This window comes from Lactuca virosa, chromosome 6 (assembly GCF_052849685.1).
Source record: "Lactuca virosa cultivar CGN04683 chromosome 6, Lactuca_virosa_CGN04683_v6, whole genome shotgun sequence".
Lineage (NCBI taxonomy): Eukaryota > Viridiplantae > Streptophyta > Magnoliopsida > Asterales > Asteraceae > Lactuca > Lactuca virosa.
This window is the reverse complement of record NC_136431.1, coordinates 266848430-266920518: the sequence shown is the minus strand read 5'-3', so window position 1 is coordinate 266920518 and position 72089 is coordinate 266848430.

The window sequence follows — 72089 nt, the reverse complement described above, 5'->3', positions numbered from 1 at the left end:
AATCCATTGTAATCCGCTCCCACTTCCATTCAGGGATTTCAGGTTGTTGCAATAAACCTGAAGGTTTCTGGTATTCTACCTTGACTTTGGCACAAGTAAGACACTTGCCCACAAAGATAGCAATTTCGGCCTTCATGTTTGGCCACCAGTATAGTTTCTTGAGGTCCAGGTACATCTTGTATGAACCTGGATGAATGGAGTATCTGGTTTTGTGTGCTTCATTCATGACTACGTCTCTGTAACCACCGAACTTTGGTGTCCAGATCCGGTTCATGAAACAATAGACTCCATCATCCCTGACTCTGAAGTTTTTATCCATTCCTCTCAAGGCTTCTCCTGTCACGTTTTCAGGTTTTAAGGCCTCAAGTTGAGCCTCTCTGATCTGTGTGGACAGATGTGAATGGATTGTCATGGTCAACGACTTTACTTGGTGTCTCGAGCATTATTTTCTACTAAGGGCGTCAGCTAATACGTTAGCTTTACCAGGGTGATAAAGAATCTCACAATCGTAGTCGTTCAGTAGCTCCACCCATCGTCGTTGTCTCATGTTCAATTCTTTTTGATTGAAGATATGCTGGAGACTTTTATGGTCCGTGAATATTGTGCATTTCGTGCCATATAAATAATGTCTCCAGATCTTCAGAGCAAATACTACTGCTCGTAGTTCAAGGTCATGTGTTGTATAATTGACTTTATGTGTCTTTAGCTGTCTTGAGGCATAGGATATAACCTTTCCTCTTTGCATAAGAACACATCCTAGCCCTTGATTAGAAGCATCACAGTACACTACGAAATCCTCTGTCCCTTCAGGAAGAGACAGTATTGGTGCACTACACAAAGCTCGCTTCAGCGTTTGGAACACTGTTTCTTGCTTTTCTCCCCAGCTAAAAGTTACACCCTTTTGCGTCAGGGTGGTAAGAGGTTTAGCTATTCGAGAGAAATTCTAGATGAACCTGCGATAATAGCCAGCAAGACCTAAGAATTGACGGATTTCTTTAGGTGTTTTGGCTGCTGACCAGTTTTCAATTGCCTTAATTTTGGAAGGATCGACGTGTATTCCTTCAGAACTGACTACGTGACCTAGGAATTCAACCTTCCTGATCCAAAATTCACACTTTGAAAACTTTGCATAGAGTTTCTCTGTTCTAAGAGTTTTCAAAACCTGACGAAGATGTTAACCATGTTCCTCTTCACTTCTTGAGCAGATAAGGATGTCATCAATGAAGACTATGACGAATTTGTCCAGAAATGGACGACACACTCTCTTCATTAGATCCATGAACACAGCAGATGCATTCGTCAATCCGAATGGCATCACTACAAACTCGTAATGACCATAACGAGTTCTGAACGCGGTTTTGGGAATGTCATTATCCAAAATCCGTAACTGGTGATACCTGGATCTTAAGTCTATTTTTGAGAAGTAGCTCGCACCCTGAAGTTGGTCGAACAGATCGTCAATACGAGGCAAAGGGTATCGATTCTTAATGGTAAGTTTATTCATCTCGCGGTAGTCTATGCACATACGGAATGATGCATCCGTCTTCTTCACGAACAAAACCGGTGCTCCCCAGGGTGAGAAGCTTGGTCTTATGAAAGCTTTGCTAAGGAGTTCGTTAAGATGGCTAGATAATTCCTGCATTTCAGAAGGTGCAAGACGATAGGGAGATTTGGCTACTGGGGTAGCCCGTGGAATTAAGACGATTCGGAATTCGACTTGTCGTTTAGGAGGCACTCCTGGAAGATCATTGGGAAAAACTGTTGGATTAATGTCTAAGTCCATAACTATATTTGGTATGTACATGACCCGACCCGACATGGTCCATTTGGGTTGCACTTCACCGGCACAATTTATATGGATAGTCTTTTGAGAATAGTATATTTATGATTTATATTAATATATTATAAGTTCTAATATATTAATATGGAATCATATTATTTAATTAGTATTGATCAAGAATTAATTTAGAATTAATTAAGTGATCAAAAAGAAATAATTAAATATGGACTCTTATATATATGGAATGGGCCAAGTTCATTTAGGTTGGGCTAAGCTTTCATGGATGGTCCATGGAGCTTTTAACCCATGGATCCTATGTAAATGAAAGGTCATGGGTATTAGGGTTTACATGGATGTAACCCTAATCCTCCATAATATATAAAGGGGTCCTTGGCTCACAAAATTGGCACAAGTGTGTGAAAATAAGAGTGGGCCGATTTTAGTGTGCATACATATTCTCTCAAGTTCTTCCAAGGTGTTTTGGTGATTTGTGATTCCATTTGAGGCTTCCACACTATTGGGGCTAAGCTCTTAAAGCTTGAAGACATCAAGCTACATCAAAAGGTATGTCATCTAACTAGAACTTTGTAGTATAGGTGCTTCATAATATGCTAGTTAGGATGAAACCTTGGAATAGTTAATATTTGCATGTATAATAGAGAAAATAGAGATCCAAGGTTTATAGGGTTGCATGTACACCATAAGAGTGTTAGAATGCTCAAAACCCAACAAATAGGCGGGCATTGGTGCCTTCGACCCATAGTACAGTGAGGAGACTCACCTCGACAGCTGAAACCACAAATATATCTCTGACTGCAGATCCGCTAGAATCCCCACGCTATCAAACATGAAAACATTCAATTGAAATTTAGGTTCCAAACCCAAAACCAATAATCCATATATGGGATAAAAACACCATTTTACCCCTTACCTAGTTAGTCCAAGACTAATGCCTAAACTCACAATCGAAAGGCCCTCAAACCAAATAATCATCCAAGGCCCACTAATGGACCAATTTTCCAAATTGGGCCCAAACCCTAAACCCCATTAACTTTTCTCTAATTAGGTGTTCGTGGGGATCTTTTGACTTGATTGTAATAAGCATCATGTTATTTAGAATAAGAATAGTACAAAAAAAAGTCTAAGATCATCTTTGATCCAGATAAAGTAGTAATCCAGAGAAACATGATCATTTCTTCTTCATTTATTTGAGCCAAGTTCCTCATATAAAGTTTCATCTTGGAAAAACAAGAACCACGTTGTCTTACATCATCCTTGTGTTGACTCCATCATAGTCAACAAGAAGTGGAATTTCTTTAGACCCTTCACCAAATGTCGATTTAAACCAATTTACACAACCCTCTTGAACTGGTCTATAGATCTGCATCTAATCCACATAGTCCAAATAACATCATGTATACCCAACATATTTAACATAATTAATGGTTGATGATAAATATTTCCTACACTTTCTATTCCATAACCTAATTTTTGGTTTAAGTAGGCTATTATTTCAACAATTAATGGTACGTATCTATGAAACATGAGTATGGAATTGAATACGATGGAAGGGGATCGAAAAAGCCTACTAATGGGTGAACATGACTTTACTCGACATTCAAGATAAATCTTGATGTCGAATAAAAAATGTCATTGGAGTGTGAAGATTAGAATATACCTTAACTGAATCTCCAACTACCCCTCTTACTAATGTCGGCGCCACGTGACATCCCTATTTTTACGGCAAAAAAACACCAATTTTGCTTATGCTTAATAAATCAGAGTATCCTTTTAAAATGATTCACTTTGCGGAATTTGTCCCAAAAAAATATGATAATAATATTATCAAGACATTTCCAAGAAATGTATTTTATTTATAAAACTCGGGATGTCATTGTCAATACAAGAAACATAAGCATAAACAAAGACTTACAACATCTCTTTACACTAATAGTCTATATCTCCTTTGAATCTCTCGACAGATACCTATATCATCATATATAATTACCTGTGATACAATACACTAAAGTGGGCCAGATTAGCAAACATGGTGAGTACATATGGTTTTTAACCCATAATAATATAATTTCTCTTTTTATATAATTCACACCAAACAGTTAACCGATTACCCATTCATGTTACTCTCTCTCTTTCTCTCTCTCTCCCTCACCCTCTCAAGGGTTCTATCCTAAGGGTTACGCGTTTGATAAGGTAACCAAGGAAAAATAGAGTACTTAAATGAATCCACAATCCATACTCTCGGTTTGTATGATTTCATTAACACGTACAGATTGCAAGTCTGCTAGTGTTCCACTGGACTGTCTAGAATAATCTGTGGTCGCCATCAATACTCTGCTTGATGACTAATCTATGTTGGTCATGGTCTCTTTGCCTAGCTCTGGCATGGTCTCTCACCACTATTCTATCTTTGGTATGGTTTTTCACAATTATCTCTTTTATCTTATGGTCACTCACCGTTATCTCTACTCTTATAGTCCCTAACTGTTATCTCATTTCTCTTCTTTCTACCCGTCCTACCCAATACGTTATGAGTATGGTAAAATACATATATGATATCATTATATTTTAGAAAAATCATTACTCATGTAACAAAGATATCAAAAACTCATATAATAAGCACATAAAGCATTTAGGAAAATTAAATACTTGATATCTATGTGTAAGATAAAGGTAACTATGCACTCACCTGACAGAGACATGTGACTCAAGCGCTTCGCCTTAATACGTTAGTTGTTCCCTTGATGTTACCTAAGTATGATTAATACAGAGTCTTAGTCTAATGATCTTGATGACTAGTAATAGTCTAGATTCTCACTAATCCCAATGTCTACATCAAGATCTATCAAGTAAGGATCGGCCAGGCAGGAAAGTTGGGAGGCAGGATCATTTCGGCATATAACTTTTTTGAAATCCAACAACCAAGCCAACATGACCATTCTATACACCTCTCTTGTAAGTAGATCAATCGGTATAAAGACTTGGAAAATTACTGATAAATCTTATTTATAGGTTCATAACAACGAATTATGACTATAAATATAAGTTACACTGAAAAGACTGAAGTGCAGCAAAACTTACAGAGATTTTCGCTGAAAACCAGAATCTAAACGGGCAGAGTATTGAATCGGGATCTCCTACTCGAAGGTTCCCACTCGGATGCATACTCAGGGGTGTCGTAGGGCTTCGTCGTGGGCCAAAAACTAAGGGAAAATGGCTCTACAGGGGAGAATATATATATATATATATATATATATATATATATATATATATATATATATATATATATATATAGAGAGAGAGAGAGAGAGAGGGAGAGAGAGAAGTTTTAGGGGCTAGATGTAAGGAACCTATACGGGAATGGGCTCTATTTATAGGACATGGAAATGCTCTCCGGGCAAGCCATGGTGCATGTCAGGCATGTCAGCTTTGTTCGCTCCTATGGTTGATTGCCACGTGTAGTGATACTGGTCGTCCACCTCACCACCTTCTAGAGCATGACATGAGTCACAAAACCATGGTGCCATGTGTCAAATTTTTGTGGTGCCACATCACCTTGACTCTTGGAGGAGGGGAATGGTCGACTTACCACATGGCGCTCTCCGGTGCTGCCATGTCATCAGTGTAGGCCATGCACTTCGCGCGCCCGGTTTTCTTGATTTTTGAAATGGCCTAACTTCTTCATAATAGCTCCGTTTTCGAAGTTCTTTATATCCTCGGAAAGCTCCCAGCGAGATATACAACTTTCTTTTAGATTCCAATAGCTAATTCTCACTCTATCAAAAATTTATATTTTTGATAGGCTTAGGCTGTTTAAGAATGTTGGAGAAAGCATAACACCTACATATAGATTATGTTCTCGATGTTATTTATATCAACGGATTCTTATTGACGAGATCTTCAACTCTCGTTTAGATTATTTTCCTAATAATCTACCGTTCTAAAGTGTGATGTCAGTGCATACAATGTTGCGTTGAATCCTAGAAAAATCATAACTTCCTCTTATGAAGTTAGATTTGGACATTCTCTATATGCATGAATTCGCTTTTTTGAATACTACAAATTTCGTTTAGTTCACTTACGCTAATAAGCGACCTATCTCTAATTCACTATTTACGACATACAGTTTGAACGCGGAACTTCAGAAGGTCGTAACTTCTTCACTCGAAGTCGGACTCGAGCATTCTTTATATGTTCGAAATCCATGTCACATATACTATAACTTGGTTAAGATTATTTACCCCAAATAAACTCCTATTTAAAAGTCATTATTAGGGCTTATAATAACTTATTTGTCTAGCGGGAATTTGCAGGTGTTACACGCTATTACTACTCTGCGGTGCCTCAATCACAACCATCTCATCTCAGTCTTTTTTCTCCAGGTTCTAATGACCACCAAAGAGTATCGTAGAACATCAATTTTGTATAAGACTTCAAATAAAATATATCAAGTTAAGAAGAAATTGAATAACAAAAATATAATAAGGTGGGAATAAGAGCGGTGAAGAGATAAAATGAAGTGGGATTACCGACCTTTGTGTGGCCACCGATGATACATAACATTCTTAATCGCATTGTTTGTAGAAAAAGCGAACCTTTTAGGGAACTTTCATTCTTTGTTTATTGGCTTGTGGCGCTTCCAAATCATTCTTGTAGGAGATTTAGAGATGAATTTGAGAGAAAACTGATGTTGATATTGAATTGAGAGAAAGTTGATGTATTGAATAAGAAAAAGGTTGTGTTCTTCTGATTTTTGTAGATGGATAGGTCGTGGTTGATTAAAAGATGGAGGCAGTGAGCCGATACTTTTAACCGAAGCCTAACATTTTTAGTCGGCTTATGAATATTAGTGTTGTTCATAATCTGAATGTTTAATGATAAGTAACAAACTAATATATTTATTTATAGTTTTTTTCTTTTTGATTACTTTTATGTATAACCTAATAAACTTATGTATTTATTATCATTGTCATCAATTTATTGTGCCACTCGCCATACCTCCATCAATGACAACCTACATTTTCAAATATCAAATTCAAATCAGGACTAGGGCTAACACTTCTATTTATTGTTTGTGTTTTTATGAAAAAAAATCTATACCAGTGGATTTGAATGCTTTAAGGACTCATATAACGGATTAAGGGGTTGTTTGCTTACCTCTTAATTGAAAATTTAAGAGGCATCCTCTTAAAATATTAGATGTGAGGTGTTTGGTAACATCTTATAAAATACCTCTTAATTGAATAGTTGCCTCTTAAAAAATCAGACATCAACCCACATCTGAATTAAAAAAAGACGTTTGTGCCCAAGAAAAAACTACGCCTCTTTTCCTTTCTTTATCGTAAGCGCCTCAAGTTTCTTTTCTTCTCATCAGATATCGAAGCCACTTCTTTCTTCCACCCCTCCTCCTCCATCTCTGATCCCGTCTTCCATCACCGCTTCTCCTGTGACGCCTTCGCCTTGGGCTTCGATAGCTCCGCCTCCGGTATCTTCTGCAAGTAATGTTTTTCTTTTTTCTCTTCCTCTTTAATTCTATTTAATGCTTGAAAATCGAGTATGATAGTTGCTTCCCCTGAAAATCGAGCACCGAGCTTCATTTATGTTTACATGTATAAATTGAAAAGATGAAGGTTTTCTTTTTCTTTTTCTAGTCATTAATGCAGGTTTATGTTTACATGTATAGATTGAAAAGATGAAGGTACATGAGTTCACTCATTGAAGCTCTTATGCACACCAACTGTTTGTGAAAAGTCCTGTGAGGTTCATCAATGTATGTTTTGTGAAGATCCCAGGCAGAAAATGCCCTCATCCTTGACCTCCAATGGTCTAACAACAAAAACACGGGTCCATAAATCACAAGCATCATCATTGGCTCACATACGGAATAGACCATTTGGTGAAGAATAAAAAGATGACAACATCAGTTGACTTTGAAATTGTACACCTTAAAAGGACACACTTTTGCACAATGGCTTTTTAATCAAATCATAAATGCCCCTCGGTAATTTTGGTGTGTAGGAAATAGGTCTTTGGTTCAGAAGTTCAAAGACATTTGGGTTCAAGACACATGAGATTGGTGGTGGTGTTTTTTTTCATGGATTGAAAGAAGTGAATTTGTAAGAATTTATGTTTAATTTGGTTATATTGTACGATGTTTATGTTTCCATGGATTGAAAGAAGTGACTTTGAAAGAATTTATGTTTAATTTGGTTATATTGTATGATGTTTTGTTTCCATGCATTGAAAGAAGTGAATTTGGAAGAATTTATGTTTAATTTGGTTATAGTACAAAACAGAACTATATAAGGGTAAAATAATTATTTTTATCATTCAGATAATAATTCAGATGTTCCAAACAAATAGTATGTTAAAAATTCAGACCCTTTTAGAAATTCAGACCCTCTTAGAAATTCAGACCTCTTAAAAGTTCAAATCTTAAAAATTCAGATCCTGCCAAACAGCCCCTAAGACAAGTGGCCGAAACATTGTAATCATTATATCATTCTTCATGTCCTTATACTATAGAGTTGTATAATACATAATTTTAAAACATAAATTGTTGTGTTTCGAGAAAAACTATTGTGTACGAATAAACTCTCATAATAAATAGCTAGTGAACTTTTACCAAACAACTTATTAACTACTTTAAGTTTCCAGTCACTCGAGTTCAACTAATTATATATTTCAAATCATTTGTGTATTTGGAATTAAGCTGAAATTTAATATGTAACTAATTATATGTTTAAAACTCACTTGTGTATTTGAATAATAAGGTTCTACTTAATTGGCGATGTAGATATTGAACTCAAAGCATTTGATACAAAGTTTGCCTTTTTTACAACTTAGATAGCATATGACTAAAAACAAGCCCAACTCAAACTTGATTCATTAGATAGACTATATTTATTGATATAAGATATACCATGAAGGTGTTCCTTTTGGTCTTTTAGGATTGTGTACGAAGCATTTTTCAAAAACTATGATTTCGATCATATTACTTACGGTATCAGGAAACTAGATTCGAGATAATCCAAGAACAACAAAATCTCAATTTCAGGCCAATCAGATATCCAAACACATAAATACCTTAATTTGTTTGATGCTTTTCGAAATAGAAACTTTGGGAGTAACATTATGTTTTCATGTGTATCTCTTCGTAATCAAACGCCTCTTCATACGGAGATGGAGGAAGTTAGTTTCAAGTAATTTTGGAAGTAAAAACACAATTGTTCCCAAGAGTTGCAATGAATTGTTTTTAGCAAGAAATTAACTGCAGGTTATATTCGTTCCTTTGGACCCCGTCAGGGGAGTTGCTCCTTGGAATCCCACCCCACCCCCCAAATTGGTTAGTTTTTTATTTTTAAATTAAGCCTTAGATAAATTTAATTGATAAAACTAGAAAATTGTTATTATTTACTTCAAACTAGAAAAGTGTTATTATTTACTTCACTCATAAAAATATATAAATAAAAAAACACACACACAAATCCACCTACTAATATAAAAAGGATATCCTAAACAATTGGAAGTACATATCAAATAAACTAGAATCCCTTGGAAATTACTAACTTAGGATGATATATTACAAACTAGTACATGTGGTTAAATTAGCGAGGGCCCGAGTTGGAATTAATTGGTCAGCTTTTGTGAAGTGATTTGGTTGCTGACAAAGCAGCAAATGGTCCTTGTCGACTGCCGTATCGCTGACGGTATTTGCAGTTGCCGGATGACTGCCTGTTCAACAGTCGGGGACCATTTTGTCCACTCTCCATCTCCTCTGAAAACTTTTATTTTTTTCACCCTCAAAAGATATTTTACTCAAGTCATGTAGTAAAAATATTATTTTTAATTAGTAACAGCTAATTAAATATTTTTATTAGATACGAAAAATAGAAAAGCTTCACGAATGAGAAATATATAGACTTTGTACTTTGACTATTAACTCTTGATGTTTATTTATGGTCTTTAAATGGTAAATTGTGGTTGATACACTTCTAGTAATCTAGAAAAAACATCATAATTTTTGTGTAAGTAAATAAAAAAATATATTATTGAAATAAAACCAGCATACTAAGATTAATTTCATGCGTAAATTATAGAAGATATATAATGTAATTTTAAAAATTATATAACATATAATATTGTAATTTTTTAGAAGAGCTTTAAAATCAAGATAATATTTAATATGCTATCAAACAATTTTAGCTTCAAATTTGTTAGATTTATTTAATGTAATTAAGTTTTTATGACATACAGGGTTATTATTTTATAACTAATAGAATATATTATAGGAAAACTTTTGATAAAATCATAATATTTTATGTTAGTTTACAGTTTAATCCTAACTTTTATTTTTTGAACAAAAGTTAAAATTATTTTATATTTTGCCAAAATTAACGAACAATTTTTATTTTTTTCAACAGAAAATAAAATATTATCTTATAAAATTAGATAATCGAGACGTCTATTCAAAAAAATTAATGTTGAAATTAAACTATAAACTGGTCCAAAATATTAAGACTTTATTGGATATTTCCCTATATTATATTATTGCTTATATATATATATATATATATATATATATATATATATATATATATATATATATATATATATATATATATATATGTTAGCATCTATTTGAAGAAGAAATTAAGGATAAATAATCATAAATTTTAATATTTTTTTATCAAACGTGTTTCCTTTGGTGTAATACATGTTCTCATAACATATATTATCACGAGGGGTATAGATTGTCTATACGACAAGTAAGAAGACTAAAGTATGAAATATGTGTTGGCATATAGTTTTGAGGTGAATAAGGGTCAACTATTCGTTTAAGAGATTATGAATAAAAATATAATCCTTTTTAGTAGTGGTAATGTGAAAGAAAGTTGTGGTTGTCTCAAATACGAATACGTGAATATAAAGATCATCAAAATTTGAGTTCATATGAAGAAGTTATGACTATCTGAGGTTAAGACAAATTTACTGCGAGAAGCGCGACACATCAAGAGAAAAGTGTGACGCATCGGTGCAAACTTTGCAAAAAAAAAATAAAGTCTTAAGTCAGTTGTTTTCATCCCATTTACACCAAAAACAATTCCAGTTCAGAAGAGGGTTTTAAGCGGGAGATTCTTTGAGATGTCTATAAGGAATTGAAGCTTGGAGTCAAAGAAGATTAAGAGGATTAAAGAGACTAATCATATTTGGGTTTAAGATAATATTTTGTTCTTGAAAACTTCTTTGAGCTTAAAGGGTTAATGGGTTAAAAAGAGTAAAACATTTATTCTTGAAATTGAAGAATTTCAGTAATGATGTTGTAGGAAGCTTAGAAATTATATTCCTATCAATTTTATGTCAAACTTTTGGTTGAATTCATAGCCAATAAAATGGGTGACTATGAACCCTAAGTTAATGAATATGTAGATCGGTGAAATTAACTTGATACTTGGATGAAATAAGTAGTATAGACAAGTTATACGTGGAGGCTAATTAGTTTTGGTGAGGTGATTAAGTCATGTATAAATGACATGTAAATTGGGTTATAATTTTTAATTGGTGAAATAAGATTTAAAATGAGATCTAAGCTTATATCTTAATGGATTAAGACATACATATAAGTAAACCATTGAGCTTAATGAGTCTTTCTACATAATTGAGTATTATATGTTTGGTGAGAATGATGAGTCAACATGTGAATAAATTGTATATTGGGTTGTAACACTCAATATATTTATGTAACGCCCTATTCTGAAAGTATTCGTTTATGGATTTCAGAGCCAGAGGTTAGGGGCATTTCGGTCTTTTATGGGCTTTGAGTTTTAGGCGAGGAGGTTTCGGGCCGGGACGTGTTGCTAGACGCGTAGGTTTTCTCGCCACCTTTTCGTGGATATAAAGTTCGTCGGAAACGGACTTAGAATGAAGGAGTTATAGCACTTTGAAGTTATTGACATAAATGGTCCCTGAAGGAAATACTTGGCAAGTGAGTCCCATGCATGCAAGGGATGCATGCACGTGTTTGGATGGGTACGCCCATCGTATAAGGAGGATTGGTCGCGGATGCGGAGAGGCGTACGCCCAGCGTACGAGATGTACGCCCAACGTACGCTCAGAGTCTCAAAACCCTAATTTTAGGGCATGCCACTATATAAGGAACATAATGGCCCAAACCCTAGCCTCCTTATCTGTCCCTCAACCCCAGAGAAACCTTAGATAGCCGTCCTTCCTCCATTGTTGTGGGTGTTTGACCTTGTGAAGCTTAGTTTGGCAAAGAAGAGCTTGGAAGAAGAAAGAAGAAGTTGGTAAGGAAGGATTTGGGTGGCTGGAGCTTATAGATTTGGGATAGCATCATCATTTGAGACACTCTGAAGGTAAAAAGCTTCCAACTTTCCTCATAGAAGCTTAGATCTAGGTTTATGGAGCTTTGGACCTTTTTAGGTCCAAAGATTGGGCCTTTATGGTAAAACTTCGACCTTGAGCTTGGGATTGCCACCCTCAGAACTAAAAGTGTCCCATAAGTAGTAAAGTTGTCATCTTAATGGTCCATTTGTGTTCATGCGTGAGATCTAGTTCTCTTATGGAAGTAGAATATCATTTTTTGGAGTTTGGGTTGGTTTGGACCAAGTAAAGTTATCAAGTCAATGACTTTATGGATTAGGACATGGAAAAGGACCTGGATCTGAGTTTGTAGCCTCTGGAGTGGAGAAATAAGCACTTAATGGAAAAAGGAGTTAACAGGAGGATTACGCTAAGCGTACGTGTGTAACACCGAAAATTTTCAAACAGATTTTTCATTTCAAAATCGCATACTTTTCATAACATATTGTATAGAAATATCGTTTATTCAAATTACAAGCACAACTCCATTAATAATCCAGGATCCTCAAAATATAACTCTTTCTCTGGTGTGTACAATCAAGCCGGTGCCGTCCCGCGATCCTGAGAAAACCTGAAACACATAACACATAACACGGTAAGCACAAAGCTTAGTGAGTTCCCCAAAATACCACATATAACACATATTAGCCACTCGAGGCTATAACTCTGTGGGCCCACTGGCCCTAACTCTATGGACCCTCTGGTCCTAACTCTGTGGACCTTCCGGTCCTAACTCTGTAACTCTGGAATACACACAGCATAAATCACATAGAAATAATGTAGTGCAACACATCACATACATAGCATACAAGATACTTTGTCACATAACTCTATTTACCACTCAAGGTAAAGTATAGTGAGAAGACTCACCTCATAAGCCGTCCAGTGTAATCTTGTACTCGGACATCTCGAACTAGTCTCCGCCTAGCACATCGATTACACAACTCTAATTATCACTTTGATCCTACTCAAATACCCCAAGGACCACTCTCTCTTCTTTCTTAACTCCTGGAGCGAATAAAAGGCCATTTTATCCCTCCGAAATCTCATTACTAATTGTTGACCAAACCCTAAGGTTAACAAAAGTCAAACTTGGTCAACAGTCCTTTTTTACCTAACTCTTCGAGTGCATATAGTGACTCGGCGAGTCTCATCGACTCTCAGGCGCCCTCTGGCTGACCCAACTCGACGGGTCAACCCTCCGACTCATCGAGTCATTACGCGGCTCAGCTATTCGGGACAAACCCTAGGCTACTCGCCGAGTCAGAAGCTGGACTCGGCGAGTCTTTTCAGACTCTCATGCATACAGACGATTTCAGGGCCTGATCTCTTCCCAAACTCCAGATCTATACTTATGGGGCTCAGAAATCACGTAAAGTCATTAACTTTACACCCATGCATGGTATCTAGAGGAATACATGCCATAAACATGAGCTAGAAGGGTTGTACACACCAAAAGCTTCAACAAAATTGAGAGAAGCATGAATCATAAGGCGTTTGGGACCTCCTAGGGTCTAGATCTGAAGTTAAACCTCCTCACAACTCTCAAATCCACAAAGCCCCAAAAGATATGAAGAAGAAAAGCTCTAATTATCCACAATGAGAAAACTACACTAAGGAGAGGTTAGGAATCGAGATTTATACCTCCCCTGATGCTTTGAGGATGAAACCTTAGCAGATCCAACACCTCTTCTTGATCCTCTAGCTTGACCCTTTACTTCTTTCTTTCAAAAACGACCACAAAGCTTCACAATAGCTTTCTTCTTCACTCCAAGCTCTCACACACGGTTTAGGGTTTCCTTCCAGAAGAGTAGCCGCAATAGGAGGCCTTAAGGGCCTTTAAATAGGTCTCAGGCCCAAGGATTTAGGGTTTTTGTCAACAGCGCTGACTCGGCGAGTCAGATACCCGACTCGTCGAGTCCATCCATTCGACACGTCTCCAAGCCGCGACCCAACTCGACGAGTTGAGGAGCTAACTCGTCGATTCCCCCACTCAAACTCATGCCCATATATCAAAATGCCATACCTCTGATATCAGGATGTTACAATTCTCCCCCACTTGAATTAGATTTCGTCCCCGAAATCACTCCTTAATCACACATAGATTGAATCCCACAACCCGAAGGCACCACCGAAAGGATCTCGCACTACACCGATATCTTTCCTATGGGCTCCTGAATCCCCATAGAAATCCCAAGTCCGGAACAAGACCAAACCTTCTGCCGCTATGATACTCCTTTCTAACATTCTCAAAATCTGGAAACTCTAGTGGCCTGACCGCCATCAGACCGCCCATCCGAACTACCACCACGCTACTTGTTACTCGAATCAACAAACCCTGATAACTCCCTGCTCCTCTGATTTCTTCCAAACGAAAACCAACAATCGGCTACCGATCACTCATACCACTCGCACTAAGTGCTCCATGCCCTACTCAAAGGAGCGAAAGGGTCACGCTACACCAGGGACCCATCCACTGCACCGTCATCTTAATCCCATCTGAACAAAGGACTCTCAACACTCTGCCCTCAAACTCAGGGAAATGCTCATGCTTGCTCAAAAACATCCTCTGACATCTAGTAATCATAAGCCTCAGCTTCCTCTCAGGTACCCCCTTTCAACCCTGAGCACCATGTCACTTTCATCTTCCACCATAGAACCTCCAAAGGTTACCCATTGCATTATCCCGACTGTCCCAATGGTTTCCTCCTCCCTATAACTACCCTGGCCCATTGTGACACATAAGTCACGAAGTTCGCTTTACCCCGAGCGAATGTTACGCCCTGACTGAAAATCAGCTCAACTTCGACCTCTGTCGTCTACTGCTCATAGTTTCATGCATCTCGCGGTACCTCCCGTACCCGAGTACTGACCTACCCAGGTCTAAGACATCAGATGATAAACAATTCCCCTCACCATGGAAGCCACCTCGGAATCCAGAATCTCATTCCGCCTACCCAACGCACCACCAGAGTCAAACTCAGACTCGAGAGTTTGTTCTGACCCAGAGTCGGAACCACTCGACTCGATGAAGCACTCAACTCATGACTCATGACCCGCCACCCGTGCGTAAACCGCTTCTCCATTTCCCTTGGGTTGTGACAACCACAACTCAATCCAGAGTATAACGTTTCCCGAAAAATATAGAGACCTCCGTCTCTTTCCTGATCTGGCCCTTAGGCTCCCGAATACTCAACCCAATAAGGCTACTCAAGCCTAAGAACTCTCCTGCGTCATGCTCTGATCAACAAATAACGCGGCTCCCTGCCGCACCATGACACCCTCTTACTGACTAGTGGGTACTACGGCTCCCCGCAGTATCACAACACCCTCTCGCTGACTAGTGAGTACTACGGCTCCCCGCAGTATCACAACACCCTCTCGCTGACTAGTGAGTACTACGTCTCCCCGCAGTATCACAACACCCTCTCGCTGACTAGTGAGTACTACGGCTCCCCGCAGTATCACAACACCCTCTCGCTGACTAGTGAGTACTACGGCTCCCCGCAGTATCACAACACCCTCTCGCTGACTAGTGAGTACTACGGCTCCCCGCAGTATCACAACAACCTCTCGCTGACTAGTGAGTACTACGGCTCCCCGCAGTATCACAACAACCTCTCACTGAATAGTGAGTACTACGGCTCCCCGTAGCATCACCACACCTCTCTGTACCGACTCATTGAAACTGCAGTTCCCCGCAGTCTTACCGCACTTACTCTTACCACTTCACAATCTCATCCTCAGGTTGACACCATACTGCGATCATTAACTCATGCTCTGCGGCCCAGCATAGATAGGTACACACACACCCATCCGGGCTAAGCATCACTACTTCGGACGACCACCGTCGTGACAAAACCTCTTTTTCTCGCAGCAATTCACATTCTCAAATAAATCTATTTGATGTCAATTAGTTGAAGGGCCCCCACCGGAACCATAGACACTTGATACACCACTCGTCATCTCAAACTCAAACTCAAAATAATCCGAGATTTTAGGACATTAAACTCGGATACCCCGGAATATCATCACAACGCCTCGCAGTGTCTTGACTCTACTACTGATCTCATACTCATGGCATCATACTCAGATACCGTATTGCTTCCTCGAAACCTCACAACCGGTCTTTCTCTCGTGCCACTTGTAACCCCGGAATACTCCATCTCCCAATTTAAAACACGGAGAAATTGCCAACGACTCAGGACACGAAGATGACCATCCGAAACTTCCTCCTCTATTGCTCAAAACTCATGCAAGAATACTCATAACGACCCTGAAGTTGGTTGCCCAAACAACTTCTTCCCTTCCCATACTACATATAATAGCCCATACTCTGATCCAGAAATTCTCAACCGCCGAACTAACCTCACAAGCTAACCACCTCGAATTCACCATTTTAACCTTGAAGGATTCCTAACCACCATAAGGTCTCCGACCAATGGCCACTTGTCGTGGAGACACTCATCCTTTCTTAAACACGTACCACATGCACTATCTCACTCTGCACCTCTCATTGACCACCAATAACCCTGGTCTCAGGAATCCGTACCGCAGGCCTCTCTATCTAGTTCTCTAACCGCTCTTGAACAAATCTCTTATCTCCTCAAAAGTACCCGGTTCTCCCCCACTCAGGGTTCGAACCATCACCAATTGGTTCGCCAACAATCTATCCTACAGACTGTTTTTACCAATAACATTGCACCTACTCTTGGAAGGTGATACGCAATGCTCGATGATCTCCCCGATGGAGGTCAAGCAATTCCAAATACCCCGAATCTCCGATGAAATCCTCAGAAACTTCTCATCATGACTACCTCTAGTCCTTCAGAATCTCGTACCATCCCACTACCGGACATCTCAACTGTCCAGTCGTAGCCCTGACTCTCAGTCTGAAAATAATGAACTATCATATTCCTCATCCTCGACTCTTCAACCAACGTTCCATCACGTGGGTTGTAATAAGAGTGGAGTCCTCATTACCACACTCGATACTCATCATAGACAATAAGAGCCACCGCCCCAATATCCTCTTCTTGATCGTCTGCCACTGCAGCTAATACATGCCCTACTATGCTCAAATAGGGTGTATCCTTGTCCTTAACCATCTCAGTCTCCGCTGAGAACCTGCTCATGCGCTAACATTACCTCTCGGCAGACATACTGCCCAAATACTCTGATGAAAGATCGTAACCAAAGCTACCCCACAGGGCTCACCCCCAACCTTGGGAACCGAAAATATCAATACCTTTCCTGTTTTCCACAGGAACAGAAATAGCACCGCTCAGGTCACAGAAAATGACATCTCCACCATCGGCTGATTGCTCAACTCATGTCGTAATCCTCCATAACCTCCATCTCTACTCATTCTTGAGTCTTGCGACTCCAATTGGCATCTCACCAACAATCCCTCGGAGCTAACTCGATTTCCCTTTTAAGGGATGCTTCACTAAAACTCGTTCATCATGGCCCTCTGGCCCCATACTCTTTCACCTCTGATCTTGGTCTAACCAATCACCACAGAATAACTGGTAGAACCAATAACACTAACTGCCACGGGTCATGGTACTCGAACCATGTGGCCACCTCTCGATCTGCTATGAATCATGCTACCCGAACCATGTTATCTCTTCTTAATCCGCTACGAATCATGGTACTCGAACCATGACATCACCTCTCGATCTGCTACAAATCATGGTACTCGAACCATGGAATCACCTCTCGATCTGCTACAAATCATGGTACACGAACCATGAAATCACTTCTCGATCTGCTGCAAATCATGGTACTCGAACCATGGAATCACCTCTCGATCTGCTACAAATCATGGTACACGAACCATGAAATCACCTCTCGATCTGCTACTTATCATGGTACACGAACCATGAAAACACCTCTCGATCTGCTACTTAAAACCTCCGAAATGTTCCCTGTATCGAGTATGGGTCCTCTTCTTTCAGTAGTATGGGCCCATACTACCTGCCACATCTATCCATACTTTCCACACGGACCATCCCCGAGTTCCTAAGTAGCTGCTCGACCTTCTCAATCACCAACCCCGTCATGCGTGTTCGCTCCCCTGCGAAATATCCTACTCTGTTAGCATACTCATCTGACTAGGGTCACCTTTTTCTAGGCTCTTCCTAGGTTCTCACACTTCTCCGCCATCAGCTGCTGAAGAACTCCTTATGATGCCAGCCATCTACCTCCTGAATATCGTCATATTCACTTAGTAGCTGACTCTCATCATCAAGAGTTCCACAAAGCACGAAGCAAGCAGCATTCGGGCATCGAATAATCTCTACCAACATGCAAAACCACTCTAGGTCATTACCCACTTGCTCTCCTCATACTCAAAGGATACCACCGAACCCAAGCGACTATACCCCACGCGGGCATCTGACTACTCCCTCAGTAGACTCCTCGAATGATTATCTAGGTATCTCTCCAAGATTACTCCTCTACTCAAATCCCTCTCTAGGGGATTCCTGCTGGATACTCTTACTCAGCACATTACAGATAACAGTAACTCCTAGGCTAAGGCATCACAAATCAGGCCACTGTAGTCCTAACATATGAAATACCTAGCCTATCTCTAGCATGCATAATATCTCATAGCATATCTCATAAATATCTCATAATATAAACGTAAGGGTATTTTGGGAAATCACCGTTCGGGCTCTGGCTGATTGTACACACTGTTCCAACTCGTATTCTTTTAGAAACTCTGGCTCGCTTTAGAAAAATCATTTCTTTGAAAAAAAATTTCAAATCCTCAGTTTGAGTCCAGATTTACCCGAAGGCGCATCCGAATCCCTCAAACCAAGGCTCTGATACCAACTTGTAACACCGAAAATTTTCAAACAGATTTTTCATTTCAAAATCGCATACTTTTCATAACATATTGTATAGAAATCTCGTTTATTCAAATTACAAGCACAACTCCATTAATAATCCAGGATCCTCAAAATATAACTCTTTCTCTGGTGTGTACAATCAAGCCGGTGCCGTCCCGCGATCCTGAGAAAACCTGAAACACATAACACATAACACGGTAAGCACAAAGCTTAGTGAGTTCCCCAAAATACCACATATAACACATATTAGCCACTCGAGGCTATAACTCTGTGGGCCCACTGGCCCTAACTCTGTGGACCCTCTGGTCCTAACTCTGTGGACCTTCCGGTCCTAACTCTGTAACTCTGGAATACACACAGCATAAATCACATAGAAATAATGCAGTGCAACACATCACATACATAGCATACAAGATACTTTGTCACATAACTCTATTTACCACTCAAGGTAAAGTATAGTGAGAAGACTCACCTCATAAGCCGTCCAGTGTAATCTTGTACTCGGACATCTCGAACTAGTCTCCGCCTAGCACATCGATTACACAACTCTAATTATCACTTTGATCCTACTTAAATACCCCAAGGACCACTCTCTCTTCTTTCTTAACTCCTGGAGCGAATAAAAGACCATTTTATCCCTCCGAAATCTCATTACTAATTGTTGACCAAACCCTAAGGTTAACAAAAGTCAAACTTGGTCAACAGTCCTTTTTTACCTAACTCTTCGAGTGCATATAGTGACTCGGCGAGTCTCATCGACTCTCAGGCGCCCTCTGGCTGACCCAACTCGACGGGTCAACCCTCCGACTCATCGAGTCATTACGCGGCTCAGTTATTTGGGACAAACCCTAGGCTACTCACCGAGTCAAAAGCTGGACTCGGCGAGTCAATTCAGACTCTCATGCATACAGACGATTTCAGGGCCTGATCTCTTCCCAAACTCCAGATCTACACTTATGGGGCTCAGAAATCACGTAAAGTCATTAACTTTACACCCATGCATGGCATCTAGAGCAATACATGCCATAAACATGAGCTAGAAGGGTTGTAGACACCAAAAGCTTCAACAAAATTGAGAGAAACATGAATCATAAGGCGTTTGGGACCTCCTAGGGTCCAGATCTGAGGTTAAACCTCCTCACAACTCTCAAATCCACAAAGCCCCAAAAGATATGAAGAATAAAAGCTCTAATTATCCACAATGAGAAATCTACACTAAGGAGAGGTTAGGAATCGAGATTTATACCTCCCATGATGCTTTGAGGATGAAACCTTAGCAGATCCAACACCTCTTCTTGATCCTCTAGCTTGACCCTTTACTTCTTTCTTTCAAAAACGACCACAAAGGTTCACAATAGCTTTCTTCTTCACTCCAATCTCTCACACACGGTTTAGGGTTTCCTTCCAGAAGAGTAGCCGCAATAGGAGGCCTTAAGGGCCTTTAAATAGGTCTCAGGCCCAAGGATTTAGGGTTTTTGTCCACAACGCTGACTCGGCGAGTCAGATACCCGACTCGTCGAGTCCATCCATTCGACACGTCTCCAAGCCGCGACCCAACTCGACGAGTTAAGGAGCCAACTCGTCGAGTCCCCCACTCAAACACATTCCCATATATCAAAATGCCATACCTCAGATATCAGGATGTTACAACGTGCAGGTACACCCAACGTACCCACCATTGTGCCTGTACGCTTAGTGCACGCAGATGTGCGCCCCGCGTAATCTGTCTGTATGGGCCATGTGTCATTGGGCCTCGATTTGGGCCATGCTTTGGCTTCTTGGGCCTTAGTGGGCCATCAGTAGTCAGATAATATGGGCCAAGGAAATAGTTGGGCTTAGAGTAAGGCCCAATAGAGGGAATGGGCCCAATTTAGCAAATTGGGCCATTAGTGGGCCACTAGTAGGCTTGGGAAGCTTACTTAGTGTTGGGCCTTAGCTTTGGGCCTTAGATATGGACCAAGTTGGGTTAGGGGTAGAATGGTCATTTTACCCCGGAAGGGTTATTGTATTGGACTAAGTGATGTTTGGTATTGGTAGTCGGGAAGCTGAAGGGTCAACAGTTCGGGAATTGCCAGTCAGCAGCCAGAGGAGTATCAGCAGGGATCAACAGTGCGAGGTGAGTCTCCTTATTGTGTGCATAGGTCTACGGCCACAATGCCGACCCATTATGTTTGTGTATAGTAGGAAGACCCGGGGGTTAGCCCTAGGCATCATTATGATATATGTTTCGGATTACGATCCGATGCCGGGCGAGGCCCGAGGAATGTTAGTATGCTAGTTATACTTGTTGTCTGTGTGATACTTGTATGTGCCTGGTAGGGAGGTAAGTATGGGCGAGGTCCCGTATCTCATCACTATCCGAGTATGGACGGGGTTCTGTATCTCATTAGTTGCAGAGTAGGGGCGAGACCCGAGTTAGGAGGGAGGTGAGTGTGGGCGGGGGCCCGTATCTCACTATCAGCAGGAGCGTGGACGGGGTTCCATGGCTCATCAGTAACAGGACAGGGGCGAGGCCCAAGATAGGCGAGGCCTTAGAACAGTAATACAGTAGGGTATGTTCAGTTTATGTGTTATGTGTTATGCGGGCGAGGCCCAGAGACAGGCGGGGCCTAAGAGAAACATATATGTATACCGCGCGGGGCTCAATGCCAGGCTGGGTATGATGTCGGGCGGGGCCCGATACAGTGGGCGGGGGCCCAGTATGTGGTTATGTATGTGGTAGATTGGGGAACTCACTAAGCTTCGTGCTTACGGTTTTCAGTTTTGGTTTCAGGTACTTTCGGTAGCGGAGGGAGGAGCTCGGGGTGATCGCATGACACATGCCATATTTGTTTAGCCTGGGATGTTTTACTCTAATATAAAAAGAATATGTTTTGGGATTATACTCTGATTGGATATAACACTTTTGTTTATGAATGAAATTGTTGATAAGTGTGCCTTTTATTAATGATTTAAAAATGAAATTTTCGGACCGTATTTTTAAGGATGTTACAAGTTATATTATTTTAATAGTTGTTGGAGTAACGGAAAAAAGATTGAGGACGCGACTTCAAGAGTTGGAATCCCAAACTCCTAAAATATCTCAAGGTGAGTAATCTATCATTTTTCTATATGTTTGTTATCTAGATATCTGATGTTGTTGAGTATGAGATAAGTACATATAATGTTTTAAATTTGTTGTCAATTGATATTAAATAAGTTACTTGCTTCATGTAGTTGAGAATTATAGTTATTCATTGTTATATGAGTTAATAAGCAGAGTAATTGAGTTTTATAGAAATTAATGCTATATGAGATATTAATTTGGCGTAATAGAGATACATAGTTGGTACACATTGTTGATTGTGTGTCGCGCTATTTTGAGAATGATACATCACATAAACGAGTTCATTTTGATGTTATCATAAGGGTAAAAATATATCCGTAAGGAGAACTGATATAACTATTTGTAGATGTGTAGCGTGACGTATCGATTATAACTTTTATATTTGTTTAGAGAAAAGAATCGAGATTGAGTATAGTTGATTATGATTGTCATAACTGTTGTGATGGAATGTGTTCATAAAACAAGTGCCACAAACACAACACAAGCAATCAATTAAAAGAACACATATTCCACAAGATGATCTTAAATTCAAACAAGCAATTGCATCTAAACAACCAAATATACAAGAAATAGAGAAACATACCTTTGCAGTTTTGTTTTCTTTCTATGGGCTACCCGATTTGCACCCGCGATCCGATCGATTCCTACATTCCTTCCGACGCTTGGATGGCAATCCAACAAACCCTTGAGATATACACTACTAAGACTTGTAACTACGAGCACTCCAATGATAATCTAATTCATTTCCCTTCACACATCAATAAAGTTGAGCTAATAATCTTGCATACTTGAACCATACACTCTAATGATCCATGGCGCTAAAAATAAAAGTCAATTTGTTCTTCGAATTGTTAATTTGAATAATCAGTTCTCCCCCACTTAGGGTTCGGACTACCACCTGCTTCCGTCCACAACATCAAAGCCCCAATCCGGCTCATCAAAACTCACACTACTTAATTCAAAGATTTAACCTGATATAGAATCACATACTCCTTCGAATAATTAGCTCCGCCTTATAACACTATCAGACGAGAACATGGGCGATCATCTAACAACTGAAAGAATTCTAGAATGTTTTCGATGATTCAATGCTCCCAAAGCAACATGTAACCATTTCCGATCAACAAGAAAACTGGTCACACAACTTGCCCATATGTCGACAACTAAGATACAATTAGAGTTGGCCAAAAAATATCGTTCAATCGGAGAATCAAAAGAGTTACAATTGGTCATGTTAACATAACATAAAACACACCATCAACTCCTCTATGCATCCTCCCTATCTTCTATCTATCAACTGACAAGAGTCCGATCTTATTTCCCCGAAAAAATATAATCAATCTACCAAACGACACTTGTCACCTGTTGACCCACATGACAAAGGTTGTAATCCTCATGTCGATCACCACACTCGCTTCCTTATTGAGTCATACGACTCAAATCCGGTACCACCTTAAACAAGGCGCTAGATACCTTAGAATCAATCATACCGTGTAGGTCTGCACCATTTGGACCCAAACCACCATGGCCACTTAGGCCCATACAATTATCCTAATCATTCTCTAACCTTAATCATACAACCGACATGGATAGAAACAAGCTACAAACAAACCATAGTGCCATACCACACTATCTAGCATCTACCAGCCCCTTAGTAACTTCTTCCACCTATATGTTCTTAGTACGGATCATGTGCTTTTGGGAGTATTGGTCCGTAATACCTTCCACACCTATTTGTACTCGTCCCAAGAATTGTCTCAAAGTTCCCAATTCACTGATCATTACCATTACTAAATGTTCTAACCATATATACACTTTTTCACACGAGCACGCACCACTAATCTTCCTAGACTCTCCTTCTAGGATTCTTCTCATGTATATGCACACACTATCATATTTTAACATTTTTCCTAGGTTACTAGAAATCACACCACATCCTACTATCCGGTTAAGAAAGAAATTTCTATAAATAACAACTAACTATAATACGAATGCTAACTGCATGTAACTAGAACTAGGCAATCTTTCAACTGAGAGATCGTGCAGTACAACAGTTGGACTCACACAAGAGCTACAAAATATGGCTAAACTTAGCAATCTACGACTATATAATTCTTGGGCATGAGATCCTAATGTGATTAGGTTTCGAGTAGCACAAAGCAATCAACAGTCAAACAGTCTAACTTCAATTAGCACATTACAAGAAATTCCTAGGCTACAAGGAATCTTAAATATCAGGCAGTTCTAGCATGTAATTCATTAAAGATACTTAGCTTACTTACTAGCATGTGTTTCTAGCAGTTCGCATATCAACATATATATATATATATATATATATATACACACACACACACATATATATATATATATATATATATATATATATATATATATATATATATATATATGGTCAGGATTTTTTGCGAGCCCATATTTTCATGCGAACTCCGTGAATTTTTATCTCATTGGGGGCGGAAAACGAATCAACATCTCGATGTGATACAACCTTTTCTATTTTAGTTGGGAAAGAACAGTGAAGTCCATCCGAACCGTCCAATGAAGAATAAAAGGAGAGCAAAGCGACAATGGCGCGCGAAGCGCATGCGGAACGGGCACGGCAAAGTCCATCGTGTGAATTTTTTTCTGCAAAAAAATGATTTAGGGAATTAAGTCGGTCATATAGTAGTGCATTCACAAAAAAAAATTATAAAAAAAATCTCAAAAAATGTGCATATATGCATTAACGTCGGAAGTGCATTTCCTCGTAAAAAATAACTCATATATGTGCACATTTTTTTGAGTTTTTTTTATTTTATTTTTTCGAATGCACTTCTATTTGACCGACTTAATTCCCTAAGTCATTTTTTGCAAAAAACAATTCACAAGAGAAAGTTTGCGGAGTTCACATGAATATATATATATATATATATATATATATATATATATATATATATATATATATATATATATATATATATATATATATATATATATATATATATATATATATATATTGGGAACCATTTTCCTGTTCGAGCTCCGGCTGACTATACACATCACATCACCTTTCTCATTTTTATAAAAATCAATTCACAAAGTTTGTGAAAATTATTAGATCATTACTTTGACTTTGGAATTGCTTGAATTTTCATCCAAATCTCTCAAACCACGACTCTAATACCAACTTTCACTTTTAAAATTAATATAAGCACCCATGTTCATAGAATAGTAATCAATGTAAGACCATGTGTTCAATAAACCAAAATCCACAATCAGAGTTATAAAGAAAAGCATTTCAGAATCTCAAATCATAAAATTTCCGATGTGTATGTACAATCATGCATTCGCTTTCACACGATCCAGTGTGTACCTGAAAAATAGTTAATCAATAACTGTAAGCATAAAGCTTAGTGAGTTCCCCAAAATACCACATACAACATATAATAATGGGTTGTGCCTTAGGGTATATTTCAACCCATGTGAACGCTACCCCCCCCCCCCCATAATCTTACAGTCACTTTTGTTGCTAAAGTCCCCCTAAAGTGTTTCTTACTATGATACCCCATAGTTTTTCATGCAAATGTTATGCCCTCCCCTCCCCCCCCCCCTCATAGGCTTTCACACAAGTCACAAAGATAAGAAAACATATCATGACACTTAGTTCCCTACATAGTATAGTGAAAAGACTCACCTGAATCCTAGAGCTGATCCGACTACCCGAATGCCTAAAGAATCGGCTACATGAACCGCCAAAATCAATCATAGACTAAATCTTAGTCTATAACTCAAAATGTCCAAGTTTGATACCAAAGGTCAAACTAGTCAAAAATTCAATGGTCAAGATCAAAGTAAACGGTCAACAGCCTACACGTCGTGACCCTTGACCAGTCGCACCATGATCCACTAAATGAAAAATAGTCAGGAACATCCAAAATCACGTTGTGACCCTCAGCAAGTCGTGCTACTAAATTTGACTTAACAAGCTTCCTAATTAAGGTCTTAATTATGTAAGTTCATAAGCTAAAAACTTCATATATGATTCTCTTAATGGTCTTAATGGATAAAGTTTCCAATTGTATCCTTAGGTAAGGATAAATCACTTAATAAACAAAACCCTAAGACCAAAAGTATCCAAAACAAACTTATCTTCATGCATGTAGCAAAGGGGGCTCTTGCATGCACATTTTATTCTATCATGTGATCAGATCTGGAACCAAAGATGAATCAAAAGCTCAAGAGTTCTCCAAACTCCACAAAACAATCCACAAAGGAACCAAAACTCATAAAATGGACCAAAAACCCTACAAATCGTAGATCTATTTAAGAGATGAGATAAAGCTTGGATCTTTGAACTTACAAAGGTCCAAAAGGAGTATAAATGGCTGAATACTTCAAGTGTTAAGCTCCAAAGACCAATCTTTTCATTTTCCTTTTCCTAAGAACACAAACTACAAAAATTGGATTTAGTAGAGAGAATGAACTCCAATGCTTTAAAAGAGGCTAGAGTTTCATTAGAGGTGCTCAAGGAGGTGGTGGAGGCTGCAAATGCTGAAAAACTAGGTTTAATACCCTTAAATAGGCCCAAATTATGAGTCCTAAGTCCTAAGCCCACACAACAGGATTTGCGTCGTGACACCTTATGTGTCGCTCCGTGACGGATTTTCGTGACACCTTATGTGTCGTTTCGTGAAAAGCCTGATCCAACAAATCCTAATTCAACTTAAGCCCAAACTGATTCCACACCAAAACTAGCCCTTTAAGTCTTAAGCCTTACACTCTTAGCCCAAAAACCTCATTCTTTTAAGGTCCACACTTCATACCTTAAAGTATAAGACCTTCAGATGATAAAGTCTTACTTTCCAATTACAGACACATCCCAAAATCGGATGTTACAGTTCTCCCCCGCTTGAATTTAATTTCGTTCTCGAAATCCGCCTTGGTAAAATTTTAGAAGACACCCTTTATGCAAATCCCCCCATGATTACTTCAACCACTTACTAACTCAATGCATCAACAAAAGGGGGGGTCATGAGACCTTTTGGAACTTAGACAATGACACCAAAACAAACTTACTCACCTGAAATGACCCAAACTGCAACAACTACCTTTCTCACCATTGTTGGTCAAAATAATCTTCTAACCATTCATAAATGGAAATCCCAATACCGCAACTACAACTAAGCCCAATAATTCACTTCACAATATCAGGAATTCATTGTCCTTTTAACATTAGGATCATATACTAAGACTGATGAAAACCTTCTAGAGGTATACAAATCCCCGAGTTACCTCAACTGGGAACACTTACAACACACTACGAAGCGAGAAACTGGAACACCCTGTCCATAAACACTCATCTAGATCTGGCATGCAATTCACGTGACAGATCATCCACGAGGTTTATCACGAACTTCATGGTTTGAAGTTTCCAAAACCACTACCCAACACTGGTAACCAAACTCCTGATAGATAGTGTAAGGTCACACCTTGTAATTTGATGAGTCAAACCTCACATGCTCACCACCAGCGCCAGCACCAACATTAGCATGATCAGCTTCAACGTGAACCCAATAATCTTAGTGATCGTTTGTATAATAGGAAGTTATTCTTTGTTTGTAACGAATAGATGTCTGATCCATAATATTAGTGATTAGGATTAGACCTTTACTTAGATTAGTTACATCCCCAAAATAGTAGGATCTTTGTTTTATGTAATTGTATATATTATACTATTAAGGTCGAAACCTAATAGATCTTGGTGTCGTCTTGGTGACTTGTTCTCTTCGTGAAAACCCTCTTTCTTAGTGAAAGTATCTTTGTGATCATCTTGTTCTTCTGTTCTTTGTTTATTGTTTATACTTGAGTGTATCTGATCAATACAAACCTTCAATAGGTATCAGAGCCGGTTTACGATACATTCAAGTTACCATGTCTTCCTCCTATAATCCTAATTCGTCTGTTGTTAGCAAGATTCCTCTTTTCGATGAACATAACTCTGTTGCATGGAAATCAAAGGTTGTGGATATTCTCGAGATACTATACTATGACATGATTGATGACGTTAACAACCGCCTCTATGCATTGATCTTCCAATAACAATGCATCTTTCAGTAGTCTAAAGTAGAAGTTTATTCCTGGGTACAATAACGAAGAGAAAAGAGTTCAAAACCTTGACGTGAAGGCAATGATTTTTGTTGGAAATTTTCTTCCATATCATGTCTATCGATTAGTTCAAAGCTGCTCAACTGCACAAGAGATGATGGATACCTTATCAACCACCTTCAATAGAGAAGGGATCTCTGATGATGAGGTTACAAAAGGAAAGTGTCTCACGGCTCAAATCAGTGAGTCTCATTCTGAAGTACCAAGGGACAACATCAATTCTTTTGATGCTGACCTTTCTCAAGCTGAAAAGGACTCTAAGTCTCATGACTGGGATTCAACTTCAATGTATTAGGTAAAAAATTTCGTTAACTACTATTTTGTTCAAAAAGCTAACATGTTTGATCATTTACATCTTGAACTTTCTATCTCTAACAAAGAGAAATTCTATTAATTTAAATAACCAAGAGTAACTGATCTAAGTAATTTATGAGCATCTGAGTAGATAAACTATACTATGATTTTATAGCCTGGGAATGCTTGATTCAGTCTTATTTCATGTTCCTTGTTTGGTTGTAGGCTTAGGGTAGAATCAAATATTCGAATGTCTATCGAATCCGACGTTATGTACAATCATGATGTATACACCTAGCAACTACAACAATAATGTCTATCGAAGTGATTGAAGTTGATCTGAGAAACTATAAACTTATAGGAGAAACAATTTCATAATTGAGTATGAAAAAAGGTCTGGAGAATGATCGGTTAAAATGATCAATTAATAATTTGAGTACAGTTAATAATTGGAGTAAATAATTGGAGTAATTGATTATATTGAATTGAATGAATGATTCGAGTGATTTAGTGAGATTAAACAGAATGATTAATATTGATTAGAGCGATTGATTGGAGTGGTTGATTAATCAAAGTAATTTAAGTGATTCAATCGAGTGATTTATAGTGATCGAAGAGATAAATATGAACGATTGATATTGATCTGAGCAATTGAAATTAATTTGAATAATTGATATCAATCGGAGTGATTGATTTAAGTAATTAATTTGAGTGAATGATCTGAAAAACTGACCTAGTGATATAAGAAATTGAATAGAACAATAAATCATTAATTAGAATAATCTGAGTGATTAACCCAAGTGATTTATAGATATTTGAGTGGATTAACTACATTTTAAGTACCGTAGGGGATAACAATATTAATTTGGGTATTATGAGAACAAGCAGAACTACTGAGAAATGAGTGATACCATTTGATATGTGATTCACCATGGATCAATTTGTGGAGTGCTGAACTGATATTCATTATGTGATAAACTTAATAAGTTTTTAGTTTACATGTTTTATAATTAGTGACACACTTGTAGCTTAGAAATAAGTTGTAAGTCGAGTACCAGATGATAATTGAGTAAATGATAAGAGAAAATAGTCGACTTTGAGTGATGATACGTGAAGTAATACCAGATTTGAATGAGATGATTAAGATTCTGAATATTAATAGGAATATTGATCGCTCTTGATAATTGAGAAAAGTGTTAATGATTCAGAGGAATATCGATTTGTAATGGTCAGACTATTTTCCCTAGAAATTCAAACCGATTATTACCAAAAGGTTGAATAAAAAAGATAGTAAATTAAGGACGCAAGAAGTGTCTAAATATATTATGAGTTGAGATGAGTGAACAATTATAGTTTGATATTATGAATAATGAGTTAATGGAGAAGATTTAAGAGAAATATTAATTTAAAATACTTACAAGTATTTTATGATATAAGAAAAGAGCTTTAGTTGATACACCCTTACGTAGCAAGATTCTGAGGAAGGAATCTTTTAAGGGGGAGAGAACATGTAATACCTCTCTTTCGTGACCAAGTATAATTTCAGAAGCTATAAAATGATATGAAATGAGTAAGATAAATAGAGTATGGGGTTTATTTAAATCTAGAAATGCTATTTAGCAAAAGATAATTAAGGAATATTTTAGAGCTTGTGGAGAGGATTTCGTGGATATAAATATCGTCGAAAACGGAGTTCGTATGAGAAAGTTATGACTGTTTGAAGTTTAGAAGAAAGTACATTACTATTTTGAGAAAGTCAACGAAAATGAAGGCTATGGTCAAACCCCTGACCATCACGACATGAAAATATAGTGGCATGTCATGAAAAGATGATCCTCGCGCCATGAAGGATGCTTCCTCACGACGTGACAAAGGTTGAGTCATCGAGACATGCAACGAGAGAGTGCAACACATGGCTGAACCAGATTCTTTTGGATGTCATGACATGGCACATACATTGTCACAACGTGAAGTATTCCAGAGTATAAATATGATTGATTTTGAATTCATGTGAAAGGTTTTGGCCATGTGATCGGAAATGCTGCTTGGGAGCCATTCTCGGGAGATTATACTGGAGATGTCATACCATTATACGGGTGATACGGGGCCAAGTACAACATGTGTTGAGGTATCTTTTATACCGTCAATTTATGATTTCGATATGTTATATTTATTAAGATATATTTGACATGAGTATGGATTACGGGTATTTGTGATATGGTGTTGTTACAAACTCGTTGGTAAGATCAATGAGTAAATCTTACGATTAAATATTTAGTTGAGACTGTGAGGGTCATAAACCCTAATATTTTTGAAAACTGCATTATGAGAGATTTAACTAATGGCTTACGAGTTAATCCTAATATGATAATATTATGAGATTTTATTAGTTTGGCGACAAGAGGCCCTTAATGGTAGCTAGTAGTGAGTTATCACAAGTTTTGAGAAACTTGTTATTTAATGATTAGGTGTTACAACATGACGAGCTGATAGGCAAGGAAGGATTGAAACCGATATTAGAATTATTCTGCTAACTAGCCAGGTAAGTAACACTACTCTAACATCCATTGATGTGTTATATGTGTTATACATTACATGATTTATATGATTAGTCAAAGAGAAATTAATTGATACCAAAGAAATCAATTATTCTGAGGGATAAATATCTGATCGAAAGATTGATTCTGATTGATGAGATAAATTATAATTGAGAAATAGATTACATTAAACGATAGAATATTTCTGAGTAATTGCTTATGTTTGATATGTGATATATATAATATTAGAAGATCTATGATATGCAACACATAAATTATACATAAATCTAAATAATTGATTTTATTGAAAAATTATTCATTAATATGAGTTGGAACATTATTGAGAAATACATTATAACTAATAGATTAATTACGATTAACAAATAGATCATGATTGACGGATTGGTCATGAACAAGTGATAGATTAGGATAGAGAGATTAATTCCCATTGAAAAGATAGATCTTGATAGAGAGATTTATTAATATTGATAAAGATAGATTATGATAGTGAGAGATGCATTATGACTGAGAGATAGATCATTGATGAGGATTAGATCATCGATTGAGAGACAGATTGTTGATTGAGAAATAAATCTTAATTGATAGTTTGATTATAAATGAAAGATTTATCTTGATATATATATATATATATATATATATATATATATATATATATATATATATATATCTATATATATATATATATATATATATACACACACACACACACTTAATTGAGAAAGTGATCACCATTGAGAGATAGATTATTAACTGAGAGACAGATTATTTATTTAGAGATAAATTATGAATGTGTGATAGATTATTACTGAGAGGTTAATTATGAGAATACCACTAATTGATATAAATTAAAAGCTATTGAGAAAAATAAGTGATAATATGATTTATTTGATTTATCTAATTATGTTTTTAATAGTAGTTATTCACTAAGCCATGAGGCTTATGTTTTTGTGATGATTTGTTTTCCATGTATACTACTGTGACGCTCGGCTCATTCTTGTACTTAAGGCCAATACGAACCTTGTGATAACTACTTGTATTCTAGAGTACTAATGTACACCAAAACTATTGTAAACTTAATTCATCTTTCATGAGTTCACCATGTATGATTCATATACTCAATCAAGTTCTATCATGTACCAACATCAGTTATATGATTACTATCCAAACAATTTCACAATCTATAATAGATAGTTTCAAACTCTATTTATCAAATTCATGAACTAAATCAAGAATTACTCACCTTTTTTATGGCCTATGTGGATGGTATTCCAAACTTGGTAGTTCCTTATTTAGCCTCTTCTCTTGATTTCCTATTCACAAAAACATTTTATACTCATCATTGATTAAGTCATATTCATGGTTTAACTCATATAAACCATATCGCTTTTAAAAAATCATATCACCATCTCAATTTTGCACAATCTTTCACATATCAAATATTTAATACTCTTTAGAGAGTTCATTTTATCAATTATGATAATTAGGTACCTCTTATTTTACTACTAAATGGCTTAATTCATTAAGTCATATTCTTCATCTATAAGCTCTTAATCTCATGGATTAAGTTTCAACCTTAACTCCTACTTCTCACATATAAGGTTCATAAACATTTGAATAAGCAGTAATTTATATATATATATATATATATATATATATATATATATATATATATATATATATATATATATATATATATATATAACATCAACTATTACCTTAATTTCATCATTCAAGTTTATACCCTTCACTTAGGGTTTTATCATTAACATCATAATGTTTCTCTAAATCAAATTTGATGTGTTAGAAGTAGTAATTCTTACCTTAATCTTCCAAATAGAAGCTTAAATCCAAAATCTTCATCAACAATCAGACACCTAGGGCTTGGATGGGCAAAATCGCACCTTGATGTGTGTTTTTGGGAGTGTTTATCGAACTGACCAATTTACAGGTCATATTATTTTTTTATCTGCTCCGGTAGCCACGTCATGGAGTGTCTTTTATGACACCTCTCAGTGACGACAATACTTGATCTGTCACTAAAAATAATGGGTAATCTACTTTATTACACATCGTAGCCAGACACCTCCATGTTGTGGAAATTTCAAAGTACGTTGCTATCACTATTCATTTTATGTCACTCAATATACCATTGTGAGCCCATGTCGTGACCCATTTCTTGCCATGTCGGGTGTAACATCCAGATTTTTAGGGATATTATTGTATATGTTAATCTTGAGATTGAAGGAGAGACTCGACGAGTTGAGGGTCCAACTCGCTGAGTCGAGTCGAGTTTGTAATGCCCCGTTCTAAAAGTATTTATTTATGAATTTCCGAGATCGAGAGTAAGGGCGTTTCGGTCTTTTATGGGCAATGGGTTTCATTCGAGAAAGTTTCGAACCGGGGTGTGTTGCTAGAAGCGTGGGGCTTCTCGCCACCTTTACGTGGATATAAAGTTCGTCGGGAACGGACTTAGGATACAGGAGATATTGTAAATTAAAGATATTGGCATCAATGGTCCCTAAGGGGGGGAAGTTTGGCAAAGGGGTCCCATGCATGCTAAGCATGCATGCACGTGTTTGGCTGGGTACGCCCAACGTAAGTTGGATGTACGCCCAGCGTAATGGAGTAAATGAACGCGGGAGTCCCTCGACGTACGCTCAGCGTATTGGATGTACGCCCAGCGTACGCCTATCATCCAGAAACCCTAATATTTCGGGTGTGGAGGCTATTTAAACAACTTTAAGAGCTCATAACCCTCCCTTACCCTAGCCTACACTGTTTAGAGCCGTTTTCCCCAAACCCTAGCCAACTTCTTGAGTGTGTGAACTTTTGAAGTGAATTTGGAGTGTTTTAAGAAGAAGATGTTGCATCTAGTGAGTAGAGGAAGAAGGCCAGCATGTAGATCTGAAGTTTTCTGGTGGTTCAAGAGCTCCTAAAGGTATAAAGTTTCTTGCTTGACATCTATTTTGTGTAGATCTAAGTGTGGTGAAGTTTTGACACCATTCTTGTCCCAAAAACCCCCATTATGATGCATGATGTCTTTTGGTTAAGATGAGCTGTCCTTTCAGACCATTGGAGAGGTCTTGAGTAAGAAAAATGAGGTCCCAATGGCTTTGGTTGTCCCATGTAAGAAGTAGGAAGGTCTTAATGGGTTAAGACCTTGAGTTAAGAGCTTTATGGACGTCCAAAAGGATAAAGATTGAGACTTTATGAGTCCTAGGCCCTTTTTGTCACTAGATTAGGCATATGGGCTTAAGTGCTTAAGCCATTAAGCACATGGAAGGATTTTTGGTGCAGAAGTGCGTACGCCCCGCGTACCAGAGGAGTACGCCCAGCGTACGCCCTCTGTTGGGTTTTCAATTTTGGGCCTTGAGTAATTGGGCTGTTTATGGGCTAGCTGGGCTTGGGCCGTGACTGAATAGTATGGATGGAGTAAATTGGACCCAATAATTATTATGGACCTTGGATCTAGGCCCATTTGGTGAGGTGGGCCCAATTTAGTAAATTGGGCCAATATTGGGCTTTGCATGAGGATTTGGTTTTGGGTCTTGGCCCAATAAGAGGATAATGGACTTAATGAGTGTTGTGGGCCCTTGGCCTAGAAAGTCATGTTGGATTCTAACTTGGTGATTATCATGTGATAGTTGGGAGTCCCGGTGAGTCAGCGGTCAGAGATTTGCAGGATTTCGGCAGTTGCAAGGTGAGTTATCCTCACTATATCGACAGGGTCTACGGCACCAAGGCCGGCCCTTTATCGGATGGAAATCCGGGTATTGTTTGTTATGTTATTGTTTTGCTAGATCTGCATCCTGGTATTTAGGATGGTGTTATGTTAGTGACCTGGTTAAGGTCGGTACCCGGGATATAGGGTAATGTTATGCTAGTGACCGGTTAGGTCGGAATCCTGGTTAGGATGTTGATATGCTATGTGATCTGGTAGACTGTTTGTCTGGTTGAGGATTGTTATGTGATTAATTGTTGTATGTGCACATGGTTGTTTGACGGGGGTTGGGTTGAGGCGGGTCCTGCTTTGTGCTGTAGGCCAACATACCCAGGGCGGACCGGATGTTCCGAAGGCCCAACGAGCGGTCCGGATAGGCTGAAGGCCCCAAGAGGGCGGACCAGACGTGCCGAGGCTCGGAGAGTGGACCAGGCCGACTGAAGGCCCGGTGCGGGCGGACCAGTCATACTGTAGACTCAGAGAGTGGACCAGGTGGATTGAAGGCCCGGTGCGGGCGGACCAATCACACTGTAGACTCGACGTACATGGCTAGACTCGGAGGGTGGACCAGGTGGACTGAAGGCCCGGTGCGGGCAGACCAGTTACACAGTAGACCCGATGTGCATGGCTGTTCTATTTATGATATGTTATGAGTATGATATGTGTGGTTGGTATTTTGGGGGTAACTCACTAAGCTTTCGGGCTTACAGTTTCAGTGTATTGTTTCAAGTACTTCAGGAGATCGTGGCAAGGCGAAGGCGTGATCGTACCGCTCCTCATGTTTTATGATTTATATGATATGGTTCTTGGGGGATACTCTGATGTTTAAACTATTTTGAAAACGAGTTGTATGAACGTAATGGTTTTTGAATGATTTAAAATGTTTTAATTTGGCTCAATTTTATGGGTGTTACAAGTTGGTATCAGAGCCTTGGTTTGAGTGAATTGGAGGAACATTCGTGTGAATCGAGTCTCAAATCAAGGAGGGATTTTCAAAATGGTTTTCAAAAGGTTTTCGAAATAAGTAAAGGAGGATGTAGAGGGTACGATCAGCCAGAGCCAATAAGTAGACCCCAAAATACCATACAAGTTATTTGATTATGTGATATGTTAGAACAGCATGCTAGTACTAGGCTAGGGATCTTCAGGAATTGCATGATAGAATTGCCTGATTATGTGATGCCTATTAGCCTAGGGTTTTCCTTATTTGAGATATGCAGCTTTTCCTCTAGGAGTGAGGATTGAGCGGGTGTGTGTATATATGGTTAGAGTGTTGTGGTGATACTTGAGACAAATATGGGTAAGTGTGGAAGGTAGTATGGGCCCGTACTACTAAAAGCACAGGACCCATACGCGTATCAAGGAAGTCACGACTCTCTATGGTATCGGTTATGAGATAGTTCCCCGGGTGAATATGTGATGTGTCTAAGGGTCTCGTTGGTGTATTGCAGTATGGAGATTACGAGACGTTTCGGGGCAGGATCCGATTCGGGATCAGGATCGGGAGAGGGTGGTCAGGATGGGTCAGTACCACCCGAGGTCATTGGTCAGATGAGTACGGACGAGTTGGATGCCAGGATTCGTGAGATCCTGCATGATGAGGTTGTTGCTATGTTCCGGGCCGAGTTGCCGGAAATGTTTGGGTCGATCAAGACTTCCATGGTTGAGTACTTTAATGAGCGCTATGCAGCTCTTGCGGAGGCGGCTGCCGCGGCAGCTACAGCGGCTGTAGCAGTGGCAGGGGGAGGAACCGGTCGAGGTTTTCAGTATCGGGACTTCGATAATACGAAGCCCCCTACTTTCGATGGAGTTCAGGATCCGATTGTTGCTATGAGATGGTTGTCAGACGTGGAGGGTTGTTTCTTCACGTGTTCATACCCTGCGGATCAGAGGGTGAGGTGTGCTCTGAACCTTTTGAGGCTCGGGGCGAAGGATTGGTGGAGGTTGACTACGGGATCTTATTCTGATGCGCAGCGGGCTGCGGTTACTTGGGATCAGTTCCGGGAGATGTTCAGCACTCGTTATGTTCCGCGGGTTGAGAGAGAGAGATTGACTCAGGAGTTCCTGGAGCTGAAGCAGGACTCATAGTCGGTGACGGAGATCACCAGGATGTTTACTGAGAGGGCGATGTTTTGCCCGGAGTTTGCTTCGGAGCAGGCTCAGATGTCCCGATATCTGAGTATGCTCAAGAGGGATATTCGACAGTTTGTGTCCACACAGAGGTGTGATACCTTGTTAGAGTTGCAGGAGGCCGCCAAGCGGCGTGAGTTGGAGATTGAGTTGCAGTTGCGAGAGCAAAGGCAGGCCCCAGTGCAGTGGCAGCTGGCGCCGAAACGGTTCAAAACCGTTGACTCTAGGATTGGGAGTCAGAGCAGCCACACTTGCGAAAAGTGTAGGAAGGGTCATACCGGAGTTTGTAGGTCCGATGGTGCGTGCCGCAAGTGCGGAAGAGAGGGGCATTATGAGAGGGATTGTCGTCAGTCGGCCCCGGTGCATGATATGAGGATTTGTTATCATTGCCATCAGGTTGGACACTTGAGGGCCAACTGCCCACAGTTTGCTGCAGGATCGGTGCAGGCTCCAGCACCGGCCACTTTGAGGATTACTGGCAGGGGTCAGGGTGGAGTGGAGCCTCCGAGGGCTCAGGGACGCGTATTTCAGCTTACAACAGAGGAGGTCAGGGCAGAGCCAGATGCAGCTGCGGGTATGTTTCCATTGTGATATCTTGTTATCTTGTTGATTGTGTAGTATGGTAAATCTGTCTGCCTTGTTCCGCATGTTTCATAGTATGATTGAGGATCTTAGTAGTTAGGAGTGGTAGTTAGTGTTCAGGAGGATTCTTGGTCGAAAGATAAGGTATATGATCTCGTTGCTTGGAATAGCGACTGCGTTGCGAGGGGTGTTCAGTTGAGATTCGAACTTCCTTGGAGTTCAGGTGTGCGATGGCGGAAGGGTTATACGGTGAAGGTTACTCACTCCCGAGGGAGTCAGTTCATGGATAAGAAGGAATATATGGAGTAAGGGCGATTGAGCCATGCCGGTTTTGGGAACGGTGGTTAGTAGTCGATGCACTAAGTGGGGGAGAATTGGAAAATTCTCCGGTGGAACAACATGCATCCAGGGATGGTTAGCTGTTGGATTTCAGCATTGTGTTAGCCGAGAATGTGGAGATAGACACGTGGGGCAGGGAACAGACCTTGGTTTTCAGAGAAAGTGATTGATTGTTGAGAGGCCTGGGATCAGGCCGGGGTAAAAGATTCATAGAACGGATGTGGAGTTCGGAACCCCTAGAGGGCTAGAACAGACTGCATGGGAGGGATTCCCGGAAGGAATGGTTTCGGGTGATGTGCGACGACATTTGAGCGGTCCGGATAGACTGAAGGCCAGGAGGCATACCAGTCAGGCCGAAGGCTCGAGGGGAACGGTCCAGACAGGCTGAAGGCCCAGGAGGGCGGTCCAGACATGCTGAAGGTTCTGAGAGTGGTCCAGATAGGCTGAAGGCCTGGGAAGGCGGTCCAGTCGTGTTGAAGACTCTGTATGTGTTCATGGATCGATAGAAGGAGAATGAGTAAATAAGTCACCATGCAATAGTAATCGATATGGTCTGGCCCCAAATATTGATCATGATGATGGAGTCGGCCGGAGGTTTAGGGAATGGTCCAGACAGGCTGAAGGCCCAGGAGGGCGGTCCAGACATGCTGAAGGTTCTGAAAGTGGTCCAGATAGGCTGAAGGCCTGGAAGGGCGGTCCAGTCATGCTGAAGACTCTGTATGTGTTAGTAGATCGGTAGAGTGGAGTTTAGCTCAGTGGCACTTATAAGTGCGGTTATGGTTGTGGAGTAGACTTCCTGGAAAGGAAAGGTATGTAACTCCGGAAGGAGTGTGAGTCCTCTGAAAGGGAGGCAATGGAGTAAATGGATGATCGAAAGTGCTTCAGCTATTGGTAGTAAGCACTAGGATTGTACCAGATATATGGAAGCACATACGGGTTGGATGCCCGTTGAGGTTGTGGCAATGTTGGATGATGCGCAGGCATGTTTTCGGTCTCCTTGGAAGAGGAGGAGGATAGTGGTTCCAGATCGGGGAATGGGACAGAGGAAGGTGATTCAGCAGGATAACAGACTCGGGAGCAGTCTGGACCGGTGCTGAGGACTGCATAAGGATATTACAGTCAGAGGTCAAGGACCTAGAGATCGCGATAGGGAAGTGTGAGTGGGTTATACTCAAGTGTGGCGAACCGGAGAGTTCGAGGGGGAACGCAAGGACAAGGTCCTTGGTTCCGAGTATGGTTTTGGGTTTGAGTTATGTATGTGGAGGTATTCCAATCTGAGGTATTCCATCATGAGGATGACCGGACCCTATGATTGATTGGACCTGATGTGTTTGGTATTCCAACCCGAGGGTTGATTGGGCCAAACATGGGTAGGGATACGAGGGTATTCCATCCTAGGGATGAGCGGACCCGTCGTAGGCATGCCTGGTATTCCAGCCGGAGGCTGATTGGGTCAGGTGTGAGTGTTGGTTTTGGTAAGGGTATTGATGTATGTACGTTTGGGTAGCCAGAGTTGACAATTGGTGATTTCGAGGGCGAAATCATATTTAAGTGGGGGAGAATTGTAACGCCCCGTTCTAAAAGTATTTATTTATGAATTTCCGAGATCGAGAGTAAGGGCGTTTCGGTCTTTTATGGGCAATGGGTTTCATTCGAGAAGGTTTCGAACTGGGGTGTGTTGCTAGAAGCGTGGGGCTTCTCGCCACCTTTACGTGGATATAAAGTTCGTCGGGAACGGACTTAGGATAGAGGAGATATTGTAAATTAAAGATATTGGCATCAATGGTCCCTAAGGGGGGGAAGTTTGGCAAAGGGGTCCCATGCATGCTAAGCATGCATGCACGTGTTTGGCTGGGTACGCCCAACGTAAGTTGGATGTATGCCCAGCGTAATGGAGTAAATGAACGCGGGAGTCCCTCAACGTACGCCCAGCGTACTGGATGTACGCCCAGCGTACGCCTATCATCCAACCCTAATATTTCGGGTATGGAGGCTATTTAAACAACTTTAAGAGCTCATAACCCTCCCTTACCCTATCCTCCACTGTTTAGAGCCGTTTTCCCCAAACCCTAGCCAACTTCTTGAGTGTGTGAACTTTTGAAGTGAATTTGGAGTGTTTTGAGAAGAAGATGTTGCATCTAGTGAGTAGAGGAAGAAGGCCAACATGTAGATCTGAAGTTTTCTGGGGGTTCAAGAGCTCCTAAAGGTATAAAGTTTCTTGCTTGACATCTATTTTGTGTAGATCTAAGTGTGGTGAAGTTTTGACACCATTCTTGTCCCAAAAACCCCCATTATGATGCATGATGTGTTTTGGTTAAGATGACCTGTCCTTTCAGACCATTGGAGAGGTCTTGAGTAAGAAAAATGAGGTCCCAATGGCTTTAGTTGTCCCATGTAAGAAGTAGGAAGGTCTTAATGGGTTAAGACCTTGAGTTAAGAGCTTTATGGACGTCCAAAAGGATAAAGATTGAGACTTTATGAGTCCTAGGCCCTTTTTGTCACTAGATCTGGCATATGGGCTTAAGTGCTTAAGCCATTAAGCACATGGAAGGATTTTTGGTGCAGACGTGCGTACGCCCCGCGTACCAGAGGAGTACGCCCAGCGTACGCCCTCTGTTGGGTTTTCAATTTTGGGCCTTTAGTAATTGGGCTGTTTATGGGCTAGCTGGGCTTGGGTCGTGACTGAATAGTATGGATGGAGTAAATTGGACCCAATAATTATTATGGACCTTGGATCTAGGCCCATTTGGTGAGGTGGGCCCAATTTAGTAAATTGGGCCAATATTGGGCTTTGCATGAGGATTTGGTTTTGGGTCTTGGCCCAATAAGAGGATAATGGACTTAATGAGTGTTGTGGGCCCTTGGCCTAGAAAGTCATGTTGGATTCTAACTTGGTGATTATCATGTGATAGTTGGGAGTCCCGGTGAGTCAGCGGTCAGAGATTTGCAGGATTTCGGCAGTTGCAAGGTGAGTTATCCTCACTATATCGACAGGGTCTACGGCACCAAGGCCGGCCCTTTATCGGATGGAAATCCGGGTATTGTTTGTTATGTTATTGTTTTGCTAGATCTGCATCCTAGTATTTAGGATGGTGTTATGTTAGTAACCTGGTTAAGGTCGGTACCCGGGATATAGGGTAATGTTATGCTAGTGACCGGTTAGGTCGGAATCCTGGTTAGGATGTTGATATGCTATGTGATCTGGTAGACTGTTTGTCTGGTTGAGGATTGTTATGTGATTAATTGTTGTATGTGCACATGGTTGTTTGACGGGGGTTGGGTTGAGGCAGGTCCTGCTTTGTGCTGTAGGCCAACATACCCAGGGCGGACCGGATGTTCCGAAGGCCCAGCGAGCGGTCCGGATAGGCTGAAGGCCCCAAGAGGGCGGACCAGACGTGTCGAGGCTCGGAGAGTGGACCAGGCCGACTGAAGGCCCGGTGCGGGCGGACCAGTCATACTGTAGACTCAGAGAGTGGACCAGGTGGATTGAAGGCCCGATGCGGGCGGACCAATCACACTGTAGACTCGACGTACATGGCTAGACTCGGAGGGTGGACCAGGTGGACTGAAGGCCCGGTGCGGGCGGACCAGTTACACAGTAGACCCGATGTGCATGGCTGTTCTATTTATGATATGTTATGAGTATGATATGTGTGGTTGGTATTTTGGGGGTAACTCACTAAGCTTTCGGGCTTACAGTTTCAGTGTATTGTTTCAGGTACTTCAGGAGATCGTGGCAAGGCGAAGGCGTGATCGTACCGCTCCTCATGTTTTATGATTTATATGATATGGTTTTGGGGGATACTCTGATGTTTAAACTATTTTGAAAACGAGTTGTATGAACGTAATGGTTTTTGAATGATTTAAAATGTTTTAATTTGGCTTAATTTTATGGGTGTTACAGAGTTGCTCACGTGGATTAATGAATGGACTTGACGAGTCAGAGGAGGGACTCGCCGAGTAGGCGCTGTCGGAAGAAACCCTAATTTTCCCGGGCCTGTGCCTATTTAAAAGCACTTAAGGTCTCCTATTGCGGCTACCCTTCAGAGGAGAAAACCCTAAACGAGTCCTGAGTTCTTTGGGCAAGAAAGAGAGCCATGTTGAGCTTCTTGGTGGGTGCCATGCAAGGAAGAGGAAGGTTTCAAGCCAAAGGGGTTAGAGGAGGTTGTAGATCCGCGATTTGCAACCAACGAGAATCAGTTGGAGGTATCAATTCGGACCCCTTTCTTCCCTATTCGAGTAGATCTTTCTTTTGTGGATTAGGGCTTGTATTACCTTCTTGGTGGGGTTTTGAATGCATCAAACCCCTCTTATGTGCTGATAGCATAGATCTGTACCTTGGAGGGTCCACAGAGTCCGAAAGTGGGAAGCCATGGTGGAGCAACCATTGGGCTTTGAAGCTAGGAACCATTAATGGAGTCTTTATGGTTTATAATGCAAAATACACCATGCATGGACATCAAGATCGGACCTTTACGCGACTTTTGGGTAGTAGGAGGTTAGATCTATGAGTTAGAGCTACAGATCTGACCTCAGGTGGCTGAGTGAGTAACCCAATGGAGCCAACTCGCCGAGTCCATGGGATGACTCGACGAGTTGTAGCGGGTGTGACCTAGTAGCCTTGGCCAGTGTTGACTCATCGATTTGGGAGTCAACTCAGTGAGCTGAGTGAACCATAGGAAGATCATGGAGAATTCGAGAGGACTCGGCGAGTCACAGGTGTGTACTCGGCGAGTCAGGTCAACATAGAATGTTAACCCAGGTTGACTTCTGTTGACTTCTTGAGTGGACCAGTAAGGGGGCAGATGGGGCCAAGGAGGGGTAAAATGGTTTTTTACCCATCCTGAGGGTCAAAAGAGGAAAATAGGATTTAAAGTATAAAGAGTAATAAGGAGGATAATGATTGAGATGCTTGTCTTATGTGTTAGGCGGAGGCCAGTCCAAGATTTCCGAGTGCTTGTCGGTTACCTGCTAGTCGAGGTGAGTCTTCTCACTATACCTTACCTAGAGTGGTAATTATGTGTGACCGGAAGGTCTTATGTGGTTATAAGGCTTATGAGATGTATGTTATCTATGTGATATGTATATGCTATGTCCTCAGCTTGTAGAGTTTGGACCGGAAGGTCAATAGAGTTTGATGTATGTTATCTATGTGATATGTATATGCTATGTCCTGAGCTTGTAGATTTTGGACCAGAAGATCAATAGAGTTTGATGTATGTCATCTATGTGATACGTATATGCTATGTCCTGAGCTTGCAGAGTTTGGACCGGAAGGTCAACAGAGTAAGACCGGAAGGTCTACAGAGTTAGGACCGGAAGGTCATCATGGGTAGGACCGGAAGGTCTACCAGAGTTGTGGGACCGGAAGGTCCCACTGGGACACATTGACCGAAAGGTCTTACAGAGTTATAGCCTCGAGTGGCTAATATGTTGTATGTGGTATTTGGGGAACTCACTAAGCTTCGTGCTTACCGTGTTATGTGTTATGTGTTTCAGGTATCTCAGAGGATCGCGGGAAGGCACCGGCTTGATTGTACACACCAGTAAAAGAGTTACGTTTTGAGGATCCTGGATTTTAACCAAGCAATTGTGGAATTTTGAATGGTAAATCTAATAAATGAGATTTTTGTAAGATACATTATGAGAAATATGTAATTTTAAATGAAAAATCTGTTTTGAAAATTAACGGTGTTACAAGTTGGTATCAGAGCCTTGGTTTGAGGGATTCAGATGCACCTTCGGGTAAGTCTGGACTCAAACTGGGGATTTGAGAAAAGTTTTCAAAAAGAAAAGATTTTTCTAAAACGAGTAAGAGTTTCTAAGAGAAAAACGAGAAGGAGCCGTGTGTACAATCAGCCAGAGCCCGAACGGTGATTTCCCAAAATACCCTTACTTTTGTGTTATGAGATATTTTATGGGATATTATGCATGCTAGAGATAGGCTAGGTATTTCATATTCTAGGACTACAGTGGCCTGATATGTGATGCCTTAGCCTAGGAGCTGCTGCAATCTATGATTTGCTTTTGAGTATGTGATGAGTAAGGGTATCCAGCAGGAATCCTCTTAGAGAGGGATTTGAATAGAGGAGTAATCTAGGAGAGATACCTAGATGAGCATTGGAGGAGCCTACTGGGAGAGTAGTCAGATGCCTGCGTGGGGTAAAGTTGCTTGAGTTTGGTGATATCCTTTTGAGTATGAGCATAGCAAGTGGAGTTGTAACCTAGAGTGGTTGTACGTGTTTGTAGAGATCATTCGATGCCCGAATGCTGTTTGCTTCATGCTTTGTGGAACTCTTGATGATGGGAGTCAGCTACTAAGTGAATATGACGATATCCAGGAGGTAGATGGCTGGCATCATAAGGCGTTCTTCAGCAGCTGATGGCAGAAAAGTGAGAGAACCTAGGAAGAGCCTAGGAAGTGAACTTAGTCAGATGAGTACGCTGACGGAGGAAAGTATTCGCTGGATGGAGAACTTGCATACCAGGATTGGTGATCGAGGAGGTTGAACAACTACGTAGGAAATCTGGGACGATCTGTGTGGAAAGTATGGGTAGATGTGGCAGGTAGTATGGGCCGTACTACTGAAAGCAGAGGACTCATACTCGAAACAGGGAGAATTCCAGAAGTTCTAAATAGCGGATTGAGAAGAGAGAACATGGTTCGAGTACCATGATTCATAACGGATTGAGAAGAGAGAACATGGTTCGAGTACCATGATTGTAGCGGATTGAGAAGAGAGAACATGCTTCGAGTACCATGATTCATAACGGATTGAGAAGAGAGAACATGGTTCGAGTACCATGATTGTAGCGGATTGTGAAGACGTAACATGGTTCGGGTACCATGATTCATAGCAGATCGAGAGGTGGCCACATGGTTCGAATACCATGACTCGTGGCTGTTAGTGCTCCTGGTTTACCAGTTATTCTGTTGTGATTAATTAGATTGAGATCAGATGTGGTAGAGTGTGGGGCCAGAGGGTCATGTTGAACGAGTTCCAAGGGAGCACACCTTGAGGTGGAAATCGAGTGGTTTCCGAGAAATGTAGATGAGATGACAACTAGAGTCGTAAGACTCAGGGATGAGTAGAGGTGGTACTTCATGGAGGACTACATTTTGAGCTACACAGTTGATCGATAGCGGAGATGCCAGTTCCTGTGACCACAGTGTGCTATTCTCTGTGAGGAGCAGAAGGGATATTGAGTTTCTGGTTCAGAGTTGAAGCTAAACCTTGTGGGGTAGCAAGCGTGGTGACCTTTTCAGCAAAGTATTTGGGCAGTATGTTGGCTGCGAGGTATTCTTATACCAGGAAAGAGTCATTAGTGGGACTAAGACGGATGAGAACAAAGAGGTGCCTTGTTGGGTAAAAGGTACTTTTTGCAGCAATTTACGGTGGTTAAAAAGGTGTTAGAGTCGAAGTGCGTGATAGGGCACTATTTCCGGATTAGAGACAGATTGGATTCGGAAGAGTGGGGTTTCCGACGGTGTGTCAATCTGAGGGTTCAAGGTGACTAGATGTGACATCCCCTAATTTCTCGGCCAGAAAAGACCGATTTAATTTATGCTTTTTAAAATAAAATCAGAGAAATCTTTTTAAAAGATGTTGCGGAATTGGTCCCCAAAACAAAACATGATAAAATTTTGTCAAAACCTTTCTTTAAGAAATATATAATTTCCTTTTATATCAAAACCTCGGGATGTCATCTTCCGATACAGATCAAAAGTATAAACAAGACTTTATAAGCCTTACAATAGTTATTTATAACTACTGGCCTATAATACCAAAATCACTCATCATCATCATCCGACTATGCTCGGGATCCTCTACCTGTAATTTAAACAGCTGAGTGGGTCAGGCTTGGAAGCCTGGTGAGCATATAGGGTTTTCAACCCACAATACATAATTTATTATGCTTAAACATCAAACAATCAACCCAATTACCCCAACCCCATTATCTTATTTATTTCTTAAGGGTTTAACCTAGGAATCAACTATCACTCCTTCCTAAGGATTCATCCTAAGGAATAGGCACAAGGTCACACCATCACCAGGGTTTATACAACAGGCACTAAGTCCATAGCTGCCAAGGTTTATTCAACATGTGCTAAGTCCATAGCTCTCATTTATCGACAGTATTATTTACAGGTATTCCCCCCTGCAATACATGTCAAGGGGTTTTTAGAGTACATCAAATGAACATATAGTTCATTACACCTACAGGTTGCGGGCCTGCTAGTGTTCCACAGACTGTCTAGAATAGTCCATGGTTGTCATCCATACAATGCTGAATGACGGGGGCCAACATTTTGGGTAAGTGATTCTCTCAAATTTCACCACTCACCCTCAACTCATGATCAATATTACTGATCATCTCCTTTATCCAACTCACCTTTCATGACACCCACTATTTCATCTACCCATGTTTTACCCAACATTTTTCGTAGATAAAAATACATATACATTTTAAATTATTTAAAAACCAGTATAAATCATTCCTTCAACACCCATCTCAAATAAACAAACAATATATATTCACACAACACGTATTTTATGTAAAATACTTCATATCTATGTGTAAGGTGAAAGTATCTACACATCACCTGATTTAATGAAAATCGGGCAGCAATTCGTTTCCTAAAACGATCGTTTCTAATAAAACCGGGAGTTTTATTGAGAAACCGGGCTCTGTGAGGGTCGGGCTTCGAAACCGAAAAGATAAATTTTCCGGGCTTCTTGGGCTCTTCGTGGCGTATTCCGGGGGTTATAATCGATATCGGGGCTTCTGGGAATGTTAAGATGAAGAAAATATGGAAAAAGGGGCTAAATATGGCAAAATCTCAAAAGTAACCGGGAGGGTTCGCATACCCTTCTATTTATAGGGTCCGAAGGTCGGCTTAGAAGAGTGGGGTCTGCAGGCGAGGGTGCGCAGGTGCTCGCACATGGGCTGCGCGTGCCAGGGGGCTGCTGCCAGCTCCTGATTGGACCGAGCCTTCGGTGCGAGGGGGGTGCGATACGGGTCGGACAGCTGGCCTCGGATGACTCAGCAGCATCGGACACGCGCCGTGCTTCGGTTGGGCCTCCCTTCGGTCGTATCACAATCCGACACGCGGCTACCGTTCATGCGAGGGAAGGCGGCACGTGGCTCGCATGACTCACCAATTTCGGTCACGTGGCACTCTTTCAGCGAAGGTGACGTGGCCGAAGCCACCTATGCGAAATTTCTCGGTTTTCGCGCCAAAACTTCTAAAATCCATAACTTTCGCATACGAGCTCCGTTTTTGACGTTCTTTATATGCATGCGTAGGTAAAATTACGCTCTACAACTTTCGTTTAGACTTCGTCGGCTAATTTTGACTTCAATTTTTATATTATTATTTTTAACAGACCGGGACAGGAAATCCGTTAAAAATTCATAACTTCTTCATCCGACGTCCGTTTTTGTCAGACTTTTTACCGTTGTGCTACTATTTACGAGACCTTCAATTCCCGTTTAGGTTGTGTCGGCTAAAAACCACTCGATCTAAAATTCGAGTTTTTAGCTGTCTACTACTAAGCTGAAACTTCGAAAAATCATAACTTCCTCATACGAAGTCAGATTTGGGCGTTCTTTTTATCGAACTTCTCGGTTTAACGAATACTACGAGTTTCGTTTAGATTACTAAGACTAAAAAGTAGTTTATCAAAAACTCACTTTTTACGACATTCGGCACCGTGCCGGTTTGTCGCGAAACTTCGACATGTCATAACTTCTTCGTTATAACTCGGATTTCGACATTCTTTATATATCAGTAATCCTTGTCACGCATACTACAAGTTTCTTAATAGATATCAGCTTTATCTAAAATTTAATTTTTGATGTTCATTTTTATTCTTAATTATTTAAACCCTAATAATTAAGCATAAAACACATAAAGCACATAATATTCACATAATTCCTTTTCATTTCTCCAAAATGAGTCACAAAGGTTAACCTAGACTATCATGTCAATATTAATGCCTAGCCTAGAAACACGGGCATTGCAATTCTCTCCCCCTTAGAATGATTCCGTCCCCGAAATCACACATCAGCAAACAAAATACGGGTAGCGACTCACCATGTCACTCTCCATTTCCCCAGGTGAGGTTTGGCCCATTCGTATGTTTCCAACGCACAAGCATTAAATCGACTATCTTACGTTACAACTTCTTAGTCTTACGGTCAACGATTGCCTTGGGTTCTCCAATTAACCTCTTGTTTTCATCCAACCTTAATTCAGAAATGGGAATTATGTCGGGCACATCTCCCGTAAACTTTCTTAAATAACACACACGAAAGGTGTTATGAATACCCTCTAGTTCTTCCTGTAATTCTAGCTTGTAAGCTTGATTACCAATCCTCAGAGGAACTTTAAATGGTCCAATAACCCTTGGACTCAACTTTCCCCTTCTACCAAACCTTATAAGTCCCTTGCATGGCGAGACTTTAAATAAAACCGAATCTCCAACTTCTTTAACAATGAGTGCGATACTTCTATTGATCACTTTGATCATCTTTCACTTCAATCTTCTGGCTTAAGTCAAATGCTACATCGAATTTGGTTCTCTGAACCACGTTACATACTCATCGTAGTCAGACTCGATTCGATATGACCTCTAAGATCGGAATAACAATGATCTTCTTAGTCATTACCGAAACGATGGTAACGACAGACTAGAATAAGACAGAATCAATTACTAGTTTCTTGGTAACCTTGTGACTTTCCCTGATCCAAGTGTGAGTCCTGTGCTTTCAGTAGTATAGATCTCTACTACTATTTACACCTACTCATACTCGTCCCAAGTACTGTCTCGCAGTCCCCAAGTCCTAAAATCACAAAACAATTTAACACATACGAATGTGTCCAATTAATCATAAAATTTTCCTAGACTCTACTAGGACTTCTTCCATGCGTATCTTCAATGATCAATTCTACTTCAACTTGGTTGGTGATGGAAATTCCAGACGATGGGACAACTTCAAGAATTACACCAACCATTCATTCATCAGATGACAAAACCAGGGTTTATATTATTTCCTTGAAATAATTACACAGAGGTTCGAGTTTACCCTATACTACGCCTCTAATAGGCTACACCACAAGTTACTAACTGCATTGCTACTTTATATCTTGGCTTTGGGAATATAAGATCCTTACTCCTGATCCCTTATATTTCCATCTGCTTCATTAAGGATCATTTGGAATGCCTTTGGTTTTGGTTTTGGTGGAGCATTGGGACTTGCTGCCTCTTTCTTCTTTCAGCAGTTTTTCAAAATGTGCCCTTCTTCGTTACATCGATAACACATCCTCTTGTTGGACGTACACTCGTTGGCATAATGCCAAGTCTTCCCACACTTGTAGCAGGCCACTTCTTCGCTACATTTCCCGAAGTGCTTCTTTTTGCACTTCTCGCACCATTTTGCTTCGCCTTCTCCTCCTCCAGACTTTGAGAATATGTTGCTCTTGTTGGGCCTTGAAGACCCCTCAAATTTCCTCTTCTTGCCAACTTCAACCTTGTTGGCGGTCCTATCATTGATCATTTCTTCAATAGACTTAGCAACCATGGTAGTTGCCTCAAAAACAGAGGCCTGACGTACTGGCACAGTAAGTTCATCCTTACTTTGTTGAAGTAAACGTTTTGTTTCTTCCATCTGTGGATCCAACATCGTACGCACCATTGCCTGCACCCCAGTCATCGTGATTGGCTCAGGCTGCGGATTATCGTTTCCGAATTCACTTTGCGTACTTGCCATTTCGATCTATACACCAATCGTAGGTGATTTTAGATCTTTATTTTCGATATACGTTAAATCTTTGTTATTACTCCGAAACGTTTATATGTTAGTTCTAATATCGTAGTCATACGTTTAGAATCCTACACACATAAGGTTTCCAGATCCGGTCGGCAACAGACCATAGATCCAAACAAATAATGGCATATATGGCAAACATATAACATTTAGCACGTAAAAGCATTTTAGGCATCTTTCTTAAAATAAACTAGTGCTCGTGTCTAAAATATGGTAGGCACTCATCTCACAATCATCACTTAGCATTCTAAGTTTAAGTCTAGAAATCCTACAATTTCTTAGTTCGCTTAAACTAATGCTCTGATACCAACTATGACATCCCCTAATTTCTCAGCCATAAAAGACCGATTTAATTTATGCTTTTTAAAATAAAATCAGAGAAATCTTTTTAAAAGATGTTGCGGAATTGGTCCCCAAAACAAAACATGATAAAAGTTTGTCAAAACCTTTCTTTAAGAAATATATAATTTCCTTTTATATCAAAACCTCGGGATATCATCTTCCGATACAGATCAAAAGCATAAACAAGACCTTATAAGCCTTACAATAGTTATTTATAACTACTGGCCTATAATACAAAAATCACTCATCATCATCATCCGACTATGCTCGGGGTCCTCTACCTGTAATTTAAACAGCTGAGTGGGTCAGGCTTGGAAGCCTGGTGAGCATATTATAGGGTTTTCAACCCACAATACATAATTTATTATGCTTAAACATCAAACAATCAACCCAATTACCCCAACCCCATTATCTTATTTATTTCTTAAGGGTTTAACCTAGGAATCAACTATCACTCCTTCCTAAGGATTCATCCTAAGGAATAGGCACAAGGTCACACCATCACCAGGGTTTATACAACAGGCACTAAGTCCATAGCTGCCAAGGTTTATTCAACATGTGCTAAGTCCATAGCTCTCATTTATCGACAGTATTATTTACAGGTATTCCCCCCCTGCAATACATGTCAAGGGGTTTTTAGAGTACATCAAATGAACATATAGTTCATTACACCTACAGGTTGCGGGCCTGCTAGTGTTCCACAGACTGTCTAGAATTGTCCATGGTTGTCATCCATACTCTGCTGAATGACGGGGGCCAACATTTTGGGTAAGTGATTCTCTCAAATTTCACCACTCACCCTCAACTCATGATCAATATTACTGATCATCTCCTTTATCCAACTCACCTTTCATGACACCCACTATTTCATCTACCCATGTTTTACCCAACATTTTTCGTAGATAAAAATACATATACATTTTAAATTATTTAAAAACCAGTATAAATCATTCCTTCAACACCCATCTCAAATAAACAAACAATATATATTCACACAACACGTATTTTATGTAAAATACTTCATATCTATGTGTAAGGTGAAAGTATCTACACATCACCTGATTTAATGAAAATCGGGCAGCAATTCGTTTCCTAAAATGATCGTTTCTAATAAAACCGGGAGTTTTATTGAGAAACCGGGCTCTGTGAGGGTCGGGCTTCGAAACCGAAAAGATAAATTTTCCGGGCTTCTTGGGCTCTTCGTGGCGTATTCCGGGGGTTATAATCGATATCGAGGCTTCTGGGAATGTTAAGATGAAGAAAATATGGAAAAAGGGGCTAAATATGGCAAAATCTCAAAAGTAACCGGGAGGGTTCGCATACCCTTCTATTTATAGGGTCCGAAGGTCGGCTTAGAAGAGTGGGGTCTGCAGGCGAGGGTGCGCAGGTGCTCGCACATGTGCTGCGCGTGCCAGGGGGCTGCTGCCAGCTCCTGATTGGACCGAGCCTTCGGTGCGAGGGGGGTGCGACACGGGTCGGACAGCTGGCCTCGGATGACTCAGCAGCATCGGACACGCGCCGTGCTTCGGTTGGGCCTCCCTTCGGTCGTATCACAATCCGACACGCGGCTACCGTTCATGCGAGGGAAGGCGACACGTGGCTCGCATGACTCACCAATTTCGGTCACGTGGCACTCTTTCAGCGAAGGTGACGTGGCCGAAGCCACCTATGCGAAATTTCTCGGTTTTCGCGCCAAAACTTCTAAAATCCATAACTTTCGCATACGAGCTCCGTTTTTGACGTTCTTTATATGCATGCGTAGGTAAAATTACGCTCTACAACTTTCGTTTAGACTTCGTCGGCTAATTTTGACTTCAATTTTTATATTATTATTTTTAACAGACCGGGACAGGAAATCCGTTAAAAATTCATAACTTCTTCATCCGACGTCCGTTTTTGTCAGACTTTTTACCGTTGTGCTACTATTTACGAGACCTTCAATTCCCGTTTAGGTTGTGTCGGCTAAAAACCACTCGATCTAAAATTCGAGTTTTTAGCTGTCTACTGCTAAGCTGAAACTTCGAAAAATCATAACTTCCTCATACGAAGTCAGATTTGGGCGTTCTTTTTATCGAACTTCTCGGTTTAACGAATACTACAAGTTTCATTTAGATCACTAAGGCTAAAAAGTAGTTTATCAAAAACTCACTTTTTACGACATTCGGCACCGTGCCGGTTTGTCGCGAAACTTCGACAGGTCATAACTTCTTCGTTATAACTCGGATTTCGGCATTCTTTATATATTCGTAATCCTTGTCACGCCTACTACAAGTTTCTTAATAGATATCGGCTTTATCTAAAATTTAATTTTTGATGTTCATTTTTATTCTTAATTATTTAAACCCTAATAAAACACATAAAACACATAATATTCACATAATTCCTTTTCATTTCTCCAAAATGAGTCACAAAGGTTAACCTAGACTATCATGTCAATATTAATGTCTAGCCTAGAAACACGGGCATTACACTAGAGGCAGTCATGTGGGGAGGATCCAGAGATTTTGTTAGGGACGAGATATTTGGAGATTGTTTGGTTTCCTTTGGGAAGGCCCTGGGATGATTGCGTAATACGTTTAAGAGTCAAGTGTGACATAACTGGTGAGACAGTCTACTGAGTAAATTGTGGATGTGCCAATTGGTGATTGTTCAAATCCTGAGTGGGGTAGAACTGGTTTTCCAGCTAGGGGATCAGTGATACATTCATGTGCGGTCAGAGAAATGGTTATGGAAATCTGTGGTGCGGACACATGAGCCCGAGGATGAGGCGAGGTGCCAGACGGGGAGATGTATGAGTTTGTGTTTAAGAAAGGATGAATGGATCCACGGCAGATGGCCGTGGAATGGAGGATTCATTGTGGCCTGTGATTTTCGGGGTTAGCATATGTCGAGTTCGAGTGCGATCGGGTCGCTGGATTACGGGTGCAATAGATGAGATTTGCAAGTGAAGGTATAGATTGTGATCTATACCCCAGGAAGGGTAGAAGTTGATTGGGAAAGCAACTTCAGGGTCGATATGAGTGTTCTTACATGGGTTTTGAGCAATAGAGGAAAGGGTTTTGGATGGTCATCAACGTGTTCTGAGTCATTGACGATTCCTCCGGGTTCTAATTGAGAGTGGGGATACTCCGAAGTTGCGCGTTGTGTGAAATGAAGATTAGTTATCAGATTCTAAGGGAATGCAATGAGGTATCTATGTATGATGCCATAAGTAGGGGATCAGTGGTTGAGGCAAGACATCATGATGTTATGTGATGGTGTGCCGAGGTATCCGATTTAATGTCCTAAATCTCGGATTATTTTAAGTTTCGAGATGGCAAGTGATGTATCAAGTATCTACGGTTCCAGTGGGGGCCCTTCGGCCAATTGACATCAAGCGAGATTATTCGAGAATGTGGATTGCAGCAGGGAAAGGTGTTTTGTTATGACATATGTCGTCAGAAATAACAATGCATAATTTGGGTAAGTGTGTACACCTATCTATGGTTGGTCCACAGGGCATGAGTTAATGATCGCAGTGTGGCATCGACCTGAGGATGAGATTGTGAAGTGGTAAGAGCATGTGCGGTAAGACCGCGGGGAGCTGTAGTTTTAATGAGTTAGTGAGAGGTTGTTGTGATGTTGCGGGGAGCCGTAGTACTCACTATTCACTGAGAGGTTGTTGTGATGCTGCGGGGAGTCGTAGTATGCACTATTCAGTGAGAGGTCGTTGTGATACTGCGGAGAGCCGTAGTACCCACTAGTCAGCGAGAGAATGTTGTGATGAAGTACTCTCTGATCAGAGCATGACGCAGAAGGGTTTTAGGCTTGGGTAGCCCTAATATTTGAGTTTGTGGAAGCCTGGTGGTTAAACCAGGGGCGAGACTGGGGTCTCCATATTTGTCGGGAGTCGTTATATTCTGAATTGAGTAGTGGTTGTCGCAACCAAAAAGAAGTGGATAAGTGGGATATGCATGGGTTGCGGGTCATGAGTCATGAGTTGAGTGGTTCATTGGGACGAGTGGTTCCAACTCTGGGTCAGACCAAACTCTCGAGTTTGAGTTTGGCTCTGATAGTGCGTCGGGTAGGCGAGATGAGATTCCAGATTCAGAGATGAGTTCCATGTTGAAGGGTATTGGTTGTCATTTGGTGTCTTAGACCAGTGTAGGTCAGTGCTTGGTACGGGAGATACCGCGAGATGCATGGAACTATGAGCAGTAGACGACAGAGGTCGGGGTTGAGTCGATCTTCAGTTGGGATTGTAGTGTTCGTTTGGAGTAAAGATAACCTTGAAACTTGTGCGAGATAGTGTTGTGGGAAGGAAGGCGGCGAGATGTGTTGGGCATGTAGTGGGTAACCATTGGAGGCCCAACTGTGAGGTCGAGAGTAGACCAGGTGCTAAATGATAAAAGAGATATTTGTGAGAAGGTGAAGGATTACGATTTTAGAGGTTGATGACTTCCGAGCAAGCATGATTAATTCTTTTGTGTCTAAGATCAGGGTGATGAGAGTTTATTGTTCGGATGGGTCTGTCCTTTTTCCAGAGGGGGGAGTTCCTGTATGGATTCAGTTGTCCAGAGAGGAAGATAGCTGTGTGGTATGAGATCCTTTCGATGGTGCTGTTCGATTATTGGATTAGATCTATAGGTTGTTGAGGAGCGATTTCGAGGGGGAAATCTAACTCAAGTGGGGGAGAATTGTAACATCTGGATTTTTAGGGATATTATTGTGTATGTTAATCTTGAGATTGAAGGAGAGACCCGATGAGTTGAGGGTCCAACTCGCCGAGTCGAGTCGAGTTGCTCGCGTGGATTAATGAATGGACTCGACGAGTCAGAGGAGGGACTCACCGAGTAGGGTTATGAGATGTATGTTATATATGTGATATGTATATGCTATGTCCTTTGCTTGTAGAGTTTGGACCGGAAGGTCAATAGAGTTTGATGTATGTTATCTATGTGATATGTATATGCTATGTCCTGAGCTTATAGAGTTTAGACTGGAAGGTCAATAGAGTTTGATGTATGTCATCTATGTGATACGTATATGCTATGTCCTGAGCTTGCAGAGTTTGGACCGGAAGGTCAACGGAGTTTGGACCGGAAGGTCAACAGAGTAAGACCGGAAGGTCTACAGAGTTAGGACCGAAAGGTCATCATGGGTAGGACCGGAAGGTTTACCAGAGTTGTGGGACCAGAAGGTCCCACTGAGACACATTGACCGGAAGGTCTTACAGAGTTATAGCCTCGAGTGGCTAACATGTTGTATGTGGTATTTGGGGAACTCACTAAGCTTCGTGCTTACCGTGTTATGTGTTATGTGTTTCAGGTATCTCAGAGGATCGCGGGAAGGCACCGGCTTGATTGTACATTACGTTTTGAGGATCCTGGATTTTAACCGAGCAATTGTGGAATTTTGAATTGTAAATCTAATAAATGAGATTTTTGTAAGATACATTATGAGAAATATGTAATTTTAAATGAAAAATTTGTTTTGAAAATTAACGGTGTTACATCGGGGCTAACAAAAAGATGTGTTATTCTTCACATTTGATCATGAGGCTATAACCCATTGTACTTTTACACTATGTTACTCATTTTAATTAAGGGAAAACACATAATACTCCTACTAAGATCATATTTATATAATATAACACATGTTTATAAAACGAGTATTACATTGTTGGAGGTGGACATGGGTGCGAAAATGAGTGGTGGTTGCCAATGATAGGTTGTGTTGCTTGTCGAATCTTTGATCAATGAAGGGTTGGTTTTCAGTGATGTTGGCCAGAGTTGGAGACCGGTGATATTTGTCGGAGGCAGTGACCGGTGAGGTGGTGTGAACTAGTGTTGCTAGTCGTGGCCAGTGATGGATTGGTAGTTCAAGGTTAGAGATGGTTGGGAGGGTAAGGGTGTAAGGTGGCTCCCATCTTATGAATTAACTGGATTTTTAATAAAATACATAACAAATATACATAAATTACATAGATCGTCCCTTGTGCAAGGCCTAAAAGGCCCGTTCAATACCTATTTTCAAAAAATAACTAGGACAATCCCTCGTTTGATTTAAACTTGCACGCTTGATCTATTGAGATATAAAATGACTATATTGCCCTTGCAAATTTCTTTTATTGTTTTCATTTCATTTATAATGCCTCTAATTTATTTATATATTTATTTTAATAGATATTAAGTATTTGTAGGTCCCATCTCTCTCTACTTTGAATAGTCCTCCAACTAATTGTTTTTGAAGATTCAACACCACCAGCCGCCTCTGTCTAAAATAATACCTGGAATCCAACCACAATAGCGACAAAGATCACAGACCTAAAAGTTGTTGAAGCTTTAGTCCTAACCCAGATCAAATGATACCATCAAAAACCCACAGAGGAAATCGACATTTGAAAGCCAACCCAAATAAATCCAACCCATAAAATTATTTAAAAAATAAAATAATTAAATAAAACAACTTGGAACCCAGATGGTTCCGACAATCGAAAATGGTTATGGATCTTAGACGATACAATAGAGTAAGAGACAACAGTGATGGCGAAGTTCAATAGTGATGGCAATGTTCATTGTTGATGGCGGAGAATATAACCATGGTAGAGAGAGAGAGAGAGAGAGAGAGAGAAAACCTCACCAGAAACCTGTAAAATCGTTGTATTCAATCAAAACACTTGCTCAACAAAAAAACAATAAAATCATCCCCACAAAACCCTAGAATCATTTTTTTTCAGATGTGACATTTAACGGGGTGGATTGCAAGGGACGAAGAGATAACTTGAAAGTGGCGTAGATGATCTATTATCAAACGACGTCAGTGGCTTGCGGGAGAGGACGATGTTGGTTTGGAGGTGACGCTAGTAGATTGGAGGCTAATGATGATGGTGGTTTGAGGGGGGAAAACAACTGCAACTATGCCATCCTGTTATATCTTCGTCTCTCTTGGTATCACATCAACAGATACACACATGTGTGTGTATCTCCGATCAATCGACTTGAGGGTTAGAGAAGTGATGGGGGAGGTTGTTGTGGTGGGACTTTTTTTTTTCAATACGAGTAAGAATAAAAACATAAAACTAATCGAAAAATAAAAATACAAGGATATTATGGTCATTCTAATTATGGCACGGACTAAGTTCGCAAAAAAAAAAAATCGTCTTCCAGTGATGAAGCATACAAGTCTAAACAAAACGAGGGACAGTCCGAGTTAATTTTTAAAATATGAACTTTTGGTACCTGCACGAAGTACAATTCGTATAATTTACTCAATAAACTATAAATTTTATAAAACATAAGAAGAGAGTTTTACATAGACGCAACGGGTAAACGAACAACAAACTGTGTCGCAACCCTTTTTGGATGGCAAAACTAATTCTTTTAAAAACAACATCTATAGATCTTGGAGTCATAACATTAATATGCATGACCCGTTGGACTCTATTGAGTAGCTCCACAGCTTCTGTCGCTAGGAAACCGAAAGTACCAAATGCAAATGGTATAAAAGTGTGTTGATTTTCAATGCACATAAAAATATCTCTTAAGGATCGTCCAAGTTAACAAAAAAAATTAGAGACCAAACACATAGATTACTCCAAACCGCAGGGGCCATTGGCATAATTTAAATTATATAAATCAAATTTTAAAAGTTTAAAATTAATGTTTTCCAATAGAAATGGTTAAAATATTTTGACTAAATAAAGGAAACAAAAACTCATTTTAATAAAAATATAAATAAAGTGCTACCTAAGTGTCAAAACCAACGGGTCTCGTAACCAAACATGCTAATTTTAAATTTGATTTGGGTTGGATTTTTGGGTTAAATCGATTTTTGCCGTATCTAAATTAGTTCTAGTGTGTCATCTATGCTCAAGCATGTTTAAAAAAACGCACCAAAATCATTTTGAAGTTTAAATATACAATATTATCTAAAACATCAATTCCAGTATTGCTATACACTAAAAAGAATATTATTAATCACGAAAAACGCCAATATTTTTAAATGGAATCTATTATTCCTTACAAGAAAAACTATGATTAAAGCTTTTGCCATATCCAACAAGTAAAAGCAACCTTCTTTCTATTCGTCACTTGGGGTCCACGTAAAATAAACTCAAACAAAAATAATTAAATATAAATGGTCCCGCCATCTGTCGTACCTCTATTTTTACTGGCGGCGCGCATATCACTATGCTTTTCTGCCACGTGTCTTTGGTACCTATGCTTGATTTGACTTCGTCCTATGGTATTGGTTGTGACACCATGTTCACCATACTCTTCGGTGCAATGTTATAACACATTACTTTTTTTTATTGGAGAGGTGGGTGCGGGCAACGCCCACACGAGTTATTAGGAGAAAAAACAAGGAAGCGTCGTTACCAAATGTTATGGTGGTAAGGGAAAGCAACGAGAAAGTTTTTAACACACAATAATGAGAATGAGGGGCGGTGTTCATTGGCGTTATCATGTGTTATTAGGCACAATAACGGCCCACTCCTAATAGCCTTATTCAATAAAATTCATGTGTGATCACACCTTATCATATTTTTTATTTTCTTTTAAGTTGAATGTAATTTAATGAAAACAAAAATTTATAAATTTAAAAAAATATATTTCATTAATTTAATTAAAACAACTACAACGATACTTTAAACAAAGCAACTACATAAAAAATACGAGTATTACAATAAAACGACTAGTTGTAATATTTTTCATGATATTCGTTCTAGCCCTCAAAATCATATCGAGCTCGTTGCTAGTAAGATAATCGATTGGGTTTGTTAAAAATTTCAAATCACGTGTTTTTTTGTTTCTCCTCACGAGTTTTTTTTTTGTTTCGCCTCCGCGCTTTCTTTTTCTCTTCCATCTCTTCTTTCTCAAAATACAAGCGACGCACGAAATTCAAATTATAAATGTAACGTCCCAAAAATTAAGATTAAAAATTCCGAGTTTTAAATTAATAAAACCATTAATCAAAAAAAATATCATAAAAACCATAGTGAATCAGAGTATATCAATAAACATCCAAGTACATCAGAGTCATGTAATATGCGAAATAATGTGGTGTGTGCAATGCAGTCATCCCGAGCTCTTCCATTTCGAAACAGAAGTTCCTGAAAACATAAACTGAAAACCGTAAGCACAAAGCTTAGTGAGTTCCCCACAATATCACATACCATACATATCAAACATATAATGCCCCCCCCCCCCCCCCCCCCCCCCCGCGTCATCGGGCTCTGCCCGACATTGAGCCCCGCTCGGTAAATAGATCTGTCAATCATCAGGCTCCGTCCGTTAAACATGCAAACACATAAACACATGAAAAGATCACAAAGATAAATGCAAATAACAAAGATAAATACCATACAATATAACACATGCAAGAGTCACGCAAGCAACTAGCATACTAATCATAACAAACCATGGGCCGACATTGGTGCCTTCGACCCGCTAAACATAGTGAGGAAACTCACCTCACCGACAAAATCCATAGCTAACAGCTCACACAGCCAACGAACGGGTGCCATACACATCCTAACAAACCATACAAGGTAAACCCTTAGTCCACCTTCTAAAACTAGCAATTTAACCAAAAGTCAACTCCACCAAAAGTCAACACCCAAAGTCAACGGTAAAAGTCAATAATCAACATTTCCATCAGTTGACACTCACGTCGTGACCAGTCCTTGGTCACGTCGTGAGAATGCACTCCGCCATATTCCAACTCAACTCGCTTCAACTCAGTCAACTCGGTTCCGGATGACCCACTCTGCATACCTCATGACGTGAACCTTCCTTGGTCACTTCGTGAACTCAGTCAGCCGAAACAATCGCGTAAAAATCACTCTCACATCGTGACACTCCCTGTGTCACATCGTGAGCCACGTCAAATGCTAAATCCTAATGTCTTAAGTCCTTAATCCATTAAGTCATCCATTCCAACTTTCCAAAGGGATTTCATACATCAAAAGCAACATAAAAATCGTTGCTTTATGGACATGCATGTCTAATGCATGTCTTGAAATTGATTAGGTCAAAATGGTGAAAATGAGATCCAAATCTCATTCATGGGACCAAAACTCAACCAAACCATAGATCTAGCACACCAAACCTCAAAGGGACCTCATGGATCCATAAAGTTGCCAACTTTATGGAACCCAACCACTCAAACCACCTCCAACATGAAGAAAAATGCATAAAAGTCTAGATCTAGAAGAATTACACATAAAGGTTGGAACTTGAGGACTAACCATGGTCCAAGGTATGATCTTTAAGGTGGTGAGGGAGCTTTCTTGTTGGATCTAAGCACCAAGAAAATCTTCTTCTTCTTCAAAGCACCAAAATCTTCATAAATGGATGGAAGAGGAGAGTGGATGCTCAAAATGGTGAAAGGGAGGCTATGGTTTCTCTCAAGATGATCTAGATATGATGGGGGCTCATAAAATGCCCTAAAAACACGGAACTAACCCTTATATATGTTAAAAACCCTAAAATTTGTGGGCTTGGGCTGCACAGTTCTCATGTCGTGAGCTCCTAATGCTCACGTCGTGAGCATAGTTTAAATCAGCATTTCTATTTAATCGCTTCTCACATCGTGAGCTCGAACTGCTCACGTCGTGAGCTCCATTTTTCCCTAAATCCTTTCCAACTTCGAACAGTCATAACTTCTTCGTTTCAACTCCGAATTCGGCGTTCTTTATATCCACAGAAAGGTCTTGAAGAGATATACACTTCACTATCAATAATTTTGGTTCACCAGATGCCTAACTTAAAACCTTAACCCTCGCAAGCGGCCTGGCACATAACTTTCCCTAGTCCATTCTCAGTTCCAAATACACAAATCATAGGCCTTGATCTTCTTACCAACAATAACATCTTTCATTAAAGCCCAAACCATACTTCCTTAAAAGCCCCAAAGCCTACATATAATTGAATTGCGTTCCACGATCCTGAATCATAGAACAATCCAAAACATGGTGTTACAACTCTCCGCCACTTAAATTAGATTTCATCCTCGAAATCCGTCTTGGTTAAAATCTCTAAAATCACATCGACCCATTCCTCAAGCTCCTTCTAACCACTTCAAAATCAAAATATCTATACCGAGAAGTTGAGAGGCCTATTATAAACCACCGCCGTCGAAAAAACAATCCAATAACATGAAAATACTTAATCGCAACAACTACCTTTCCTTTCTGTTAGGTGCATTTCATGCATCCATTTTGTAGTATTACTCCATAAAAGTGCATTGCATATACACTTAAACTCTTGTATTTTGCATGTTTTTCGGGATTTTTCATGAGGCAATTTCATTCACACACTTTTGTGATATTTCAGTGACTTTTGGAGGTAGGATCTTACTTGAGGAGATGAATAAGAGATGTAGACGAAGTTTCGGGACTTGCGGAGCACCGAGGAGGAAGATATCAAAGAAATGAATATTTTGGCTTTTCAGAGGTTTACACGGCCGTGTAAATGGAAACCTTGTGTTTACACGGCCCGTGTAAACGCATACTCTCGAGCATTGTACTTCGAAGGCCTAATCAAATTATGCAGTGTAATTTTTGTGTTTACACGGCCGTGTAAATGGTAGTGTTAATTTACACGGGCCGTGTAAACGTGGTCGTTAGTTTAAAGCATTTTTTATTCTTTCTAAAAGGGTGCAACCGGTTCCACTAGAAGTTAAGTCGGTTTTGGGAGTTCTAGAGGCGATTTTCTGGAGGATTTGGAAGACAATTGTTACTTGGAAACACTCAGATTTCGTTTGGATTTCAATTTTTAAGACTTTAATTTCAATTTATAGGTTTGTGCTTTGTTCTAGTCATGAGTGGCTAGAAACCTAAACTCTCCAACTTCATGTATTGGCTATTGTGTGTGTGAATTCAATCATTTGATTTAGTCTTTGTTTTAAATGCTATCTAGTGAATTTGATTTTGTTTTAATTGAAAGTTTGGTTTCAGTTCTAGTTCTTTTTGGCCAATTGAGTTAAGGTTGATTCATTCAAGTTAGCTATTATGCAAAATTCATAATTGTTTTGTCATATAGAACAAGTAACAAACACTAAATTGAATTTTCTTAGAATAATTCTGGTGTAAATCAAATTCACACATTCTTACACTCCCAAGATTATGAGGAATATTGAATGTTGTTGGTAAAATTCACACAAAGCATAATGTAATCTTTCCACCTAATTCTAAGAACTTGTTTAGATTAGATTGGTTAGATTAGAATTAATTAAAGAGCTTATTTTAATTAATTAAAGTGGTGAATGTGAATTTCTAGAGCTTGTTAGTATTTCTAAGTACCAACTTAGATAGAATTAAACAAATATCATTTCATACTTTGAATCACATTGCTAATTAGTTTTGCATAGAGTTGGAGTATTTTATAAATCTTGATTTTATTTTATTTGATAAATTGTTTACTCATAATTTCAGTCTTTTGTTTGAATTAAACCCCCCCCCCCCATTTGTGATCTCATTTGTACCTTACGCAAAAAGGGTATAAGCACTTATCTCGTGTCTCTGTGGATGACCCTACTTACCTTGTATTACATTTTTAGTACAAAGTAGTAGTGTTTAAGGAGTCATTTATACCCTTTATTTGTTGGCTTTGACACGCCTAACACTTTCCTAACTGAAAGACCAACTTCCGGTGGAAACCACTTAGACCGCGAACTCTAAAATCTACAAGCACAACCAACTCCACCAAATCACTCCCCGAAATCGGGAAACCCATCAGTCTAAACTTCAGAAACCATACCTTAAGACTGATGCCCATCCATTCATCTTACGTGTCCCTAGTCCTCGACTAGGAACATCACCAAAACATTTAGAAAGAACACTCAAAACATCCCAATCGTGTGTTTCAACCAATCCCAAATCTGGGAATGTGTCCAAGGGCTTGAAATAGCCACTTGACTTCCTGACAAGTGGTCACTAACCTACTGCTCCCACGGGCGTAATAATGGTCAAACCAAAAATCCCATGTTGCATCCCAAATCATCATTAGCTCAAGTGCACGACCACTTGAAAAATCATTCGAGACATAACAGCAAACTTCGTGAACCGAATTTCCAGATCCAAAACCCACACTAGTAACCAACCCTAATAACAACCCACATTTGCAACACTCAACCATCGGCTTTCGATGAACAACTAATAAATCCCACAAAATAACTATCACTATTCGCATGATCCAACCCAGCTGGGCACTGAGTCTCCCGACTCCCTATATCGTCCTAACACCCAACCATGCCAACACGGCTGACAAACTAAGACCCAAGAGTCTCAACCAGATGACCATCAGGTCTTGCCCATATAAATCATACAGCCACTGGTTCGCGATACATTGCGACACCTGGTATCCACTACACAATAAGCTCATTGTACTAAACCGATCTTGTCGACACTACGTTCATAGCCTGAAGAACCACGACCAGCCCCACAGGGACCTAAAGATGCCCACCCAGCAGTCCACCAACTTGCAAGTACCCAAACAACATTCCTCTCAATGCTATCCGAACACAACATGGGTCATACTCTTCTATCATGCATAATTCCTTACACAACACAGACTGATATCAATGTAAAACTAGACGAAAACATGGCTGCACACAACTAGAGGACGAGATAGACAGTCATACACTTGTCCCGATTCGAAGGTTATAACCCAAATGATCACCATGCCAACAATACTAATCAAGAGGGCTCAAGTTATCTTACTCAGTCTAATTGCACTCCTCCTGTCCATAATCGAGGCACTACTACAATGCATGCCCCCAAGGGGAGACACATACCCAACCCTGGATCTACTGCATCCTCTCGTCGTCACAACCTTACCCATAGGGTGAGGTAGTAACATATTTGTTGTAATGAAGAACCTTAACTGTTAAAAGAAACATCCTTATGAATGATCGATACAAGATCCTACACCTAGATTTAAACCGAACAGATTCCACAAACTCGTAACTAGCTCGAGAAAACTCCCAAGGTAATCTAGAATTGCTGCTAAAACCTAAGCCTGCCATGCATCAAAATTCCACACCACAATTGAGGGTAACCATACCCAGAAACCAAAGAAAATATAAAACACACGGAACTTGACAGTAGGTCGACAAATCCATTGAACTTCCACTGACACAACTTGAAATTTTAGAAGAACCTCCACTCTTGATGATGAACGAAAAGGCCAACGGTCAAGATTGCATTGATAACTAACCCAATAACCCAATACGCTGCTTGCACAATACCCCCATGAGACTAAACATACCAAACTCTGAAGTTGATTTACCGATCAATACTGCCCACCCTAGAACAGGGATAGCAATCTATACAACGAGTCGAGGAATCCCTCAGCACTCGATGCTCAACCTAAGCATCCCAAACGCCTCTTGATCTATTCAACAACATTCTGAAAGGAACTACTAACAAAAACAAGCTCCTTATCCAGCATCTTCTTTCCTCGAAGACGACTATTGCAATCCTGAACAAATACATCTAATGATAACTTGCTCTACACCTCCATCCTGACCAAATCCTGTAATGAAGTTCCGCATACCCGAACCGCAAATCCCTATGACCCATTCTACTGAAATCATGAACTCAACCATATCAATGATCCTTCAACCAAAATAGTCGGTTCTCCCTCACTTAGGGTTCGAACTACCACCAAATGATGTTGCAGACATACCACATCTCAAAGCGGTATTCTAGATAATGACCAAGCGAACCCAAAGTTATCACGGATCTCAGATGGAAACCTCGAAAACCTCCTAATCATAACCACCTCTAATATCATAATCCCATGCAGATGCACAAACAATAATTTTGTCCACTCATGACACCAATTTTCCATCTAGAAACATATGAACTACCATGCCTCACCTAATTCACCATCAAACAATTTATTGCGAGTGTTACTCATAATTATAAGAAGCATCATTCTCTTAGTCAGGATACATCAGAGACAACAAAAGTTTCTCTTGCTGATTCATTTCCCTTGGTTACTGAAACAATCAACTAGCACTTGACCTAGCTAATTTTAAGATAGCATACCCCTGATCTCATCTCAAAGCAACCGCACCGCAAAAACCCTTTTGTTCATTCTTACGTTGCTATACCCATCGACAAGAAAACCACAATCTTCTAGACTCATGTTGGGACTACATTCCATCCTTGAAAATCATAGGACCACTTTATCTTTCTTCTGATCGCGGAAAGATGGAAGTACATAACCCTTGACGATGATAGTGACATCCCAATCCATCTGCCAATCACTTAATCTTCGGCTGCAATCCTCGAGCCATTCTTCACACTCGCTTCCTTCTTGAGCCCCGTGACTCAACTTTCACTACTTGAGCAAGGCCCTCCAGACCTCAGAATAAACTACCTTCCACGTTTCTGCACCATTGAAATCCAACAGACATGGCCATTGAGGCCCAAACAATCATTTGGCCCATCCTCAACCTGGACGATCATACCCGATAAACCGATAAATTCAGAAATACACTGTAACAAATCTTGGTGCCAAACCGTTCCTCCTTCCTTAACCAGTTCCATAGAATCCCCCAAATTTTCCTCGAGTCGAGTATGGATCATGTGCTTCCAGTAGTACGGGCCCAATACTACCTTCCATACATATCCATACTTTCCTTAAGAATCATCACAGGTCCTCTAAGTAACCACTCCTATTTGCATCCGTCCTAAACTTTCTTATACATCGGTTCTCAAATAAATACCCATCGCTAAACAGCGTAGGCCAATCCACTACAGCACATCCTAGGCTCTCCTAGGTTCCCGACCTCACCCTACCATCAACTGCTGAAGAACTCCCAATAATGTCAGTTAACTACTTCATGAATATAATCACATGCATCAAAGCTTAGATAATCCTTTGAGTTAAAGACTCGTCCCTATAACGGTTAGACTCAAACGAGATTTGTACAGTAGGGTCAAATCCATAACTCTGATATTATTTAACTTATGCCACATGTGACTTAACATATTCGCTTAATATTTAACTCACATCATCATGAGTCCCATAAAGCACTAAGCAAGCAGCATTCGTGCAGTAACACTCCAAGTCACAGCCAAACAGAGGACATCTCAATCTCACTTCATACCAAGAAAGATTTCAAATCTAGCATAACATCTCATTCCTCTTAGGCTACAAGGCATCTCATATCAGGCCAATCCATCCACCAAACATTTCTGCAACTGAGAGACGTGAAACACGCTATGGATCTAATTAAACAACTCGGGAAGATCCAGGCGATAAGCAACCCAACCCACCCAGGACAAAACCCTGAAAAGGACGGATGTACCTGGGGCAACCACCACACTACTCCCCGACTTCAAATGCATAAGGAACTCCCCCTAACATCCTCTAACTAGCTCACAAATACAATTACATATCGTCGATACCAAATAATTCTTTGAATGAAAGGTCTCACACTACAACGGTTGGACTCAAACAAGAGCTACACAATAGAGTTAAAATCTAACATTCTAAAATTATCCAGTCTCAACAATATGTAACTTAATATACTCGCTCACTAGTTAGTTGAGGTTAACGGAAACTCATAAAAGCACAAAGCAAGAAGCATTCGAGCATCCAGTCATCGGAACAAACATAACCTAGAAAGATAATCCTATCACTGACTGATCAGTACTAGCATGCAAGTCTACAAGCTCATACAGTAGGAATATAAAGACATCTCTCCTAGCATTCTATCATGCAATCGTGAGTAGATCCCTAACACTAATCTAGCATGCAATTCACAAATTCACAATTTAAAGCATAACAAAAACATATATAGGTATTTTGGGAAAACTTACTTGAGCTCGGTCGATTGCATGCACCACATCCCTTTTCTTTTATTAGAAAATTCTTTTTATAAAACATTTCTTTCTGAAAAATCTACCAAATCCCCAATTTGAGTTTAGACACACCCGGGAGTATGTCCGAATCCCTCAAACTAAGGCTCTGATACCAACTTGTAATGCCCTAAAAATCAAGACTAAAAACTTCAATTTTTAAATTAATAAAACCATTATCCAAAACAATATCACGAAAACCATAGTGAATCAGAGCGTATCAATAAACATCCAAGTACATCAGAGTCATGTAATATGCAGAACATTGTGGTGTGTGCAATGCAGTCATCCCGAGCTCTTCCCTTTCGAAACAGAAGTACCTACAAACATAAATTGAAAATCGTAAATATAAAGCTTAGTGAGTTCCCCAATATACCACATACCATACATATCAAACATATAATGGGCCCCGCCCATCATCGGGCCCCGCCCGCATCGATCCCTGCTCGGTAAACATATCTGTCAGTCATCAGGCCCCACCCGGTAAACATGGAAACACATAAACACATACAAAGATCACAAAGATAAATACAAATAACAAATATAAATAGCATATAATATAATCATCAGGCCTCACTTGGCATCGGGCCCCGCCCGGTACACATTAAACACATAACACATGCAAGAGTCACACAGAAAACTAGCATACTAATCATAACAAACCATGGGCCGACATTGGTGCCTTCGACCCGCTTAACATAGTGAGGAAACTCACCTCACTGAAAAAATCCACAACTAACTGTTGGGTTTTGAGAATTCTAACACTCCTATGGTGTACATGCAACCCTATGTGCTTTGGATCTATGTTTTCTCTATTATACATGTATACATTCAAAATTCCAAAGCATCATCCTAACTAGCATATAATGGAGTATCTATACTACAAAAGTCTAGTTAGATGACATACCATTTGATGGAGCTTGAAGTCTTGAACCTTTAAGAGCTTAGTGCCCCAAGTGTTGCACCTCAAATGGAATCACACAACACCACCAACAATTGGATTAACTTGAGAAGAGGTTACTTGGTTCACTCTATGAAATTGACTTTGCCCTCTTTGTGTCTCCACCAGTCCCCTTTCATGAACCATGGGGTCCTTTATATAGTGTGGCTCATTTAGGGTTACACCATGTAAACCCTAATGTGCATGACTTTCCATTTCCTTCATGATCCATGGGTTTTAACCTCCATGGAGTATCCATGGGTTACCACATGGGTTAAGCCCAACATGAAGGACTATGGATCACAAGCCCACATATATAAGAATGAATGATTTACATAATCAATCCCCATATATTTAATTAGTCTCTTTTGATCACAAAATTAATTCCAAATTAATTCTTGATCAATACTAACTAAATAATATGATTTCATATTAATATATTAGAACTTATAATATATTACTATAAATCATAAATAACCTTTTCGCATTTTTCTATCCAATTGTTTCGATGCCATGCAACCCAAATGGACCATGCTACTCTCGGGTCGAGTACATACCAATAATAGTTATGGGCTTAGACATCTAATCCAACACTAACAGCTTACACAGCCAACAAACGGGTACCATACACCTCTTAAAAAACCATACAAGGTAAACCCTTAGTCCACCTTCTAAAACTAGAAATTTAACCAAAAGTGAACTCCACCAAAAGTCAACACCCAAAGTCTACGGTCAAAGTCAAAGTCAATAATCAACATTTCCATCAGTTGACACTCACTTCGTGACCAGTCCTTAGTCACGTCGTGAGAACGCACTCGGCCAGATTCCAACTCAACTCGCCTCAATTCAGTTAACTCGATCCTGGATGACCCACTCATCAGACCTCACGACGTGAACTTTCCTTAGTTACGTTGTGAGCTCAGTCAGTTGAAAGAATTACGTAAAAACCACTCTCACGTCGTGACGCTCCCTGTGTTACGTTGTGAGCCATGTCTGATGCTAAATCCTAATGTCTTAAGTCCTTAATCCATTAATTCATCCATTCCAACTTTCTAGAAGGCTTTCATACATCAAAAACAACATAAATATATTTGCTTTATGGACATGCATGTCCAATGCATGTCTTGAACTTGATTAGGTCAAAATGGTGAAAATGAGATCCAAATCTCATTCACGGGACCAAAACTCAACCAAACCATAGATCTAGCACACCAAACCTCAAAGGGACCTCATGGATCCATAAAGTTGCCCAATTTATGGAATCCAACCACTCAAACCACCTCCAACATGAAGAAAAAGGCATAAAAGTCTAGATCTAGAAGAATAACACATAAATGTTGGAACTTGAGGACTTACCATGGTCCAAGGTATGATGTTTAAGGAGGTGAGGGAGATTGCTTGCTGGATCTAAGCACCAAGAACATCTTCTTATTCTTCTTCTTCAAATCACCAAAATGTTCATAAATGGATGGAAGAGGAGAGGGGATGCTCAAAATGGTGAAAAGGAGGCTAGGGTTTCTCTCAAGATGATCTAAATATGATGGGGGCTCATAAAATGCCCTAAAGACACGGAACTAGCCCTTATATATGTTAAAAACCCTAAAACTCGTGGGCTTGGGCTGCACGGTTCTCATGTCGTGAGCTCCAACTGCCCACGTCGTGAGCTCTGTTTTTCCCCAAATCCTTTCCAACTTCGAACAATCATAAATTCTTCGTTTCAACTCCGAATTCAACGTTCTTTATATCCACCGAAAGGTCTTGAAGAGATCTACACTTATATATTGATACTTTTGGCTTACCACATATCCAACTTAAAACCTTAACCCTCGCAAGCGGCCTGACACATAACTTTCCCCAGTCCATCCTCAATTCCAAATACACAATTCATAGGCTTTGACCCTCTTACCAACAATAACATCTTTCAAAAAAGCCCAAACCTTACTTCTTTAAAAGCCACAAATCCTAAATATAACTGAATAACGGTCCAAGATCCCGAACCACAGAACAATCTAAATCATGGCGTTACAATAAATATCAAAACTAGATGTGACCTTTTGATTGTCAGGGCCACTTCCAACACCCAATGTATTTGACGAAGACCCTTTTCGGTCTATCTCGCCCCATCGGTTGACCTACTTCTTCATGTTCGAGCTCATCCACATTGTTCAAATCATCCCCAAAATATGCATCCGATGAAGTAGTATAACTTGTCTCCAAAAAAATTATTCTTTTCTCACCACCTTCTTCTTCTTCCCCATACTCTTTTATATATTTCGGGGATGCAGATAAAAATCTCCAAACATCAATAAATTTGAAAGAATTTTCAATATCAACAAAATATATTTTAATCACCGTCTCGAATATTTGTTGACAGCTTTTCCGTTGAGTAAGCAAGTTCTGGTAAATGTCGTTGAATTTAGTAACCAACTTGATAATCTCTCGAAACTGGCTACAACATTGGTGTTTTGTACGATATTCCTTACGACACATGACACCAAGTAACCTGTCCATAATGAATCACACAAAGTACTCATCTTTTTGCGTATTTATGGTTTGTGAATCCTTAGAAATGTCGACCCATGACTCGGCTAATGTCATCTCTTCATCTGGTTACCATTGTTGAGACCCGTTCTTCTATTTTACCAAAACTGACACTTTTCCTTTCTTACGTCTTTTGCGGTTGGATGGTTCGGATTGTGTATCGCGAAGAATGTTGGGTTGGTTTTTGGTTACCGGTTCGGGTTCAGTTAGCAGTTCGGGATTGAGTTGTGTTTCCCAGACAAACTCAACATCCGAAATATATTCGAGAAGCGGGGAAAATTTTTGAAACATTTTTGGGCTTAGAGGTTGCATGGGATAATCGTAAATTTGTTGGGGATGGGTTTGGGATTGGGGTGAAATTGATCACGTTGGGGTCAGTATACCAACGTATCCAACGATCGAACATTTGGACGCGATTTTCCTCGAGCGGTAAATTGAGGATTTTTTGGATTCATTTTTTGGAAGAAATATGTTTGAAAACTTGTGGAATTGAAAGTGTTGTGTGTGATCTATGTGTGAGGTATGGTTTTTAATTTATAGTTGAATTATTAGGATTTTTTTTTGAAAAACTGACCATTGTCAACGGTCAAATGGCTCAAACAGTCCAAATCAACCGCTCGGAGTTGTGTTTGCGTCACATTGCGGCGCCAAATCAGCTACCGCAGTGTGCGGTAGAGGGTATACCGATCGGCCTGAATGCATAGGTTACCAATATAACTCTATACATGCAATAATGTGCTACAACCTTACGCATAAGAAGGTTAGAATTCTACTTGTATCTATAGGTAGCATCCGGTTTTTACTTCAATGTTATGAGGTGTTGTAGCTCCTTCTTGAGATTGAGGGTTCAAGTCTCATTGTAGATATATGTGGAATTAAGAAGTAATTTAAGAGTAGATTAGATTTGTCGTTCAAAAAAAAAAAACTTGTATCTATAGATATCTACATGGTTGTAAATAATTAGCGAATATTTACAATATTACTTTAGGTGAAAAAATATTAATGTCGTGCAGTTAACTATTGTTATTTATCTGATTTAGTTATTAAGCTTTTTTTATATAATAAGTCATAAACTTACAAGTTACATGTCAATTAAGTTATTTTTGTTAATTTTTAACGGATGACTGATTATCGAGCCTACATCGAAGTGTGACATGTCGAGGAAGCTTACTTGGCAGTAGGGCACGTCATCGGCCATCCACCATTTCTATAGGCAAAATGTTACTATAGCACAATCAATTATTGCTATTTACCTGATTTGGTTACTAATCATTTTTTATGATAGGTCATTAAGCTTACAAGTTACTTGTCAATTAAGTCAATTTTGTTAATTTTTAACGAATCTCACATTATCAAGCCTACGTTGTAACGCCTGTTCCACGTATCATTTAATTTTCAAGTTTTTGGGGTTTTGCACTGGGACTCACGAGTTGGGGAGCCCAACTCGACGAGTAGAGATCGATATTAGACGCGGGACTTAGGGTCTACTCGACGAGTTGGAAGGCCCTAACTCGACGAGTAGACACTGTAAAGGAAAACCCTAATTTTCAGAGTTTTGTACCCTATTTAAGGAACTTATGGGTCATTTGTGGCCTCCGTCATCGTCCTAACTGTCCAGAGAGAAACCCTAGCCGTGCTTTAGTTCCTTC